The following is a 72089-nucleotide window of genomic DNA, read 5'->3' as shown; positions in this document are numbered from 1 at the left end:
CCGGGATAAACATCCGGTTAGCCGGGCCCCCCACCACCGGACCCCGAACTCTGCACCTCATGGAACCAGTTCTCTATACACCAGATGAGTGCAGCCGCGAGACAAGAGGTAGGGAGGATGGTCTCGGGGTCCCATGGTGTAGCAGTGGGGCTATATAGGCGTGACGGCGCATCCGGCTTCACATTCTTTTACCCCAGGCGATACGAAATGGTGAAGTTGAATCGGGTGAACAGCAGGGCCCATCAAGCATGCCTGGAGTTGAGGCTCTTGGCGATGCAGAGATATTCCAGGTTCTTGTAATCTGTCCATACAATGAATAGGTGTTCCACCCCCTCTAACCAGTGCCTCCACTCCTCCAATGCCATCTTCACCGCAAGTAATTTCTTTCTGTAGGGTTGAGACGATAGAAGAGAAAAGCGCAGGGATGCAGCTTTTGGTCTTGTGCTGAACGCTGGGATAGGACAGCCAGGGTAGATTGAAGAGAAACGCCGCTGATAGTGGGGTAATTGACAGTCAAATCAAAATCAAATCAAATTTTATTAGTCACATGCGCCAAATACAACAGGTGTAGACCTTACAGTGAAATGCTTACTTACGAGCCCCTAACCAACAATGCAGTTTAAAAAAAGATAAAAGTAACAAGTAATTAAAGAGCAGCAGTAAAATAACAATAGCGAAACTATATACAGGGGGGTACTGATACAGAGTCAATGTGCGGGGGCACCGGTTAGTTGAGGTAGTATGTACATGTAGGTAGAGTTATTAAAGTGACTATGCACACATGACAACAGAGAGGGAGGGGGGCAATGCAAATAGTCTGGGTAGCCATTTGACTAGATGTTCAGCAGTATTATGGATTGGGGGTAGAAGCTGTTAAGGAGCATTTAGGTCCTTGACTTGACGCTCCGGTACCACTTGCTGTGCGGTAGCAGAGAGAAAGTCCATGACTTGGGTGACTGGAGTCTTTGACAATTCTTTGGGCCTTCCTCTGACACTGCCTAGTCCTGCATGTCAGGAAGCTTGGCCCAGTGACATACTTGACTGTACGCACTACCCTCTGTAGTGCCTTACAGTCAGATGCCGAGCAGTTGCCATACCAGGCGGTGATGCAACCGGTCAGGATGCTCTCCATGGTGCAGCTGTAGAACTTTTTGAGGATCTGGGGACCCATGCCAAATCTTTTCAATCTCCTGAGTGAGAAAAGGTGCTGTCGTGCCCACTTCACAACTGTCTTGGTGTGACCATGACAGTTTGTTGGTGATGTGGACACCGAGAAACTTGAAACTTTCGATCCGCTCCACTTCAGTCCCGTCGATGTTAATGGGGACCTGTTCGGCCCTCCTTTTCCTATGGTCTACGATCAGCTCCTTTGTCTTGCTCACATTGAGAGAGAGGTTGTTGTCCTGGCACCACACTGCCAGGTCTCTGACCTCCTCACTTTAGGCTGTCTCTTCGTTGTTGGTGATCAGGCCTACCACTGTTGTGTTGTCAGCAAACGTAATAATGATGTTGGAGTCGTGTTTGGCCACGCAGTCGTGGGTGAACAGGGGGTACAGGAGGGGACTAAGCACGGGCCCCTAAGGAGCCCCCATGTTGAGGATCAGCATGGCAGATGTGTTGTTGCCTACTCTTACCACCTGGGGGCGGACCGTCAGGAAATCCAGGATCCAGTTGCAGAGAGAGGTGTTTAGTCCCAGGGTCCTTAGCTTAGTGATGAGCTTCTTGGGCACTATGGTGGTGAACACTGAGCTGTAGTCAATGAACAGCATTCTCACATAGGTATTCCTTTTGTCCAGGTGGGAAAGGGCAGTATGGAGTGTGATTGAGATTGCGTCATCTGTGGATCTGTTGGGGGGGTATGTGAATTGGAGTTGGTCTAGGGTTTCTGGCATGATGGTGTGATCAACCTTTCAAAGCATTTAATGACTACCGACATGAGTGCTACGGGGCAGTAATCATTTAGGCAGGTTACCTTCTCTTTCTTGGGCACAGGGACTATGGTGATCTGTTTGAAACATATTGGTATTACAGACTTGACCAGGGAGAGGTTGAAAATGTCAGTAAAGACACTTGGTCCGCGCATGCCTTGAGTACACATCCTGGTAATCCGGCTTTGTGAATGTTGACCTGTGTCAAGGTTTTGCTCACATCGGCTAGGGAGAGCATGATCACACAGTCATCCAGAACAGCTGATGCGCTCATGCATTTTTCAGTGTTGCTGGCCTCGAAGCGAGCATGAAAGGCATTTAGCTCATCTGGTACGCTCGAGTCTTGACAAAGCAGTATATTCTTCGCGTTGGACTCATTAATTAAAAATATTTGTCCAGTTTGAAGTGAGTAATCGCTGTTCCGATGTCCAGATAGCTCTTTTCGGTCATAAGAGATGGTAGCAGCAACATTAAGTACAAATTGAGTTACAAACAATTCGAAAAAACAAACAAAACAGCACAGTTGGTTAGGAGCCCGTACAACGGCAGCCATCTCCTCCGGTGCCAGTTACCTACATAAGCACAATTGTGATAAACACTGTAAAGGTTATGAAATCAGTACTTCGATTGTCTGCGGTTATAAAGGAATACACACATATACATTATCCTCCATACATAAATATGGTTTGCTACAGTAGAAACCACGTCTACCTTTGACTCATTCCTCTCTGCCTCCTTCTTTCCACTCCTCTCCTCTTTTGACCTCACCCTCTCACCTTCCCCCCTACTCACAAGGCAGGCAATACGCTTGACCTCATCTTTACTAGATGCTGTTCTTCCACTAATCTCATTGCAACTCCCCTCCAAGTCTCCGACCACTACCTTGTATCCTTTTCCCTCTCGCTCTCCTCTAACACTTCTCACTCTGCCCCTACTCGGATGGTATTGCGCCGTCGCAACCTTCGCTCTCTCTCTCCCGCTACTCTCTCCTCTTCCATCCTATCATCTCTTCCCTCTGCGCAAACCTTCTCCAAACTATCTCCTGATTCTGCCTCCTCAACCCTCCTCCCTTTCTGCATCCTTTGACTCTCTATGCCCCCTATCCTCCAGGCCGGCTCGGTCCTCCCCTCCTGCTCCGTGGCTCGACGACTCATTGCGAGCTCACAGAACAGGGCTCCGGGCAGCCGAGCGGAAATGGAGGAAAACTCGCCTCCCTGCGGACCTGGCATCCTTTCACTCCCTCCTCTCTACATTTTCCTCTTCTGTTTCTGCTGCTAAAGCCACTTTCTACCACTCTAAATTCCAAGCATCTGCCTCTAACCCTAGGAAGCTCTTTGCCACCTTCTCCTCCCTCCTGAATCCTCCTCTCCCTCCCCCCCTCCTCCCTCTCTGAGGATGACTTCGTCAACCATTTTGAAAAGAAGGTCGACGACATCCGATCCTCGTTTATTAAGTCAAACGACACCACTGGTCCTACTCACACTGCCCTACCCTGTGCTTTTAGTCCAGGTCTGGGAGGAGATCCCTCAGGAGACCATCCGCCACCTCATCAGGAGCATGCCCAGGCATTGTAGGGAGGTCATACAGGCACGTGGAGGCCACACACACTACTGAGCCTCATTTTGACTTGTTTTAAGGACATTACATCAAAGTTGGATCAGCCTGTAGTGTGGTTTTCCACTTTAATTTTGAGTGTGACTCCAAATCCAGACCTCCATGGGTTGATAAATTGGATTTCCATTGATTATTTTTGTGTGGTTTTGTTGTCAGCACATTCAACTATGTAAAGAAAAAAGTATTTAATAAGATTATTTCTTTCATTCAGATCTAGGATGTGTTGTTTAAGTGTTCCCTTTATTTTTTTTAGCAGTGTAGTAATAAGATCACATACTTTGATGGGAATGCACACATGTCCAAAGTTTTTTAATAAGGTAAACAGCAATGAAGGCTATGTGGGTCAGCTGGGAAATGCGCCAGGGGGGAAAAGTTCATGCAGGTTCTAACTGGGGGTGTGTCTGCATACTTGACCTGGGGAAACACTGGGGGACTGCTTGGGCTCGAAGAGAGAAGTTTGCCCGGCTCATCTAGCTAATCCTCGCCCTACATTAGCATAGCATGGCTCAAAAGTAAATCGGCTGCCACAGTAAAATGGGCTACTTTTATGTGCATTAATGAGGAGGCAGAAATCCTAATTTCAAACTGTTGTTTGAAAATAAAACTGTTGTTTGAAAACAACTTTAAATTGGTAAGTTGAAACATAGCCTATAGATAATTAGCAGGCAGCATGCCTTGGTTTGAGTGCAGGATAACTGTACTGTTGCGTAACAACCACATTTTGAAACAGTGAGTGCATTCTGACATCAAGCACATAAAAAAACTCATGCTCTCAGACCATAAGAGATGTTTCAAAATCATGCGTGAAAAGGTTAAAATAATGAAGGGCGATTTTAATATGCAGTGAACAACCGCAAAATAATAAACAGTAATGACATTTACTATAACGGGTGGCCAAAAATACCTGAAAGCCACAACCCCAGTAGGCCACGCCTCCTGAAAATAATGAAAGTGAATAAATACCATACTGATGGTTAAATTAACCCATGAATGGGTAATCCAGGGGGGGGGGGGGGGGGGGGGGGAGCTTGGGATATGCATAGGCACTTAGGATCTCATACTTTTGTGTAGGTCTTATTAAAGCTATAAAAGTGTCAGTGCTCTACATCAACATGTGTTGACATTACAACAGAACAGATTCACCGGAATGACATTTACTATCACAGGTAGTCCTCCCAAAAAACTACCTGAAAGCCACGCCCCTAAAAAGCCACACCTCCAGTCTTCTGATCTGAGCAGGGCATGGTAATGAGATGTTTGTAACCCAACTGGCTAGGTCAATATAACCCAACTTGTGTTCTGTCCAATATTTAACCAAATTAGGTTGTTTTTAACACAGCATTTTTTAGAGCGTAGTAGTCTGGAGGCACGGTGTCTTCAGTAAGACAGCAAGAGGAAGTACAGGAGAGTGAAAAGAAGGGAATACAGGCAGCCTGTTTCCAGATCTGTTTGTATTCTTGCAAACTCCATTGCTCAAAACAATTGTTTTGGCATGACAATGAGTAACAAGGAGTTGGCATTATAGCGCAAACAGACTGGCAGTCAGGCTTGAATACAGGGGACTGACTCAGAGAATTCAGTAAGCATAAAATCTTTCATAGGGCCTAACATTACCACTGCCAAAGAACAATTACCTGAGCACACTGTCTGACCACATTATCCTGTCTAGACTCTAGGTCCCAAATGGCACCCTATTCCCCACTACTTTTGATCAGGGCCGATTATGGCTCTGGCCAAAAGTAGTGCACTATGTAGGGAATAAGTTGCCATTTGGGACTCAGCCTGCCATACAAGTGGTACCTGTCCATCCTTGTGACTTCTACTTCCCTCACACAGGCAATTACACCATTGGCTAAAATAGTTAACCTGTGTTGGACATCTGAACCTGTATTTGCCTCTGGTTCTTAAACTTGCACACACACACCAATGTACAAAACGTTAGGAACACCCCCTTTTGCCCTCAGGGAATGGATTCTACAAGGTGTCGAAAGTGTTCCACAGGGATGCTGGCCCATGTTGACTCCAATGCTTCCCACAGTTGTGTCAAGTTGTCTGGATGTCCTTTGGGTGGTAGACCATTCTTGATACACATTGGAACCTGTTGAGCGTGAAAACCCCAGCAGCGTTTCAGCTCTTGACACACTCAAACTGGTGCGCCTGGCTATGTCATGGAAAGAGCATGTGTTCCTAATATTTTGTACACTCAGTGTAGTATTTGGCCCAATCCCAAATGGACCCCTCGAGTCTACACCCTATGCACTTGTAGAGAACTCAGAGGAGGTGATTGGTATAAACAATATAGTGAAACTCCAACCTAACCTATCAGAAGACAAGATGGAGCTATTACTATATTGGAGGCATTACCATGCCCTAAGCTCTCTCCTGGCCCCTTACACTAAGTCTGAATTTGTCCTGCTAGGTGACCTAAACTGGGACGTGCTTAAACCACCTGACCAAGTCCTAAAGCCATGGGACTCCCTAAATCTTTCTCAGATTATTACCAATCCCACAAGGTATGACTCCAAACACCCAGATAAGGCTACTCTTGTTGATGTTATCCTCGCAAATAGTCCTGATAGGTACCAGTCTGGTGTTTTCTGTAAAGACCTTAGTGATCACTGTTTAACAGCTTGTGTTCGTAATGGCTGCTCAGTGAAACGACCTGTCCTGATTTGTCATAGACTCTTGCTAAAAAACTTAAATGAGCAAGCCTTCCTTCATGAACTGGCCTCTGTAAAATGGTATAGAATCAGCTTGACCCCCTCTGTTGAAGACGCTTGGACCTTCTTTTTAAGGAGCAGTTCTCTCTCTGTGGGCCTAACCCCAGGAAGTTCTGGAAAACGGTTAAAGACCTGGAGAATAAACCCTCCTCCTCACAGCTGCCCATGTCCCTTAAAGTTGATGATGTGATTATTACTGACAAGAAGCACATGGCTGAGCTTTTTAATCACCACTTCATTAAGTCAGGATTCCTATTTGACTCATACATACCTCCTTGCCTGTCCAACATTTCCTCATCTCCCACCCCTTGTAATGCGACTATCCCCGATGCTTCTCCCTCTTTTTCCCCTGCCCGCTACAAAGTTTCTCCCTGTAGGCAGTCACTGAGTCCAAGGTGCTAAAGGAGCTCCTGAAACTTGACCACAAAAAACCATCTGGGTCAGATGATTTAGACCCTTTCTTCTTTAAGGTTGCTGCCCCTATCATTGCCAAGCCTATCTCCAACCTTTTTAACCTGTCTCTCCTCTCTGGGGAGGTTCCTATTGCTTGGAAGGCAGCCACGGCTCATCCTTTATTTAAAGGGGGTGATCAAGCTGATCCTAATTGTTATAGGCCTATTTCTATTTTGCCCTGTTTATCAAATATGTTGGAAAAACTTGTCAATAATCAATAACTGACTGGCTTTCGTGATGTCTATAGTATTCTCTCTGGTATGCAATCTGGTTTCCGCTCAGGTTATGGATGTGTCACTGCAACCTTAAAGGTCCTCAATGATGTCACGATTGCCCTTGATTCTAAGCAATGTTGTGCTGCTATTTGTATTGACTTGGCCAAGGCTTTTGATACGGTAGACCATTCAATTCTTGTGGGCCGGCTAAGGAGTATTGGTGTCTCTGAGGGGTCTTTGGCATGGTTTGCTAAATACCTCTCTCAAAGAGTGCAGTGTATAAAGTCAGAAAATCTGCTGTCTCAGCCACTGCCTGTCAGTACCCCAAGGCTCAATCCTAGGCCCCACGCTCTTCTCAATTTACATCAACAACATAGCTCAGGCAGTAGGAAGCTCTCTCATCTATTTATATGCAGATGATACAGTCTTATACTCAGCTAGCCCCTCCCCTGATTCTGTGTTAAATGCTCTACTACAAAGCTTTCTTAGTGTCGAACAAGCTTTCTCTACACTTAACCTTGTTCTGAAGTCCTCCAAAACAAAGGTCATATGGTTTGGTAAGAAGAATGCCCCTCTCCCCCCAGCTGCCAAACTAACCCTGATTAAGATGACCATTCTTCCCATGCTAGATTACGGAGACATCATTTATAGATCTGCAGCTAAGGGTGCTCTCGAGCAGCTAGACGTTCTTTACCATTCGGCCATCAGATTTGCCACCAAGGCTCCTTATAGGACACATCACTGCACTCTATACTCCTCTGTAAACTGGTCACCTCTGTGTAACTGTCGCAAGACCCACTGGTTGATGATTATTTATAAAACTCTCTTAGGCCTCACTCCCCCCTATCTGAGATATCTACTGCAGCCCTCATTCTCCACATACAACACACGTTCTGCCAGTCACATTCTGTTAAAGGTTTCCAAAGTACACATATCCCTGGGTCGCTCGTCTTTTCAGTTCGCTGCAGCTAGCAACTGGAACGAGCTGCAACAAACACTCAAACTGGACAGTTTTATCTCAATCTCTTCATTCAAAGACTCAATAATGGACACTCTTACTGACATTTGTGGCTGCTTTGCATGATGTATTGTTGTCTCTACCTTCTTGCCCTTTGTGGTGTTGTCTGTGCCCAATAATATTTGTACCATATTTTGTGCTGCTACCATGTGTTGCTGCCTTGCTATGTTGTTGTCTTAGGTCTCTCTTTATGTAGTGTTGTGTTGTCTCTTGTTGTGATGTGTGTTTTGTCCTATATATATATATATCATTTTCAGTGATGAACTATAACAAGTCAAGGCACAGATCATCTCTTATATATATATTATTCCCAGCCCCCGTCCCCGCAGCAGGTCTTTTGCCTTTTGGTAGGCTGTCATTTTAAATAAGAATTTGTTCTTAACTGACGTGCCTAGTTTAATAAAGGTTAAATAAAAATATTGAATGCACCTGTCAAATCCTCTCAGATTTGTGCCCAGGGTGTAGGGCAGGGCTGGGCAATACGGCCTGCGGAACATGGCCCGCGGAATCATGCTCAGATCACATAAAGAATTTGCGATAGTAAAGTTTTGAAAATGTATTTGTTATTCAAATTAAAAGCCCAATGAATACTTGCCTTTGTAAAATGATTTAACTCCCAGCGGTTGTGGGACATTTATTTTGAAAGGAAGGTATAAATAACAACTGTACGAGGACAGACACTTCCAGACGAAGCACGCAGAGAAATATAGGAATATGTCTTCTGAGCAGAGGGCAAGTGCATCGAAATAGTTGCTTTCTCAGTTGCAAAAGCAGCAAGGACTTTTCACTAAACTGCATTCAGAAAATTACGGAATTGCGATAGCTAGCTATGTACTGTCCCACAAAATTGCTAAACATAGCAAGCCATTCGCTGAGGGCGAATTCATTCAAGAATGTTTAATTGACTCTGTAGCAATACCTTGCCCCGACAAGAAAAAGCTGTTTTAAAATGTTTCCCTGTCAAGACGAAGAGTGACACGGCGTGTTGAGGACATCGCAGAGAATATGGAACAACAGTTGATAGACATGGTACATTTTTCACCTATTCCTCCTTGGCCCTGGATGAGAGAAGTGATGCACCTGACACTGATATTCTTACCAGGCATAACCCCAGACTTTGAAATTATAGAGGAGCTTGCTTCAGTGCAGTCAATGAATAGCACAACCACAGGGAAAGATTTATTGGAGGAGATTAATAAATGTGTTGCAATGCTGGGACTGAATTTTGAAAAGTTATCGAGTGTGACCAATGATGGGTGCTCAAACTTGACGGGAAAAAATGTTGTCCTTTTGAGCTGAGCTGAACCCAGATCAGAAAATGATTTTCCTGCATTGCATTATTCATCAGGAGGTGCTCTGTAAATGTGTTCTGAAAATGAGCCATGTGGATACAGTCGCTAAAGTGGTAAAAAAAATCTTTAAACCACAGGCAGTTTGTCTCACTGATGGAAGAGACAGAATCGGGTCATGCAGATCTCCCCTACCACACAAACGTGAGATGGCGGAGTTTGGGGAAGGTGGTTAAAAGGGTGTGGGACCTGAATTTGGAGATTGCTGAGTTTTTGCATATGAAAGGAAAATATGTGGATTTCCCTCAACTGCAAGATAAAGAATGGTTGGCTGATTTTGCCTTCACCGTGGACATCATGTCCCCCATGAATGAACTGAATTCCAAACTACAAGGGACGGGCCTTTTTGCACATCAGATGTATAGCCTTGTCAAAGCCTTCCAGGGAAAATTACTCCTCCTGACCTGCCAAGTAGAAGCCAACAATCACACCCACATTCCTACACTACTAGTCTGTTCCCTATCAGATGACCAGTGGGAGAAGTATACATTGCTGCTGCGTGCTTTGAACGGTGAGTTTTCTCTTCGTTTTGAGGATTTCAAAGTGTTGGAAAATGACATGCTGTTGGTTTCCTCTCCTTTCACCTTCAATATGGATAACGCTCCAACTGACCTACAACTTGAGCTTATCGATCTTCAATCTGATGCTGTGATTGGAGAACTATTCAAAACAATGTCACTGACGAGGTTCTATGCATCTCTGGATGAACAAAACTTAGGAGTCAAAAAAGATTAGGAGTCAAAAAAGATTAGGAGTCATGCTCAGAAGTTGCTTGTACTGTTTGGGTCAACCTATGTATGCGAACAGACATTTTCAGTGATGAACTATAACAAGTCAAGGCACAGATCATCTCTTACTGACTCTCAGCTCTCAGCAATCCTGCGCATAGCAACGTCAGAAACTACACCTGACTTCATTGCTCAAGTCAATGCCCATCAAAGACTTCACTCCTGACACTGATTGAGTAGTTTAAATGTAATGTTGAGCTCTCTCTCTTTCTTGTGTTTTTGTGCATAACCATTATTAACAAGAGTTCTGTCCGTGGTGCTGAAGGCACAGAAAACGTTTTCCTCTGTGTAGTTCATTGCATGTTTAATAATAAACAACTGCCAAAAGGAGAACATGGATGTGGTTTATTTCTGTGCATGTTAAAAAAGTAAAATAAGCAGCATATCTGGATGTGATTTACGGTAGATATATCTGTCAACACAGTCATACACATAATGTATAATCCTGTAATATGATTCTGGCCCATGATGGCAAAAATATATTCTAATGTGGCCCTCCATGGAAAATAATTGCCCAGGTATGGCGTAGGGTCTAAGGTTCCATTTGGGACTGGGCCTCTGTCTTTCATGGAAAATTGAGCACAAGTAGAAACGGGATAATGTGCTGTTGTGACTGAGCAGTGGTTGACAGAGTGCAGAGCAGTCACTTCAATAGGGAAAATACTGCCACCTTGTGGGCAATTCACAGATGACATTTTGTGACTGAAACTGAAAGGCATAAATATTGTGAAATTATTTTCACATGTAACACATTTTGATATAAAAAGGAGGTTGAAAAAAAACTAAGAAAGCTAATTCCTACTTATAGTCTTGTTTTAAAAACACACTTTGTAGTTCCATTGTGTAAGATGGAAGAATGGGAATACTTGGCATATGATTCAATGAAAGGGAGTTGCTTTGCTTCCTAAAGAAAAGTCATACCCCAAACCTTATTCTTACCACACTTGCACGTTGATGGTGCTATAACATAATTATATTACAATACCTAAGGAGGGTGAATAAATTGTGAGATGTCCATTTGACTTCTAAAAGACAGGATACATATATTGTTTCAGGTGATAATAAAAACATGTTTTGTTTCTGTAACTTTACAGTAAATCAAGCTAGCTTGAACTGCAAAGCAGATAGCAAGCTAAAAGCTAGGCTAGGTTGAAGATACCATTGTAGCTAGCGACCTCCACCTAATAATTACAATCAAAAACACATGACATTACCATAACAATAAACTTAAACGGGAAGCAACAGTCATATAATATAATTGCCTCAAAAACCAATGTGTATTATTTAACATTACTATTAAAATAGAACTTACTTTTATAGGAATGGGTAATTGTTTACAAGTTGCTAGCTATCCTACAAAGTCATCAATATTTTCATCTTATGTGGTTTGGTAACTTCCTGTCCTTTGATGGACCTTGGCTAGACTGAAGACATTGCAGAGTTTGAAACATTTCAAAGTATGCGGCGTCTGTCTTGCAACAACCGAGCCTTCAACCGCATGGAGCGTTGTGTTGCCACTCCGTTGTGGACGTCCCCGTTGAAAGGCATGACATTTGGTGCAACGTAATGTAGTGCTTAAAGGTAATGTGAACAAGGCTTTGGATAGCTAATAGACCGTGCTTGGTTGCCTTTTTGTGCAGATCATTCTATGCATCATTCTGTTTGTGTCTAGCTAACAACGTTAAACATTGAACATAGAGGTACTAGCTAGCCACCAATCCAGCTAACATTAATTACGCTAGCTTGATACCATAATCATTAGTAAAGGAATCCTTCACTTGCTGACAGAATTACTTAAAAAAAAACTTTGTGGTCACTTAGAAATGTCCTTGTTTTGAAAGAAAAGCACTTTTTTTGTCCATTAATTAAAACGAATACAGTGTATGCATTGTTAATGTTGTAAATGACTGTAGTAGCTGGAAATGGCAGATTTTTTTATGGAATATCTACATAGGCATACAGAGGCCCATTATCAGCAACCATCACTCTTGGCACATTGTGTTAGCTAATCCAAGTTTATCATTTTAAAATGAAAACCCTTCTGCAATTATGTTAGCACAGCTGAAAACTGTCGTTCTGATTAAAGAAGCAATAAAACTGGACTTCTTTAGACTAGTTGAGTATCTGGAGCCTGTCGCAAACCCATTTGTGGGTTTGAATTCAGGCTCAAAATGGCCAGAAACAAATACATTTCTTCTGAAATTCGTCAATCTATTCTTGTTCTGTAACCAGTCTCAACATCAACAGTGAAGAGGCGACACCGGGATGCTGGCCTTCGAGGCAGAGTTGCAAAGAATTAGCTATATCTCAGACTGGCAAATAAAAAGAAAAGATTAAGATGGGGAAAAGAACACAGACACTGGACATAGGAACTCTGCCTAGAAGGCCAGCATCCCTGAGTCGCCTCTTCACTGTTGACTTTGAGACTGATGTTTTGTGGGTACTATTTAATGAAGCTGCCAGTCGAGGACTTGTGAGGTGTCTGTTTCTCAAACTAGACACTCTAATGTACTTGTCCTCTTGCTCAGTTGTGCACTGGGGCCTCCCACTTCTCTTTCTATTCTGGTTAGAGACAGTTTGCGCTGTTCTGTGAAGGGAGTAGTAGACAACATTATACGAGATCTGCAATTTGTTGGCAATTTCACTCATGGAATAGCCTTCATTTCTCAGAACAAGAATAGACTGACGAATTTCAGAAGAAAGTTCTTTGTTTCTGGCCATTTTGAGCCTGCAATCGAACCCACAAATGCTAATGCTCCAGATACTCAACTAGTCTAAAGAAGGCCAGTTTTATTGCTTCTTTAATCAGGAAAACAATTTTTAGCTGTGCTAACATAATTGCAAAAGGGTTTTCTAATGATCAATTAGCCTTTTAAAATGATAAACTTGGATTAGCTAACACAACGTGCTATTGGAACACAGGAGTGATGGTTGATGATAATGGGCCTATGTAGATATTACATAAAAAGTCAGTCGTTTCCAGCTACAATAGTCATTTACAACATTAACAATGTCTACACTGTATTTCTGATCAATTTGATGTTATTTTAATGGACAAAAAAATTAGCTTTTCTTCCAAAAACAAGGACATTTCTAAGTGACCCCAAACTTTCGAACGGTAATGTATATGTTTACATTACTTATTTTATTGATTTCCCACCGTTTTATAAGTCAGAAGACAGCAATCCAGTCCTCTGTCGAATAAACTTGTATTTGCCTCCCTCTGGTGATCGGGTACATCATTACATTGATGAATATCACTTCACTGCAACGTTACATCAAAGGGCCTATACTTAGAAAAAATATGTATCCAGCTCGACTGCTACATGGCACAGACATGGCAAAGCAATCACTGAGTTTGTCTCGAGCAGGCGGATCTAAATACATAACTTTCATAGCTTTACGATAAAGAATGTGACCTACATACTTTCTTAAACCTAAAATAAGTAAAGAAGTAATTTTGTGTGGAAGTCAAACATTTGTTTAATGTCAGAGGCAGACACATTGCTCAGAATGACAAAATCTAGCATTTTACTTTTCTCCACGTCTATAAGAGGGACGCACAATGTTTAAATGGCCCAAATGTTCACAAGTTCACAAATGTATCAGCTTTTAACTATCATCAATGTCATTATACAGTATGTTTGGTATAGTAATATAGAAGGTGAAATATTTTGGGTAGATGTTCCTAAAACAGATTTTAACTATATATGGACATATTATAAAGTATGAAAAGTCTCCTAGAGATGAACATACTTTGGTGCAAAAAGTGCAAATAAATCCCAGAACAACAGCAAAGGACCTTGTGAAGATGCTGGAGGAAACAGGTACAAAAGTATCTATATCCACAGTAAAACGAGCCCTATATCGACATAACCTGAAAGGCCGCTCAGCAAGGAAGAAGCCACTGCTCCAAAACCGCCATAAAAAAATCCAGACTACGGTTTGCAACTGCACATGGGGACAAAGATTGTACTTTTTGGGGAAATGTCCTCTGGTCTGATGAAACAAAAATAGAATTGTTTGGCCATAATGACCATCGTTATGTTTGGAGGAAAAAGGGGGATGCTTGAAAGTCGAAGAACACCATCCCAACCGTGAATTACTGGGGTGGCAGCATCATGTTGTGGGGGTGCTTTGCTGCAGGAGGTACTGATGCATTTCACAAAATAGATGGCATCATAAGGTAGGAAAATTATGTGGATATATTGAAGCAACATCTCAAGACATCAGTCAGGAATTTAAAGCTTGGTCGCAAATGGGTCTTCCAAATGGACAATGACCCCAAGCATACTTCCAAAGTTGTGGCAAAATGGCTTAAGGACAACAAAGTCAAGGTATTGGAGTGGCCATCGCAAAGCCTTGACCTCAATCCCATAGAAAAGGTGTGGGCAGAACTGAAAAAGCGTGTGCGAGCAAGGAGGCCTACAAACCTGACTCAGTTACACTAGCTCTGTCAGGAGGAATGGGCCAAAATTTACCCAAGTTATTGTGGGAAGCTTTTGGAAGGCCACCCGAAACGTTTGACCTAAGTTAAACAATTTTAAGGCAATGCTACCAAATACTAATTGAGTGTATGTAAACTTCTGACCGACTGGGAATGTGATGAAAGAAATAAAAGCTGAAATAAATCATTCTCTCTACTATTATTCTGATATTTCACATCCTTAAAATGAAGTGGTGGTCCTAACTGACCTAAGACAGGGAATTGTTACTAGGATTAAATGTCAGGAATTGTGAAAAACTGAGTTTAAATGTATTTGGCTAAGGTGTATGTAAACTTCCGACTTAAACTGTAGTTGTCATTGTGTTGTTTTTCTTTATCGATGCCATCTTTTAGAAGAAAACTATCCATGCTGATTTACGGAGACCTGACTCAATGGGTGATAATGCTCACACTCATGCCATCAACTTGGATCAGTGAGATAGTTGCTCTGTTCTGTTCAACTTAATTTAACCAGGATCGGCAACTCAATAACAATTGTCACTACTCTTTAGGACCGGGCTCTCCAACCATGTTCCTGGAGAGCTATACTCCTGTAGGTTCTCACTTCAACCCCAGTTGTAACTAACCCGATTCGGTCATTTATTAGAATCAGGTGTGCTAGATTAGGGTGGCTGCAGTTCTGCAGCTGTGAGCTGGAACCTGTCACCCAGAATTGAGGTTGAATATATTCAACCTGTTAGAAAATGATGAGGACACTATAAGTGCTGTAGAGTGCCTGGGAGCCCGTGAGAGCCATCAACCGCAAATCGGTATGTGCCTATACTTTATGTGCTGCAGTGCTACGTTTTACTCCTGGTTTGCGCCGATTTGGAAAAATGCGCCTGCAGCTGATCGGAAGTCCGTAGATCAGGCTAAAAACGTGTAGTGTCCGCCCGGCTTTAGAGGTAGGCCTATTATTTAAAATTGGAAACTAATGCCGCGTTCACGTCATGTCGGAGATATTGAAGGAATAATTATCTACTTGGGAGGAACGACTTGGAGTGTTCACGCGCTCGGAAGGAATGCAAGAACCATTCTCACCATTGACAGCCAAAATTGTGGCCATGTTTGTTGCCATTTGCAGTGGTGCATAACGTCAGAGTTCAGCATGTGAGAAACATCGGGGTCAAGAGATCATACACGAGTTTCCTAGTCGTAATTCCGAGTTGGGGCGTTCACATGCATTTTTCCCATTAGGAAGGACATACTGTATTTAAGAGTTCCGGACATGCCGTGAATGCAGAATAAGATGCCTACTCCTTTATTGGAGCATCAAGTGTAGCACCACCATGCTCAGAGACCTCCAAGCCATAAGACTGTTGAATATATTAACCCTGACTCTTTGCTATGGCTCCTACTACACTGTACTTAATATTCTCTAGTTATCTACTTATATCATTGTATTGTGCACACTACACTGTATTCCTGCACAAATTACAACTTTGAATAGTTTACCTTAAAACTGTTCACTCGGTTATGATGAAAATATGGAGAAAATGTTGAAAGTTCTTAGACATGCATCTCACCAACATTGGATGTAATGTTTCGCAATAAAATCTAAAGAATGTCCTCATTTCAGGAAGATCTCATGATGTCTGGCTGCAGTTCTGCAGCTGTGTGCTGGAACCTGTCACCCAGATCCGCCACAAACTCTGGCCTGCCAACCCCTCCCTATCAGCCGCAAACAAAAATTTCAATGGACCTCCTGTGCCAGTTACTTTTTTTGTTTGAAGACGGTTGCTATTTACAAAAACAGGGAGCGGTTTCCATTTTCTCTCCTGACTACGCATGTCTATTTGAGGGTTATCTGGAATACAAGTTTTTTTGGCACAATAACCCTAACCCTTTCTCAAAAGATATTGATAAGGTGTTTCTCATTTCGAATGGTCCCCTCAATGTGTTTGATGATTTTCTCACTTACCTTAATGATATGGTTCAATATATCAAGTTCACAACCGAGATTAGTCAGGGTGAGAACCTTCCTTGATCTCTTGTACGCCTTGACTCAGGGTCCTTGTCCACTACTTTGTATACAAAGCCTACAGACAAGAACAGTATCCTACATACCTCTAGAGCGTATCCCACATTTCTGAAGAAGGGATTACCGTACATACAATTTCTGAGACTGAAGCACATAAAACAGACTTTAGAAATTAGACTATGAAAATATTTTGAGGCCCTCTCATACCCTAAAGAATGGCTTGATGATGCTTTCCGTAAAGAACGTACCATTGATGAGAGGTCAACCTGAAAGAATAAAAGTAAAAAATCCAAAAACATGAATGTGTCTGTACCACTATATATTTTCCTTTGAGTGATGATATCAAGGGAATGATAAAGAAGCATTGGAATGGCTGATCCTGCTTGCCAAAATATTTTCTCTGACCCTCCTCTCTTTTCACATTACAAGGCCAGGAATGTCAGGGACTTAATTATTCGGGTTGACACTCATGTCCCCCCGAAAATAAATGGCAGAAGACTGGACAAGGTGACTGGCTTGTACCCCTGCCGTAGTTGTGCGGCATGTAGGGATTCCTATAAAAAAAGTGAGCATATTTAGCAAATAACACACTATAAACAGTTCCTCACATGCAGCTCTTCTAGCTTCATAGACCTTATCTCCTGTCCTTGCAAGAAACAATATGAGGGTAAAACCAGTAGACAGATAAGAACACTTATTATAGAACACAAGAGAGCTTTCAGGAGAAATTACCCTAAATACCCAATTGCATATCATTTCTCAGAGGCCGGTCTCCTCCATGTCCTTCTGTGCTATACAGCAGATAAAATGTTCACGTAGGGGTGGTAATCTTGAACGTAGTCTTCTCCAGACAGAATGAAGGTGGATGTTCTAGACTCTGCAAAAAAAGAAATGTGATTTTTTTCAGGACCCTGTCTTTCAAAGATAATTCGAAAAATCCAAATAACTTCACAGATCTTCATTGTAAAGGGTTTAACCTCTCTAGGGGGTGTGGGACGCTACCGTCCCACCTGGCCAACATCCAGTGAAATTGCAGAGCGCCCAATTCAAAAACAGAAATATTCATTATAAAAATTCATGAAACATACAAGTGTTATACATCGGTTTAAAAATTAACTTCTTGTTAATCCAACCACGGTGTCAGATTTCAAAAAGACTTTACGGAGAAAGCAAACCATGCGATTATCTGAGAACAGCGCCCAGCAGACAAGTCATTACAAACAGTAACCAGCCAAGTAGACAAGTAACAAAAGTCAGAAATAGCGATAAAATAATCACTTACCTTTTGATGATCTTCATATGGTTACACTCACAAGTCTCCCAGTTACCCAATAAATGTTAGTTTTGTTTGATAAAGTCCCTCTTTATATCCAAAAACCTCCGTTTTGTTTGTGCGTTTTGTTCAGTAATCCATTGGAACAAAGCGCGGTCACAACAGACAGACAGACAAAAAATCAAAAAAGTACCATAGAAGTTCGTAGAAACATGTCAAACAATGTTTATAATCAAACCTCAGGTTGTTTTTGTCATAAATAATCGATCATTTTTCAACTGGACAATAGCTTCGTCAGTAAAAAAGGAAAAACAAGAAAGGCACGCTCCCAGTCATGCGCAGGACTCATGTCTGGAAATTCCCACTGTCCTATAATTGAAAGTGGTGTTTCTCCCTAATTTTTCAGAGTAAAAGCCTGAAACAATGCCTAAAGACTGGCCACATGTAGTGGAAGCCATAGGGATCATGAACTAGGTCATAAGTCTTTGTATGCGATAGGCTTTCAATGGAAAAACAAGCATTTCAAAATAATAGCACTTCCTGGATGGATTTTCCTCAGGTTTTCGCCTGCCATATCAGTTCTGTTATACTCAGACATTATTTTAACAGTTTTGGACACTTTATGGTGTTTTCTATCCAAATCTACATATATACATATCCTAGCTTCTGGACCTGAGTAGCAGGCAGTTTACTTTGGGCACGCTTTTCATCCAAAATTCCGAATGCTGCCCCCTACCCTAGTGAGGTTAAACACTGTATTCCATGCTTGTTCAATGAACCACAAACAATTAATGAACATGCACCTGTGGAACGGTCGTTAAGACACTAACAGCTTACCGACGGTAGACAATTAAGGTCACAGTTATGAAAACTTAGGACACTAATGAGGCCTTTCTACTGACTCTGAAAAACACCAAAAGAAAGATGCCCAGGGTCCCTGCTCATCTGCGTGAACGTGCCTTAGGCATGCTGCAAGGAGGCATGAGGACTGCAGATGTGGCCAGGGCAATAAATTGCAATGTCCGTACTGTGAGACGCCTAAAACAGCGCTACAGGGAGACAGAACGGACCGCTGATCGTCTTCACAGTGGCAGACCACGTGTAACACCTGCACAGGATCGGTACATCCGAACATCACACCTGTGGGACAGGTACAGGATGGCAATAACAACTGCCCAAGTAATACCAGGAACGCACAATCTCTCCATCAGTGCTCACACTGTCCGCAATAGGCTGAGAGAGGTTGGACTGAGGGCTTATAGGCCTGTTGTAAGGCAGGTCCTCACCAGAAATCACCGGCAACAACGTTGCCTATGGGCACAAACCCACTGTCGCTGGACCAGACAGGACTGGCAAAAAGTGCTCTTAACTGACGAGTAGCGGTTTTGTCTCACCAGGGGTGATGGTCGGATTCACGTTTATCGTTGAAGGAATGAGCGTTACACCGAGGCCTGTACTCTGGAGCGGGATCGATTTGGAGGTGGAGGGTCCATCATGGTCTGGGGCAGTGTGTCACCACATCATCGGACTGAGCTTGTTGTCATTGCAGGCAATCTCAATGCTGTGCGTTACAGGGAAGACTTCCTCCTCCCTCATGTGGTACCCTTCCTGCAGGCTCATCCTGACATGACCCTCCAGCATGACAATGCCACCAGCCATACCGCTTGTTCTGTGCATGATTTCCTGCAAGACAGGAATGTCAGTGTTCTGCCATGGCCAGCAAAGAGCCTGGATCTCATTCCCATAGAGCACATCTGGGACCTGTTGGATCGGAGGGTGAGGGCTTGAGCCATTCCCCCCAGAAATGTCCGGGAACTTGCAGGTGCCTTGGTGGAAGAGTGTGGTAACATCTCACAGCAAGAACTGGCAAATCTGGTGCAGTCCATGAGGAGGAGATGCACTGCAGTACTTAATGCAGCTGGTGGCTACACCAGATACTGACTGTTACTTTTGATTTTGACCCCATCCCCCCTTTGTTCAGGGACACATTATTCCATTTCTGTTAGTCACATGTCTGTGGAACTTGTTCAGTTTATGTCTCAGTTGTTGAATCTTGTTATGTTCATACAAATATTTACACATGTTAAGTTTGCTGAAAATAAACGCAGTTGACAGTGAGAGGACGTTTCTTTTTTTGCTGAGTTTATTTAAAAACTCTCCACCCATCAGGCATTGTAATTGTGGTGTGTTCTGTAACTGGTATAGTGCCTCTTACTGGTGTTCCATACCCCCATCTAGTGGTCTCTCTCGCTACCTACTCTAATACAATCCTGTGTTATGTATTCTGAGGAAATGTTGACTTTGTATACAGTATGTTAAAGCAATAATTTGTTGTTTCTCTGTCCACATTTGTACATTTTGTATGTCATCTCATGCATTCTGTTGTACTAAGCACTGATTTATAGATTTTCTGATGCATTTTCTTGCTTGATCATGTGACATGTGCAATTGTCCTTGAAATAGAAGCCAGGTGTTTGTGCCAACGATTTACACTGATGATGGCCTGAGGCCGAAACGTTTGTTTTGTTTTCACCTGATTTAGCACCGTGCTATTTTAATAAGCATCTTTATTTTGCATTCAAGCCTCAGTTTTGGATTTATTCCTTTTTTCGACAGTGCGGGTCTCAATCTTTTCCAGTATTCCTATTTTGACTCCTATGCACCTGTAACAGACACTATTTAGTAGTAAGGACCTTAAAAGAGCACAAATGGCTTCTTATCATTCATAAATAGGAAATCAAAATATAGCAGACAGTCTTATCCAGAGTGACTTACAATTAGTGCATTCATCTTAAGATAGCTAGGTGAGACAATCATGTATCACAAGTGTAATAAGTCAGTCATTTTCCTTCAATAATGTAGTTAGTCTTTTTATATATCCTTTATCATTGCATTGCCAAACAGTGTTAAGCAGCACTGCCATTGCAAGCCTTTCAAAAACCCAACACTTCGTCCAAGATTGTGGAGCCGGAAACAGGTTAAGTATGGGGATTGCCAGACAGGGCAAAGCATGGTGGGTGGCTTTGCCACCTGGGATACTACGGTTACCATGAAGGCCTGTCTATATCCACCTGGAAACAGGTGGATACAGTGTCTGGTGCTCCTTTGTAGGAGCACCAGACACACCAACTGAAGTATACTGGATTTTCAACAATGGGATGTATCTCACAATCAGTTTGTTTCACTGGCAGTCTTCCATGTGACATGTGTTTCAGTGTAAAAACCAGCAGCTGGGCTAATGCTTGATAAGTAAAAAGGTTTGATTGAAATAAGTAGAAGCCATTTGTGACCCGTTTCAGGAAATTAAGAGTATGTCACACTTCACTACTTATTAGGAGAGGCACTTGAACGTCAACATTACATTTTTTATCAAAATGTGTTTTTTTAGCAGAAAGGCCATCTGGAACATGTGAAATTTCATGTGCCTTAATAACAAACTTGTATGCCATCTGTAAAAACAAATAAAATAGTTAAATTACGAACCTAATTGGTTTAGCCATGGAAAAAGACAGGAACCCACTAGCCATGATTGACTGAGATAATGGATGGGCTGGACTTGCTGAGAGATGAGTTTGGATTGGTTTGCCATGTAGCATGCTTCTGTCTATAATATGAGCTGCTCAGTATGTGTAGATAATCCTTTCTACCGCAGCTTTTTTGAAAGATATTATGAAGAACTGCAAAAGTGTTGCTACTGCTCTCCACTTTCTGGAGGACGATCATGCCATGCTGACTCTAACTCTGAAAATGAATCCGACAATGAGGAAATCCCTGATTTAGGTAAAAACATTTTTAATGACCCAGACATTGAAGAGACTTCTGTTCACGGTGATGGGGAAGAAATGGTGATCAACAGTGGTGTCACGGAAGAAGTTGACAGAGTTCTGAAATCAGTGTAATGCTCGGTGGAAACAGAGTATGATAGCTAAGGAGATGGAGAAAATTCTGGCGTTTGATTACAAATATGCGGAGGAGAACACAGAAGAGAAGTGTTATTGAAAGGAGAACACAGAAGGCTGTTGTATAAAACACCAGTCTCTGGATTACATCGTCAAACTAAAGGCAACCATGGCATCCATAACGGGTAAGAGTCTGGCTAGCTAAATTTTCGATATTATACGTTTCTAATTTAGTCAGAAAGTCGTTTTCATTGGACATTAAAGCTTGCTGTTAGCTAGCTAGTGTTACGTGTATGATATGTGTAGTAATATTATATTATTTGTATATCAGAAAGCCATTTGCATTGCTAGTTATAGAAATTTATCTGGATGCTTACTATTTTTGATATTGCCATTTCACTGTAATGTTTACACTTTCTGTGCCCTGTGCATGTAACAAATAAACATAGATTTTATTTGATATAGTGTGTGTTTACCAGAGACGGTAATGTGAAGAACAACATGGCCTGCACCAAAGTCAGATTAGGATGTAGGCCAAGTACTAGATAAAGTGTACTCGTTCTACTACTTTCATCACCTTCAGTCTTAAAATCTTTGGTTGTTTACTACACTACCTTACTCACTCTGTTTAACACATGGCCTCACATGTGAATCCTTAAAGAGATGGGTGGGGCTCAGGCTTAAGAGGGTGTGAACAATGGTGAATGTGTGTAGACAAAGAAGATCTCTCCAGTAGGTGTACCAAAACATTAAAGGGACATTTTCTCAAAAGTGGGGTAACAAGTTTATCAACTTTCAAAGCAGAATTACTTTCTCATTGTTGGTCAACTGCAGTGCATGATATACCATTTTCTAGCTCTGAGTCAATTTCAAATGTTGCTACATGGGACTGACTGCCGGTCAGTCACATTTATCCTTGGTTATGGGACCATCCTTTCTTTAAACATATTTTTTTAAATTGAACAGATTAGTGAATATGGAGGACCTTTTTCATTAATGGGTAACACTTTACCTTAAGTGTACATTAATGTCTAACTAAATAGTAATACATGTATTTATAACATAGTAGTTAAATTTAATTATGCTGTAAAGGGTTTAGCGCTATAGGTTATTACACGAGGAACAAGGATATGTAATTACAAATCAGCTTGTCGGAGGTTATTCCACATGTGTATTTACTTATTTATGTATATGTAATTACAAGATGTCTTGTTCCAAATGTTACTAATATGTTCTGTAATTACACTTTTGCAGTATCCTGTGTAGCACCATGTTAACAATGCATCCTATTATGTAACCTTGTTACATGTGACTACATAAGTCACTACCACCTAAATAAACTAGGCTAGGACTCCGTAAGCTGCTGTAACAATGCATCCTATTATGTAACCTCGTTACATGTGACTACATAAGTCACTACCACCTAAATAAGCTAGCCTAGGACTCTGTCAGCTGCTGTAACAATGCATCCTATTATGTAACCTTGTTACATGTGACTACATAAGTCACTACCACCTAAATAAGCTAGGCTAGGACTCCGTCAGCTGCTGTAACAATGCATCATTTTATGTGTCATGACGTTGCCCTCTTTGGACACAGCGAGCACTATCCCCCTACCTCAGCACCATCCCCCTCTCTCTGTCTCCTACACTCAGGCTGCTGTGGTCAGAGAGGTCGTAAATTCCTAGAGGAGAATACTCTCCTCATGGCCAGAGTATAGAGAGAGTGAGTTTCATAGAGAGAACAAAGGAATTTCTTCCACCTCACAGAACTGGAGAACCGAACGATATTCATGTTCTGGAGAAGGTATAAAAGATTGGTGAAGAATCCAGCTACGAACTGGTCCGTTTGGTACAATTTTGTGAAACTCATGAGAGACAATACAGCCACATAACCATAACCATGTTTATACAAGTGTCTCCGTTATGAGGCTTACATCTAATGGTTGTATAAAATGAATGAGTAAAGATGAAACTATTTGTGAAATTATGTAATGTGATTTTAGACTGTTTAATGAAGGAAACTCCAATTCCCTTTGGAGTTTAACCTGTCTGGGCAAGGTGGGACGTTTGCGTCCCACCCTAGTCAACAGCCAGTGGAATCGCGTCGCGCAAAATACAAATACCTCATAAATGCTATAACTTCAATTTCTCAAACATATGACTATTTTACACCATTTTACAGATACACCTCTCCTGAATCGAACCACGTTGTCCGATTTCAAAAAGACTTTACAGCAAAAGCAAAACATTAAATTATGTCAGGAGAGTACCCTGCCAAAAAAAATCACACTGCCATTTTCAAAGCAACTAGATGCATCACAAATACCCAAAACACAGCTAAATGCAGCACTAACCTTTGATAACTGTTGGACTAAGGAGTAACGTCAGGCTCCTTTAGTGCATTATTGGGCTAGATACATTTGCAGTCTTGCAGAAATGAATTTATTTTTGTTCCCGGATTAAAATACTTATTTCAGTAATCCATGTTAAGTAAACACGAGAAATTATTACCTGGTTTACTACTACCATTACTGTCGTAACAGTATTTACTATTATTTGATCCTCAACTATGTTCACTTAACTTGTTGTGTATTCCAGGCAGACGCTACAGCAAGTGGTGTTGGTGGGGTGATAGATGTGAGACAGATAGATGTGAGACAGTGGAGGCAGCTTTGCACAGAACCATTGGACCAATGGACTGACACTGGCAGGGGTCCCGGCAACAGACAGGCGGGAGGTGACCGGACCAGGAAACCAAGTGGACTCCATGCCTCACCATGTCCTTAGTACTTCCATGCATCTCAAACTAGGGTGGCATGAGGAGGAAGCTAACATGTGGGCCTTGGAAGAACATATGGATATGTACCAGGAGGAAGATGGGGGTTTCATTTGGGGAGAACCAGGAGAGGATGACTGGACTGCACCACTTCTATCACCATCGCATGATCAGAGTAGACACACAGCCAGAGACTCTGGAAGCCTCGCACAAATAAAAACACAGGCCAATGGGTTTAGGGTACGGTGATTGCTGCGCTGGCATAGATTTAGTAGGACTGTGAACCTTCTCCCTCACTTGGCCCTGCATTGGAGGACGTGGTGCCAGCAGGCTAAATGGGATGGAACTCTGGGCCTAGGGTACAGGTGAACTAGAATGAGGAGGTGACATGTCAGGAACAGATACCTCCACAGCAGACAGAAGCCAGTGAGATCCCATCTGAATGGGGGATCTCAGGGCTGCTTTCAGGAGAGGGATGACATAGAGGCTGGAGATGGTATGTATAATGTTGTTGTTTTTTGGACAGAATTTGTTGGATGTGTCATGAAACATAAATAGATGCCATTTAGCATATAACATGCCAACCAGAAGTTGTATGTTGTATCAGAATGACTTTTTCCATCCACCCACAATATAACACAAGGTAATAATAACATTAATTTGGTAATAAAATACGTTATACAGTATGTAATTTATGTGGCAATGTGACTGCCCTCTCCCTCTTCCAGGTATGTTGGATGAGTTCCTGCAACAGTATGGGAGCATGATCCCTATCCATGTGGACAAACTACAGGACATCTTCCCCAGCAAGAACTTCCCCAATTCACAATAATTGGCCTTTACCTCATCATGCTCATTACATTATCATCATCCTGGGTCATGTTCATTAGGCACACAATGGAAAAGTATTTTAAGCGTTTTGCAATGGGAAATGAAAATGAATGTTTTTCTACAAATCCAAGTAGCCTCTCCCTGTATCACTGTGGTTTGAATGTGTTCTCCCGTTTGGTGCCAAATGAACACGACCATGGTGTTTAGTATTTTTATGTTGAAAGGTGTCTCATTCGTTGTTGTCCCTTACAAAGGAAAGTGATTGTGCAGCAACTCATCCAGTCTTACCAGCGTCTGTCTGGGACTGCCATGGTGAGGGGGCTCTATGTCCTCCAATGGATGATCTCAGCACATTGTATGGACTGAACTGTCTCAATGACTCATTAACATTTGAAAATAACACTATTAGCACATCTCATTTGGTCTGTCTTGGTCAGTCCAAATCACCTACAATGTGATGTGAGAATTTATTTATTTTTACTTTAGAAGTTTATGAAATATTTCCTAGATACCGAGTTGTTAATCAGTATAGAATAAAGTGTGCTATTTTCATGTATTTTTCAGTGTGTGATTCTGGAAACATTGTGACTAAATAATATAAATATTAGTGTTTTTCTGATGTCTTGGAATGACAGATCATGAACATGTATGGGGATTTAGTCATGGATACAGTCCCAGAAGAGGTGAGAAAATGAACCTGTCTAGTAATATGAATGTAAAATATACACTGCTCAAAAAAATAAAGGGAACACTAAAATAACACATCCTAGATCTGAATGAATGAAATAATCTTATTAAATACTTTTATCTTTACATAGTTGAATGTGCTGACAACAAAATCACACACAAATAATCAATGGAAATCCAATTTATCAAGCCATGGAGGTCTGGATTTGGAGTCACACTAAAAATTAAAGTGGAAAACCACACTATAGGCTGATCCAACTTTGATGTAATGTCCATAAAACAAGTCAAAATGAGGCTCAGTAGTGTGTGTGGCCTCCATGTGCCTGTATGACCTCCCTACAACGCCTGGGCATGCTCCTGATGAGGTGGCAGATGGTCTCCTGAGGGATCTCCTCCCAGACCTGGACTAAAGCATCCGCCAACTCCTGGACAGTCTGTGGTGCAACGTGGCGTTGGTGGATGGAGCGAGACATGATGTCCCAGATGTGCTCAATTGGATTCAGGTCTGGTGAACGGGCGGGCCAGTCCGCCAAACCGGTCATGCTGGAGGATGTTGCAGGCAGCAGAATGTACTCCACGGCGTCTCCAGACTGTCACGTCTGTCACATGTGCTCAGTGTGAACCTGCTTTCATCTGTGAAGAGCACAGGGCGCCAGTGGCGAATTTGCCAATCTTGGTGTTCTCTGGCAAATGCCAAACGTCCTGCACGGTGTTGGGCTGTAAGCACAACCCCCACCTGTGGACGTCAGGCCCTCATACCACCCTCATGGAGTCTGTTTCTGACCGTTTGAGCAGACACATGCACATTTGTGGCCTGCTGGAGGTCATTTTGCAGGGCTCTGGCAGTGCTCCTCCTTGCACCAAGGCGGAGGTAGCGGTCCTGCTGCTGGGTTGTTGCCCTCCTACGGCCTCCTCCACGTCTCCTGATGTACTGGCCTGTCTCCTGGTAGCGCCTCCATGCTCTGGACACTACGCTGACAGACACAGCAAACCTTCTTGCCACAGCTCGCATTGATGTGCCATCCTGGATGAGCTGCACTACCTGAGCCACTGGTGTGGGTTGTAGACTCCATCTCATGCTACCACTAGAGTGAAAGCACCGCCAGCATTCAAAAGTGACCAAAACATCAGCCAGGAAGCATAGGAACTGAGAAGTGGTCTGTGGTTACCACCTGCAGAACCACTCCTTTATTGGGGGTGTCTTGCTAATTGCCTATAATTTCCACCTGTTGTCTATTCCATTTCCACAACAGCATGTGAAATGTATTGTCAATCAGTGTTGCTTCCTAAGTGGGCAGTTTGATTTCACAGAAGTGTGATTGACTTGGAGTTACATTGTGTTGTTTAAGTGTTCCCTTTATTTTTTTGAGCAGTATATGTTTAGGAGAGAGAAACGAGGATGACATTTAGGTGCTGGCATCCTCTTACCTCATCGGTCATGTTATGCCCATTCCTCATTTGCAAGCATTTTTTCCCCAGCACACGAATGCCCCACTATTGTGTGTGCTTTAACACTCACCTTGTCTATTGTCTTCCCATTCACATCATGGCTGCTGTCCTCTCCTCTTTATTTCAGGTTCATTTTTTCAACAGCTTTTTTTGTCGACAAGTTGAGAACAAAGGGCTATGACAGGTAAAACAGTGGACGGAAAATTTGAGTTATCCCTGGGGATATTTCAGTTGCATGTTGTCAAGTGTGTTTGTTTGTTTGTATACACTGTTTATGTAGTTTTGTAATGGCATGTCAGAAGTACTTTACGTAATAGTTTTTTGTACATGGACAATGTACATCGATCAACATGTCTGTAAATATACCTGGTAATATACCTGAAGAGTAAAGAAAAGTTGACAGGGAAAATGTGTAAAAATTAAGATACCACCCAAACATTTTTTTTCCAGGTGGACTTCTTCCAGAAGAGGCTAATGTTTATCCCTATCCACCTGGAGGTGGTCTCTGGTGTGTGTGGACGTCCCACAGCGCGCCATCATGTACTTCGACTCCCAGCGCACCCTCAACCACCACTGCCCAAAGGTCAGTGTAGTGTACCTCCCTGGGATTAAAGCCCATTTATAGTTTTAAAATGATATCCGTATGTACCCATGCAGTTATACGAATGTGGAAAGTATAAATCTGCCTTTAGGCCAATACAAACACCCCATCGGTCATTTGGATCTATAGGATCACACATCTGCTTCTCTCAATGGTCATTCTTATACTTGTATTTTTTAAATCCCTCAGTACATTCATATTCACCTATGTCTTTCTCTTGATTTTCAGCACATCACAAAACATGCACAAGCTTAGGCAATCAAGAAAGAGCAAAATTATTTCATCACAGGGTGGAAGGGTTGGGGCTCCCGAGTGGTGCAGCGGTCTAAGGCACTGCATCTCAGTGCTAGAGCCGTCACTACAGACCCTGGCTCGATTCCAGGCTGTATCACAACCGGCCGTGATTGGGAGTCCCATTCAACGGCGCACAATTGGCCCAGTATCGTCCAGGTTAGGGTTTGGCCAGGGTAGGCTGTTATTGTAAATAAGAAATAGTTCTTCACTGACTTGCCTAGTTAAATAAAGGTTTAAATAAAATAAAAAATAAAATAAATGAAGGGTTTCTTCAAAAAGGTAAGATGGCTTTGAGGTTTTTGGTAGGCAATGTTTATTTGTTGTGGTTTATTTGTGATAGATACCATGTTTTTGTGATTGCTGTTGTTGATCCCATGTTTATATGTGTTTCCCAGAACGTGGGCATGTAGAACAATGACAGTGACAATGGTGCATTTGTCCTGCAGGTGGGTTATCTTTAATATCATTATTCCTATTTCAGTATCAACAGAACCTAAAGCACCATCTGTCTATTCAGTCATGTTGTTCAAAAACGTTGTTTCCAAATTACTTTGCTACCGGTATGCTACACACATACCGGTAGCAAAGTAATTTGCTTTGATATCTGTCATAAAAACAGTACTCTACTATATCATTGCATTTGCTATTGATATTGACATTAACTTTAGTTCACACTGTTCCCCCCACAGTACTGTAAGTTCCTAGCCTTGGAGCAGCCTTTCAGTTTTGGCCAGCTGGATATGCCAAAGTTAAGGAGACTAATGTACAAACAGTTGTCATTGCAAGCTCTCACTGTGAATAATATTGAAACAACTAGCTATCACATAATGAAAAAAGATGAAGACTATTCACACTTCCCTTCCCCTAGCTCTCTAGGTATCACCATTTTTACAATATGGACGTTGTTGCTTTTTTTTCTTCCTCACAACCACTCACTTTCATATCTGATTATTTGTCCCTTTTGTTGATTTAGGCCAAATGTAGTGTACTCTCATGAGATCCTATGAGGACACTAAACAAAGTAATATTTTTTTTGTCCTTGGTGTCATTGAGGGTTGGGGGATAGCCAGTGTTACAGAGTTGGAAAGTCTTGATGGGACACAACCTTATGTTCAGTTTATTTGTATACATTTTATGAAACATGGTTTCTAATTGTCTATCTTGTGATAAGGTAATGGCTAGTGGAGTTCAAATAGTGTATTTATTGTATTATGCCTCATAATCAACAAATCCAATGAAAGCATTGTTCGTTATGTTGGTTCTAATCATAGACTTAGTCATTTATTAGGGTCTCTGCTTCCAATGGTGTTGTTGCTGGGGAGGAGCCCAATGTCGAGTCCTCCTTTTCGCTCCTATTATGGTCAAATAAAGGCGGACACCATACGTTTAGTGACTTCTTAGATAGCCAATAATATGTCACAATGGGTTTAAACATATGACTCTGGGTGTTGCCAATATTGAATGATAGTCCCCTTCAGCAATCAAAACTTGAGCTTTCCAAACCACGTTGTGGTATATAAAACATTTTCGCGGCGTATTCGCCCTTTGTGATAATGTCGGCAGATTATGAAGAGAGGTAAAGAATCCTGCAAATTGTTCCATTGTTTTATTATAACCAGTTATACATGGCTCGATGAAATAACCCGTCAGCCCCGCAATTCCTTTATAAAAATGAAACATTAATGGTTTCCTTGTGCTGTCGCTTTAGTGCTAACTAACGTTAGCAACTGTAAACTAGCTAGTGGTAGCCGTGTTGGAGCCACTAGCTAGCTGGCCAGGTTTAACTGCAAGCCCGTAGTACATTTTTCACGTTATACCATGTTAGCTAGGTAGTTGGCTCATATTGTGCCCTGTATTATTGTAAACACTGATTTGCTGGCCAGCCCACGAACGTTAATCGAGTAATGCTCGGTGAAGGCGAACTGCTAACATCGGTTAAGATGGCTAACTAGTTATAATTTGGCAGGCGAACACCAGACAGGGGTTGCGGGAAAATGGTGGCCTGTCTCACCAGCGAGCCCCGCCATGGTAAACAAATTAGTTTCTGTCCAGCAGTGTCTTTGGTCACGTTTAGCTACATTAGCTAACAGACGTTAACACCAACTCCAGGTAGCTAGTGTCTCGCTAGCTACAGTTGTTATCCGAAATATTATGCGTACGAGTTTGCTGGGTCGCTTGTTCTTTTGGTGGAGCAACCCTTTCAGCTAACCTTGTGCGCTACGAGCACATGCTTTTCGGGTAAAGGGTCGCTAGGCCTGGTGGCGGTGCGTTATTTGTATTTTTTTCTTTATTACAAAATTGAAGGATTTTCTATCGGATGGGCCATCCGGTTGAGTGACTGCTACTTCCAATTAGTATGGTTAGCTATCCCTGTTGAATGCGTCGTTTTGCTTGTTAGCTAGCCAAGGTTAGTAGTTTAATCATTTCCATTTCCACTCGGGCCTAGTTAGCTAGCGAACCCCCACCAATTTGTTATCCACCATGAACACTCGGGCCTAACCAGCCAGAGAAGCACCACCAATGTATCCACCATGACCATTATTCTATTCAAAATCTCTCTGAGTGCAAGTAACTGCATGGGCGTGTTCGAGTCGTCTGCATTGGGAAGACATAATGAAATATATATATTTTTTAAATTGAGTGGCGTCACAAATGTTGGTTGTGTGTGCGCCCCAACTTCTGCATCGTTGGTCGCCAGCACCACCATCTTATGCGAGTTTATTATACATGGGGGTCCTCGATGCAGTCATTGGCACTTCATGTCATGCCATTACAATCACTCTCTCTCTGGCATCAAACACCTTCTAGATGTATTCAGGCATGTCATCCCCATTACAATCATAAACTCTGGCATTAGACCCCTGATACATTACTGGTTAGAAATGTTTTTGTTCATGATATCATTAGAATTTGCTAATGTGTTATGAAACACGTATCATCTAGTATTGACATGTGGACGTTTCCTCCAGAGACCTCTCCAACAGAGACAATGGCCCTGAGGGCATGGAGCCAGATGGCATCATTGAGGTAAAGTTAAATGTTTTGTTTGTGTCAGGCAAGTTTGTCAAAAGTTGGGTGAAGGACCAGTTAAATTGTTGAATATTTGAATGGCATGTAGTCCAATGGGGTGGAGGAGAAGATGCATACATCTCTTGCCCACAATCAGGGTCTTGCTTGGTTTTCCATCTCTCCTTTGGCAGTAAAACAGTACTGGCAATCTGTGTAAGGAGTACAGTATCTGGGTACTATATAGACTAACCGTGGTCTGGTATTTTTCTCTCTCCACAGAGTAACTGGAATGAGATTGTGGACAGCTTTGATGAGATGGCCCTGCGTGAGACTCTCCTGAGAGGAATCTATGCCTATGGTTTTGAGAAACCATCTGCCATTCAGCAGAGGGCCATCCTCCCTTGTATCAAGGGTAAGTTGAAGTTTCCTAAAATCAACTCCCACACAAAGGATATTGTCTGTGGGAGACCTCTGCATGCATGTTCATTTCCAAGATGGGTAGAACTTCAATGCCAATAGTGTTGATTTTTGTTGTGGTCTTTTTCTGTTAATATCTAGCATAAGTTGTTGTTGACGGAAGTTGCTTCTATACTTAATTAATCATCTTAATTTCTATGTGGAACATTAGTACACTGGCTTTTATTTATTCCATTGCATCCTACATGTCAGGTTTGGAGACTTTCTTAATCATGAGTCTAAACAGTGAACCAAATGCCTATAAAACTTATCCATGGTCATATTCACTTGGAACCAACTGGGAGGGACCGGTCTGAATTTGTCCAATAAGAAACACCTGATTTTTTTTTTATGTTAGTGTTTTGTTATGGTGTCCACTAATGAATACCAGCCTTCATTCCCCACCAGGTTATGATGTCATTGCACAGGCCCAGTCTGGCACAGGGAAGACTGCCACTTTCGCCATCTCCATCCTCCAGCAGATTGATATCGAGCTTAAGGGCACCCAGGCCCTGGTCCTCGCCCCCACCCGAGAGCTGGCTCAGCAGGCAGGTTACACACACACTTAAATTGCCCTAAAAACAGTCCACATTAAATGCAACTTCTGTACCCTTTACACACTTTCGTGCCAACTCAAACGTACCATGCTGGATCTGATATTTTAATATCACGTGGGCCTTTCAGCAGTGTTCTAGCAACCTATGGTGGATGAATAGCCAGCACAGTACAGCTTGGCTTGACTCTGCTCCATTGTGTGAATCAAACCCTGTAGCCTGATGCTGTAATGTGCCACCCCTGTCACTGGGCAAGGCGGTGTGTTTGAGTGGGACTGAGTCTTGTATCTGTCAGGATGAGAGAGATTCTTCCCAATTGCCTGTGCAGTGAGCAACAGGCTGGTTCATGTTAAGGGCACAAACTCATGAGTTACAAAAGTATTGTTGCTTGTCTGATGACAACTAACAAACTAATGAACATGTATGCTAAAATTATCTTGAACATGGAAGTACTTAAAATGTGACTTAGATTAGGGAAGTCAAATGTTCAGGCTACTGCACTGACACTATGGAGGCTCTAGAGCGCCTGGTTAAATTGTTTGAGAGCATTTTCAAAGGGATTCTTTGGGATTTTGGCAGTGAAGCGCTTTATCTACTTCCCCAGAGTCAGATGAACTCAAGGATTCCATTTTTATGTCTGCATCCAGTATGAAGAATATTAGAGGTAGTTTAGTGAGCCAATGCCAGCTAGTGTTACCATAGACTTCAAGTCATTGCGCTATCTACTAGTACTATCAAGCTAGTAGGTAGCATAGACTTCCAGACATTGCGCTAGCGCTAGTTAGCATCTTCCTTCTAACTGCATGCAGAGACATAGAAATGGTATCCATGAGTTCATCTTACTCTGAAAAATCTTGAAGTGTCCTTTGAAACTCTGAATGGTTCAATTTGTAATCAATAGAGCAGGCAACATAACATCTTAAATTGACGTTTGAATTATTTTATATTGCGCTAATTTCCTTAATGTGGACAGGTTTTACTGCCTTACACAAGCTTGCATTTTCATCCCATAAAATGTAGTGGAAATCTACATCCTTTTTTTGCTCAGATTGGTGGTGGTATAAAATTGGTGATGGTATAAAACTGTAGTCATCACAATGATATAAGATCAATTGGTGACATAAGATCAATTGCTTAAAACAGGTCATTAACTTCGCATAATAAACTGTACAAAACCAATGGGGTGCGCAGGACTTGGAACTGAGTTCATTTTCAAACTCTCATAAGACACAAACAATCAGGGACATTCTCTCTATAAAAGTCACTGGCCACACACCAATACACGGATGTGACAGAAAAATGATCACTTAAGCCGGGGGTACGTTACACGATTTTGGCCCCGATTTAGCTGTCCCAGAAGTTTTTGAGATCGGAGAAACAAAATCCCCATGTCGTCGCCTACTTGAAGGGTGCAGCTATCACCGACACTCGTTTAATGTGAACAGGTCAGACACAATCTGAGGGCTACCAATCTAGTCTTTGAGCAGTCCCAGACATCCCGATATTTTCAAACCTGTTTGATTTTTATCGGCACAATTTGCAATGCTCTTTTAGTGCGAGATGTGCAAGGACACATTTTGAGAATGGTCATTAGCAATAGCCAATGAGAGCTCGCCAGAGAAGCAGCCAGGGAGTTGACCTTGTTTCGCATCACCCAGAATGTGTACTCTCAAGCAGGTGCAATGACTACTACTAGTATGCAGTTGTAGTTGTCTTTAGCCAAAGCCAAATAGTCATTGTTACAGCTCTGAAGTTCACAAGCAATGTTGTTCAATTGACAATGTTGGCTAGATATTTCAACTCTGTATGGGACGCGTGAATGTCTGACTGAAAACGTTTGAGGCTGCTTTGAGACACAGCTCGTTGTAGCTGTGTTAAATCTAATCCCATTGTTGTTTTCGTGAGACGGCGTGGTGTCGAGAATTCTCACAACCGAGTGAAGAATCTTGTAGTGTGTGACCCCCATCTGTGCCACGTTGTTTAGTGTGCCACGTTGTTTAGTTGGCTAAACACTACAGGAAAGACGGTAGTTTTTAATGTGAGAGGCTCAGTGTACACCTGGCTTTAAATAGCAGCCAACAGTTGTCACTGTTAATATCCTATGCCGCGTCATGATTAGTTGAAGCTACCAGAAAAAGTGGTTTGTTCACTTTCCCATGATGGCAGCCTCCCAAAATAAGCATCCAACGTTTCAAAACACAGATTTTAAGCCTTCTACAAGTTCTCATCTAACCAACCATTTATAGGTTATTATTCCAGGTTTCCGTGTGGCCTTTGAATGGTATTAGTTTAAATTGCTCTACACCCCAAATGTTTGCCCCAGTTCTATTGATTTTAGGTGATATCGATGAAAGTGATTAACAAAAAAGTGTTGCGTTACTTACTGCATTGGCGACCCACTTGAATCAAAATGCAACACTTCAAAATGTAGCTAGCAGTCTTCTACCAATTGTTCTCTAACCAGTGATGTAAACATTATTGCCAGATTCCTCAGCTTTTTGAGCTGTTAGTTTTAACAGAATGTGTAAGCTCATCTCCCCCCTCTCTCACAATTGATTTCAACATGATAATCGATTTGAGTGATTGACAGTGTTGCTTTTCTGTTTCGGTGACCCCAATCTCAAAATGTAGCTGGCTGTGTTCTCCAACCTGTGATGTGAAAATATCCCCAGTTTTTGTGGTAGTTTCCACAGCGCATATCTCTCCCTCATCGATGAGTTATTTATTGCCACTTGTCAAAACAAGTGTTTTTGTTGTGTGTGTGCAGTTTTATAAAGTGCTCGTCAGAAGAAGAAAAAAATGCAAGTGATATCACTATTGTTGCACATGTATGTGTAGATGGTACATTTAGTTTTTCACACCTTATTGAACAGTGGGGACTGTGAAGATGCATACGCATGACAACATATGCTCTATACACATCTACATATGGGTGTGGTAGTGGCCTGAGGGCACACAATGTGTTGAGAGAGATATCTATCTATCTATCTCAACCACAGCATGTTTTTGGACTCATTCAAGGGATCCATAATAAATACAAATATCACAAACTGTTTCTGCATATTGATTTGGACACTTTCAAGCTGTGATTTGACATTGGGTTATTTTATCAATGTTTTATCAGGAAGCAGCGACAGCATCATTTAACGTTAGTTTTATAAATTCAACTTTCAACATTTTGTATTGTTCTTAATCAGGTAATAACTGCTCAATGAGTCCAAAAACATGCTGTGATTTGAATGATATACCAAAAATCACCAAAATGGGTTTGCCCTACCTACTAAGAGACCATGGACATGTAAACAAATACGTGCCAATGGAAGCTTTCCTTGGCCACTGTGCTTCTGCTTGCTCCCTAGTCTAGGCTGTGTTACAGTAAAAGTACTTTGTGACAACTGCTGGCTTTGAGTTTGACTTCCCCCCTCTTCAACAGATCCAAAAGGTGATCCTGGCCCTCGGCGACTACATGGGAGCCTCGTGCCATGCCTGTATCGGCGGAACCAACGTCCGGAACGAGGTGACAAAGCTCCAGGCTGAGGCTCCCAACATAGTGGTTGGAACACCAGGCCGCGTGTTCGACATGTTGAACCGCAAGTTCCTCTGTGAGTTATGTCCATGTACACTGCTCAAAAAAATAAAGGGAACACTTAACCTGTTGGGTCTAGGGGGCAGCATTTGCACGTCTGGATAAAAAAAATGTACCCGATTTAATCTGGTTACTAATCCTACCCAGTAACTAGAATATGCATATACTTATTATATATGGATAGAAAACACTCTAAAGTTTCCAAAACTGTTTGAATGGTGTCTGTGAGTATAACAGAACTCATTTGGCAGGCAAAACCCTGAGACATTTTCTGACAGGAAGTGGATACCTGATGTGTTGTATTGAGTTTAAACCTATCCCATTGAAAAACACAGGGGTTTAGGAATATTTTGGCACTTCCTATTGCTTCCACTAGATGTCACCAGCCTTTACAAAGTGTTTTGAGTCTTCTGGAGGGAGATCTGACCGAACAAGAGCCATGGAACGGTGATGTCCCATTAGACACCTGGCGCGCTACTTCATGTTGGGTACCCTCGTTCCAATACGTTATAAAAGGCTATGCATTCGTCCACCTTGAATATTATTCATGTTCTGGTTAAAAAAGGCCCTAATGATTTATGCTATACAACGTTTGACATGTTTGAACGAACGGAAATATATTTTTTCCCCTCGTTCATGACGAGAAGTCCGGCTGGCTTACATCATGTGCTAACGAGACGGAGATTTTTGGACATAAATGATGAGCTTTTTTGAACAAAACTACATTCGTTATGGACCTGTGATACCTGGAAGTGACATCTGATGAAGAGAATCAAAGGTAATGGATTATTTACATAGTATTTTCGATTTTAGATCTCCCCAACATGACGTCTAGTCTGTATCGCAACGCGTATTTTTCTGGGCACAGTGCTCAGATTATTGCAAAGTGTGATTTCCCAGTAAGGTTATTTTTAAATCTGGCAAGTTGATTGCGTTCAAAAGATGTAAATCTATAATTCTTTAAATGACAATATAATATTTTACCAATGTTTTCTAATTTTAATTATTTAATTTGTGACGCTGACTTGACTGCCGGTTATTGGAGGGAAACGATTTCCTCAACATCAATGCCATAGTAAAACGCTGTTTTTGTATATAAATATGAACTTGATAGAACTAAAAATGCATGCATTGTCTAACATAATGTCCTAGGAGTGTCATCTGATGGAGATTGTAAAAGGTTAGTGTATCATTTTAGCTGGTTTTATGGTTTTGGTGACCCTGTCTTTGACTTGACAAAACATTACACACAACTCTTGTAAATGTACTGTCCTAACATACTCTAAATTTATGCTTTCGCCGTAAAACCTTTTTGAAATCGTAAAACGTGGTTAGATTAAGGAGATGTTTATCTTTCAAATGGTGTAACATAGTTGTATTTTTGAAAAATTTGAATTTTGACATTTATTTGGATTCAAATTTGCCGCTCTTGAAATGCACCTGCTGTTGATGGAGTGCACCACGGGTGGCACGCTAGCGTCCCACCTAGCCCCAAGAGGTTAAACAACACAATGTAACTCCAAGTCAATCACACTTCTGTGAAATCAAACTGTCCACTTAGGAAGCAACACTGATTGACAATAAATTTCACATGCTGTTGTGCAAATGGAATAGACAACAGGTGGAAATTATAGGCAATTAGCAAGACACCCCAATAAAGGAGTGGTTCTGCAGGTGGGGACCACAGACCACTTCTCAGTTCCTATGCTTCCTGGCTGATGTTTTGGTCACTTTTGAATGCTGTCGGTGCTTTCACTCTAGTGGTAGCATGAGACGGAGTCTACAACCCACACAAGTGGCTCAGGTAGTGCAGCTCATCCAGGATGGCACATCAATGCGAGCTGTGGCAAGAAGGTTTGCTGTGTCTGTCAGCGTAGTGTCCAGAGCATGGAGGCGCTACCAGGAGACAGGCCAGTACATCAGGAGACGTGGAGGAGGCCGTAGGAGGGCAACAACCCAGCAGCAGGACCGCTACCTCCGCCTTTGTGCAAGGAGGAGCACTGCCAGAGCCCTGCAAAATGACCTCCAGCAGGCCACAAATGTGCATGTGTCTGCTCAAACGGTCAGAAACAGACTCCATGAGGGTGGTATGAGGGCCCGAGGTCCACAGGTGGGGGTTGTGCTTACAGCCCAACACCGTGCAGGACGTTTGGCATTTGCCAGCGGACACCAAGATTGGCAAATTCGCCACTGGCGCCATGTGCTCTTCACAGATGAAAGCAGGTTCACACTGAGCACGTGACAGACGTGACGGAGTCTGGAGACGCCGTGGAGAACGTTCTGCTGCCTGCAACATCCTGCAGCATGACCGGTTTGGCGGTGGGTCAGTCATGGTGTGGGGTGGCATTTCTTTGGGGGGCCGCACAGCCATCCATGTGCTCGCCAGATGTAGCCTGACTGCCATTAGGTACCGAGATAAGATCCTCAGACCCCCGTATGCTGGTGCAGTTGGCCCTGGGTTCCTCCTAATGCAAGACAATGCTAGACCTCATGTGGCTGGAGTGTGTCAGCAGTTCCTGCAAGAGGAAGGCATTGATGCTATGGACTGGCCTGCCCGTTCCCCAGACCTGAATCCAATTGAGCACATCTGGGACATCATGTCTCGCTCCATCCACCAACGCCACGTTGCACCACAGACTGTCCAGGAGTTGGCGGATGCTTTAGTCCAGGTCTGGGAGGAGATCCCTCAGGAGACCATCCGCCACCTCATCAGGAGCATGTCCAGGCGTTGTAGGGAGGTCATACAGGCACGTGGAGGCCACACGCACTACTGAGCCTCATTTTGACTTGTTTTAAGGACATTACATCAAAGTTGGATCAGCCTGTAGTGTGGTTTTCCACTTTAACCTGTTTGGGCTAGGGGGCAGTATTGAGAATTTGGGAAAAAATATGTGCCCATTTTTAACTGCCTCCTACACCAACTCAGAAGCTAGAATATGCATATTATTGTTCAGGTTTGGATAGAAAACACCCTGAAGTTTCTAAAACTGTTTGAATGGTGTCTGTGAGTATAACAGAACTCCTATGGCAGGCAAAAACCTGACAAGGTTTCATGCAGGAAGTGGCCTGTCTGACAAGGAGTCGTGCGTCTTGCATCTGTTTATTGAAGAGTAAGGATCTTAGCTGTAACGTGACAATTCCCAGGGCTCCAATAGGCTCTCAGAACCCGGGAAAAACCTGAACGATGACGAGGCAGCCTCTGGCTGAAACAGATTATCGCCTTATCCAAGTGGCCGATCAGAGGACCATTGAATGAGGCGCGTGCACGATTCGCCCCCGTGGAGAAATTTCATTCGGCTGTTTAGCTTATTGCAGATTCCCGGTCGGAATATTATCGCTTTTCTACGAGATAAATGGCATAAAAATTGGTTTTAAACAGCGGTTGACATGCTTCGAAGTACGGTAATGGAATATTTAGACATTTTTTGTCGCGCCATGCGCACGACCGTTATTTACCATTCGTATAGTGTCTAGAACTCACGAACAAAACAGAGGATATTTGGATATAACGATGGATTATTTGGGACCAAACCTACATTTGTTATTGAAGTAGAAGTCCTGGGAGTGCATTCTGACGAAGAACAGGAAAGGTAAGAACATTTTTCTTATAGGAAATAGGATTTTGGTGAAGGCTAATCTTGCCGGGTGTCTAAATAGCTAGCCGTGATGGCTGGGCTATGTACTTAGAATATTGCAAAATGTGCTTCATCCGAAAAGCTATTTTAAAATCGGACATATCGAGTGCATAGAGGAGTAATGTATCTATAATTCTTAAAATAATTGTTATGCTTTTTGTGAACGTTTATCGTGAGTAATTTAGCAAACTGTTAGTAAATTCCCCGGAAGTTTGCGGGGGTATGCTTTTTCTGAACGTCACATGCTAATGTCAAAAGCTGTTTTTTTATATAAATATGAACTTGATTGAACAGACATGCATGTATTGTATAACATAATGTCCTAGGTGTGTCATCTGATGAAGATCATAAAAGGTTAGTGCTGCATTTAGCTGTGGTTTGGGTTTTTGTGACATTATATGCTAGCTTGAAAAATGGGTGTCTGATTATTTCTGGCTGGGCACTCTCCTGACATAATCTAATGTTTTGCTTTCGTTGTAAAGCCTTTTTGAAATCGGACAGTGTGGTTAGATTAAGGAGAGTCTTGTCTTTAAATAGCTGTAAAATAGTCATATGTTTGAGAAATTGAAGTAATAGTATTTCAAACGATTCAAAAATCGCGCCACTGAATTCAGGTGGCTGTTACGTAGGTGGGACGAATTCGTCCCGCCTTGCCCATTGAGGTTAATTTTGAGTGTGACTCCAAATCCAGACCTCCATGGGTTGATAAATTGGATTTCCATTGATTATTTTTGTGTGATTTTGTTGTCAGCACATTCAACTATGTAAAGAAAAAAGTATTTAATAAGATTATTTCATTCATTCAGATCTAGGATGTGTTATTTTAGTGTTCCCTTTTAGTTTTTTGAGCAGTATATTTATTTTTGTTGCCAGATTTGTTCAGATAACAATCGTTTGTCAAACTTTTCTTAACATTGTTTACAGCTGTATGTTTCTGTTTAATGAAGAGTATTGACATTTCATTTTTGTGTTCAAGTTTTGTCTAAACCAAGTGCTCATCTTCCCCCTCAGCTGCTAAGTACATCAAGATGTTTGTCCTGGATGAAGCTGATGAGATGTTGAGCCGGGGTTTCAAGGACCAGATCTACGAGATTTTCCAGAAGCTTGGCACTAGCACACAGGTATGAAGACAGATTGTGTCTAACAGTACATTAGGAAGTTATGCTCTACCTTTTATTTACTGTTATTTATTCAATGTAGCCCAACTGAGACCAGTGTCATGTCTCATTTGCAACAAAAAGATAAACTACAAGACAGCTATAAATACATTACATCAGGTTATTCCAAGTTATAATGGTCAATTGAAACAATTGCACACTTCATTAAACAGTTTTAAACTACCCAATCGGCACCAGGGAATCCAGGTGTAATTTGCTCTGCAAGGTAACTGGCGCGTTAAAACTAAAGACGGATTTACCTAACTTTGTGGACACAAGTGGGAACTCAAGAGTTAACCAACCCTGTGAATGAGTGTGGTAGCTCATATTTTTGTATTTCAACAGTGAAGTGAGTTATGTTGGAAGCTTGTGGAGCAGAGCTTTGCAAAAAAGAAGGGAGTAATGAAGTGATCTACAGAACTTTAATGAGGTCCAGCTGACCTTCTGATACAGGATGCAGTGATGAATATTAAAACTGTCACCTGTAATAACACGAAGGGCGCTATGGTCGACTGCATCCAATGGTTTGAGAGTAGTGGCTGCTGCATTCTGGTAAATGGTGTCACCGTAGTCAAGAACTGTCAGGAAAGTTGACTGCACAATCTGCTTCCTGCTGTTAATGGAGAGGCAAGATCTTTTTTTCTTTTTCTTTTTTAAATACACTTTAAATCTTAGCTTTTTAACAAGGTCGTCAGTATATTTTGTTAAACGTTAGATCTTTATCAATCCAAACGGACAGATATTTATAGGCAGGAACCCGCTCAATGAGAGCCATCCAATGAAAGACTGTAGCCCATCTGAGACATTTTTCAGTGAATTAGAGTATGTATTTAGTTTTGCCTGCATTAAGTACAAGTTTTAAATCAAGAGCTTTCTGTAATGCAACAAAATCAGATTGCAGCTTTAACATTGCTTGGTTAACAGTCGGTGCAATAGCCTACAAATGTATTGCATACAGATGAATATTACAGGATTTAACCTCTCTAGGGTAGGTGGGACGCAATCGTCCCACACTATTCAACAGCCAGTGACAAATCATGTCATAATTCAAAGTTATCAAACATAGGGCTATTTTACACCATTTTATAGATGCACTTCTCCTGAATCGAACCACGTCGTCCGATTTCCAAAAGGCTTTACAGCGAAAGCAAAACATTAGATTATGTTAGTACATAGACACAAATAACCACACAGCCATTTCCAAGCAACTAGCATGCATCACAAATACCCAAAACACAGCTAAATGAAGCACTAACCTTTGACGATCTTCATCAGATGACACTCCTAGGACATCATGTTACACAATACATGCATTTTTTGTTAGATCAAGTTCATATTTATATCTAAAAACAGCATTTTACATTGGCACGTGACGTTCAGAAAATATTTTGCCTCAATACTGTCGGTGAATCAGCGCTACAATTTACAAAAATACTCGTCATAAACGTTGATAAAATATTAAACTGTTATTCAAAGAATTATAGATGAACATCTCCTTTGTGCTAACGCTGTGAAAGATTTCAAAATAACTTTACTGGGAAAGCACACTTTGCATTAACCTTAGTTCTGCGCTCAGAAAAATACACTAGGCAATACAGATAGCTGCCATTTTGGAGTCATCTAAATATTAAATAGCGTTATAAATATTCACTTACCTTTAATAATCTTCATCAGAAGGCACTTCCAGGAATACCAGGTCCACAATAAATGTTGTTTTGTTCGATAAACTCCATAATTTATGTCCAAATAGCTCCTTGTTGTTCGCGCGTTCAGTTCAGCTACTCCAAATGTAGGAAGCGTGCCGAAAACAAAAGGAAAAAAAAAAAATCTATTTACGTTCGTTCAAACGTTGTAAAGCATCAATCTTTAGGGCCTTTAGAATGTGAAACTTCAGTAATATTCCAACCGGACGGTTCCTGTGTCTTGAAAAACGTTTTGGAACACAGGTCCCTTCTCACATGAACGCGCGCCAATGAACTGATGGGTCTACAACTTCCCAGCCTTCTTGTTCGGTCTCTGTTCATCATAGACGCCTCAAACAACTTTCTAAAGACTGTGGACATCTAGTGGAAGCCTTAGGAAGTGCAACATGAACCCTAACTCACTGTGTTCGATTGGCAATGACTTGAAAGGACTACAAGCACCAGAATTCTCACTTCCTGGTTAGATTCTTCTCAGGTTTTTGCCTGTCATATGAGTTATTTTATACTCAGACATCATTCAAACAGTTTTAGAAACTGTGTTTTCTTTCCAAATGTACTAATAATATGCATGTTCCTGGGCCCGAGTAGTAGGCCGTTTAATTTGGGTACGTTTTTCATCCGGCCGTGAAAATACTGCCCCCTACCCTAGAGAGGTTAATACATAGACCAATATTATTTATATAAACAGTAAAGAAAACAGGTCTCAATGCCAACCCCTGCAGTACACCTTTTGTAATATCGAGGAAACTAGACTTGACAGAATCAGAAAGCATACATTGGGTCCTGTCAGTCAGATGGCTCTTCAACCATTTGCAAGAGTCCTTGTCCATGCCCGTTTCAGACCGTTTTTAAATGAGTAGCACGTCTAAAACAAAAATAGTGGCTGAAACAGTATGATGTCCATATCTAAAATCAAACTGGTGCATATTTATATTAGTGAGAAGTTGAAAACCTTCTTAGCTGGGAGTTTGTCAAGGATTCTAATGCCTTGGCTAGGCAACATACTTTAACTTGGAGATTGGGTGGTAACTATCAAAATCAGAAAGATCTCTCCCTTTATGTAGGGGGAGGACATGTGCAACTTCCCAATTCTTAGGGATAACACTGGTAGCAATTGTCAAGTTAAAAATACAGGTTAAAAACTTCTTAGGGATAGGCATCCTGTCAGTGGGACACCAGTCGACAACATCCGGTAAAATTGGAGTGTGCGCAATTCAAAGAAATAATCATAATATTAAACATTTATGAATATACAAGTATCTTATATCATTTAAAAGCTTAAATTCTTAATCGAACTGCGTTGTCCGATTTACAATAGGCTTTACAGCAAAAGCATACCATGTGGGGCTCAGTCCTCAAAAAAATCACATCAACATATTTTTCAACCAGCACAGGCTTCATGAAATCACAAATAGCGATTAAATAAATCACTTACTTTGGAAAATCTTCCTCTGTTTGCAATCCCAAGTGTCCCAGCTACATGAATGGTCGTTTTTGTTAGATAAAATCCTTCTTTATATCCCAAGAAGTCAGTTTAGCTGGTGCCATCGATTTCAGTAATCTACTCGTTCAACATGCAGACAAAGGAGTCCAAAAAGCTACCGCTAATCTTTGTTCAAACTAAGTTTCTATTTAATCCACAGGTATCCTAAAATGTAAATCAACTATAATATTTTATACGGAAAGAAGTATGTTCAATAGAAAAGTAAAATTAGTAAGCCCGCGTCCTCATTCACCACGCGCCAACAGACGTATTTTGAACTGGGAGTCTGTACAAAAACTCCGCATTGCTTGTGCAGAAACAAGCCTGAAAGAATGAACAGACTGACATCTAGTGGAAGCCATAGGAATTGCAATCTGGGTGCTGGAATTACATAGAACCCATAGCTTTCCATTAAGAGCCTGGGAGCTAAAAAAAAATAATTCTGGTTTTTAATTTTGCCTGCCATATCAATTGTTATAGTATCAGACATTATTTTAACATTTCTAGAAACTTCAAAAAAAAAAAATTATATCGAATGCTACCAATTATATGCATATCCTGGCTTCTGGGCCTGAGTAACAGGCAGTTTACTTTGGGCACGTCAGTCAGGTGGAAATTCAGGAAAATAGACCCTAGCTCTAAGAAGTTAACCTCTATGGGCTAGGTGGGACGCAAGCGTCCCACCCGTGGTGCACTCCATCAACAGCAGGTGCATTTCAAGAGCGGCAAATTTGAATCCAAATAAATGTCAAAATTCAAATTTTTCAAACATACAACTATGTTACACCATTTGAAAGATAAACATCTCCTTAATCTAACCACGTTTTACGATTTCAAAAAGGTTTTACGGCGAAAGCATAAATTTAGAGTATGTTAGGACAGTACATTTACAAGAGTTGTGTGTAATGTTTTGCCAATTCAAAGACGGGCGTCACCAAAACCATAAAATCAGCTAAAATTATGCACTAACCTTTTACAATCTCCAACAGATGACACTCCTAGGACATTGTGTTAGACAATGCATGCATTTTTAGTTCTATCAAGTTCATATTTATATCCAAAAACAGCGTTTTACTATGGCATTGATGTTGAGGAAATCGTTTCCCTCCAATAACCGGCAGTCAAGTCAGCATCACAAATTAAATAATTAAAATTAGAAAACATTGGTAAAATATTATATTGTCATTTAAAGAATTATAGATTTACATCTCTTGAACGCAATCAACTTGCCAGATTTAAAAATAACCTTACTGGGAAATCACACTTTGCAATAATCTGAGCACTGCGCCCAGAAAAATACGCGTTGCGATACAGACTAGCCGCCATGTTGGGGAGATCTAAAATCGAAAATACTATGTAAATAATCCATTACCTTTGATTCTCTTCATCAGATGTCACTTCCAGGTATCACAGGTCCATAACGAATGTAGTTTTGTTCAAAAAAGCTCATCATTTATGTCCAAAAATCTCCGTCTTGTTAGCACATGATCTAAGCCCGCCGGACTTCACTTCATGAACGAGGGGAAAAAATATATTTACGTTCGTTCAAACATGTCAAACGTTGTATAGCATAAATCATTAGGGCCTTTTTTAACCAGAACATGAATAATATTCAAGGTGGACGAATGCATACTCTTTTATAACGTATTGGAACGAGGGTACCCAACATGAACTCGCGCGCCAGGTGTCTAATGGGCCATCATCGTTCCATGGCTCTTGTTCGGTCAGATCTCCCTCCAGAAGACTCAAAACACTTTGTAAAGGCTGGTGACATCTAGTGGAAGCAATAGGAAGTGCCAAAATATTCCTCAGCCCCTGTGTTTTTCAATGGCATAGGTTTAAAGGTAATACAACACATCAGGTATCCACTTCCTGTCAGAATCTGTCTCAGGGTTTTGCCTGCCAAATGAGTTCTGTTATACTCACAGACACCATTCAAACAGTTTTAGAAACTTTAGGGTGTTTTCTATCCATATATAATAAGTATATGCATATTCTAGTTACTGGGTAGGGTTAGTAACCAGATTAAATCGGGTACATTTTTTTATCCAGCCGTGCAAATACTGCCCCCTAGCCCTAACAGGTTAAGGTTCACCAATGAGTGGGGCAGATAGCTGTAGTAAGAAGAGGTCAAGTGAATCAGCCCCAGATCTTTAGCAGGGTACTTAACCTCTCTAGGGGGTGTGGGATGCTTACCATCCCACCTGGCCAACATCCGGTGAAATTGCAGAGCGCCAAATTCAAACAGATACTCATAATAAAAATTCATAAAACATACAAGAATTATACATCGGCTTAAAGATGAACTTCTTGTTAACCTCTATGGGCTAGGTGGGACGCTTGCGTAACAGCCACTGGCAGCCTGTGGCGCGATTTTCAAAACCTTAAAAATCCTATTACTTCAATTTCTCAAACATATGACTATTTTACAGCTATTTAAAGACAAGACTCTCGTTAATCTAACCACACTGTCCGATTTCAAAAAGGCTTTACAGCGAAAGCAAAACATTAGATTATGTCAGCAGAGTACCAAGCCAGAAATAATCAGACACCCATTTTTCAAGCTAGCATATAATGTCACAAAAACCCAGAAGACAGCTAAATGCAGCACTAACCTTTGATCTTCATCAGATGACACACCTAGGACATTGTTATACATGCATGCATGTTCTGTTCAATCAAGTTCATATTTATATAAAAAAAACAGCTTTTTACATTAGCATGTGACGTTCAGAACTAGCATAGCCCCCGCAAACTTCCGGAGGAATTTGCTAATAATTTACTAAATTACTCACGATAAACGTTCACAAAAAGCATAACAATTATTTTAAGAATTATAGATATAGAACTCCTCTATGCACTCGATATGTCCGATTTTAAAATAGCTTTTTGGTGAAAGCACATTTTGCAATATTCTAAGTACATAGCCCAGCCATCACGGCTAGCTATTTAGACACCTGGCAAGTTTAGCACTCACCAATATCAGATTTACTATTATAAAAGTTTGATTACCTTTTGTTGTCTTCGTCAGAATGCACTCCCAGGACTGCCACTTCAATAACAAATGTTGGTTTGGTCCAAAATAATCCATCGTTATATCCGAATAGCGGCGTTTTGTTCGTGCGTCCCAGACACTATCTGAAATGGTAAATAAGGGTCGTGCGCATGGTGCAATTCGTGACAAAAAAATTCTAAATATTCCATTACCGTACTTTGAAGCATGTCAACCGCTGTTTAAAATCAATTTTTATGCCATTTTTCTCGTAGAAAAGCGATAATATTCCGACCGGGAATCTCCTTTTCGGCAAACAGAGGAAAAATCACAAAGACGGGGGCGGCCAGGTCACGCGCCTAAGCCCACAGTCCCTTGATCGGCCACTTGAGAAAGGCGATAATGTGTTTCAGCCTGGGGCTGGGATGACGACATTCAGGTTTTTCCCGGGCTCTGAGCGCCCATGGACGACGTAGGAAGTGTCACGTTAGAGCAGAGATCCTTTGTAAAAGATAGAGATGGCAAAGAAGTTCCAGAAATGGTCAGACAGGCCACTTCCTGTAAAGGAATCTCTCAGGTTTTGACCTGCCATTTGAGTTCTGTTATACTCACAGACACCATTCAAACAGTTTTAGAAACTTTAGGGTGTTTTCTATCAATATATAATAAGTATATGAATATTCTAGTTACTGGGTAGGATTAGTAACCAGATTAAATCGGGTACGTTTTTTATCCAGCCGTGAAAATACTGCCCCCTAGCCATAAGAGGTTAATATTTGTAGCTCTTTAAGGAAATTCCTGCAGCCAACTTGTGCAATGCGTTAGGAGATAAAGCAGATGGTATTTTAATTTCACTGGTCACATTATTTTACATTATGAAGTTGGCATAGTTCCCCAGTCACGTTTGTTTGTTATTGTAATTAAGGATCCCTATTAGCTGGGTCCAGCAACATTACGCTAGTACATTTTAAGATATTACATTTCATAGCACATTGTGTTCCCTCAGGCCAATACTCCCTACCACATATGTACAACACAAAATCCATGTGTACGTGTGTGGAGTGCATGTCTTATGTGTATGTGTGTGTCTCTTCAGTCCCTGCAGTTCCATAAGGTGTATTCTTATCAGTTTAAAAAACAATCTGATTCCACTGCTTGCATCAGTTACTTGATGTGGAATAGAGTTCCATGTAGTCATGGCTCTACGTAGTACTGTGCGCCTCCCATTTTCTCTTCTTGACTTGGGGATTGTGAAGAGACCTCTATGTCTTGTGGGCTATGTATGGGTGTCAGCTGTGTCCTAGTAGTTTAAACAAACACCTCGGTGCATTCAACATGTCAACACTTCTTACAAAACAAGTAGTGTGTAAGTCGGTCTCTTCAGCTTTGAGCCATGAAATTTACATGCATATTATTGTTTCTCTCCATGTACATTTTAGGGCCAGCTGTGCTGCCCTGTTTTGAGCCAATTAATTTTCAGAGGACCCTTTTTGTGGCACCTGACCACACTACTGAACAGTAGGCCAGGTGAAACAATTAGGGCCTGTAGGACCTGGCTTGTTGATAGTGTTAAAAAGGCAGAGGAGCTTTTTTATTATCGACAGACTTCTCCCCATCTTAGCTACTGTTGTATCAATATGTTTTGACCATGAGTTTACAATCCAGGTCTTCTCCTAGCAGTTTAGTCACCGCAACTTGCTCAGTTTCCACATTATTTATGACAAGATTTAGTTGAGGTTTGGTGAATGATTTGTCCCTAATACAAAGCTTTTCGTTTTTGGAATATTTAGGACAAACGTATTCCTTGCCACCCATTCTGAAACTATCTGCAGCTCTTTGAATGTTGCAGTGATTTTGCTTACTGTAGTAGCTGATGCATATAGTGTTGAGTCATCTGCATATATACACATATATACACTGGCTTTACTCAAAGCCAGTGGCATGTCGTTAGTAAAGATTGAAAAAAGGGGCCTGGACAGCTGCCCTGGGGAATTCCTGGTTCTACCTGCATTATGTGGAGAGGCTTCCATTAAATAACACCCTCTGTGTTCTGTTAGACAGGTAATGCTTTATCCACCATATCGCAGGGGGTGTAAAGCCTTAACACAAGTCTTTCCAGCAGCAGACTGATCGATAAGGTCAAAAACCACACTGAAGTCTAAAAAAACAGCTCCCTCAATCTTGTAATCATACATTTTTCTCAGCCAATCAATCATTTTTGTGCAAGTGCCGTCCTTAATGAATGTCCTTCCCTATAAGCGTGCTGAAAGTCTGTCAATTTGTTTACAGTAAAATAGCATTCTATCTGGTCAAACACCATTTTTTTCCCCAAAAAGTTTACACTGTGTTGGTAACAGGCTGATTGGTCTGCTATTTGAGCCAGTAAAGGGGGCTTTACTATTCTTGGGTGTCGGCATTACTTTTGCTTCCCTCCAGGCCTGAGTGCCCATACTTTCTAGTAGGCTTAGATTGAAGATATGGCAAATTGGAATGGCAATTTTGTCCGGTATTATCCTCAGTAATTTTTCATCCAGATTGTCAGACCCCAGTGGCTTGTCATTGTTGATAGACAACAATTTACTAACCTCTTCCACACTCACGTTACAGAATTCAAAATTACAATGCTTGTCTTAACTAATTTGATCAGATATACTTGGATGTGTAGTCTGTGTTTGTTGCTGGCACGTCATGCCTTATTTCCATAGGCAAGATTAGCAAACTATCATTAAAGTCATTAGCAATATCAGTGGGTTATGTGATGAATGAGACAGCTGATTCAATGAATGATTGAGTTTGGCTTTTTGTCTGAAATGTAATTTATGGTGCTCCAAAGCGTTTTACTTATCCTTCTTTATATAATTTTTCTTTCATTGTAGTTTCTTCTTCTTTTATTCAGTTTAGTCACAGTATTTCTCAATTTGTAGTATGTTTGCCAATCGGTTTTGCAACCAAACTTAGATTGCCATTCCTTTTTCCTCATCCTGTTCAACCATACAATTTTTCAATTCCTCATCAATCGGGGGGGAAATCAAAAAGCTGATTTTAAACAGCATGATCATGACACAGGTGCACCTTCTGCTGGGGACAAAAGGCCACTTTAAAATGTGCAGTTTTGTCACAATGCCACATGTCTCAAGTTGAGGGAGTGTGCAGTTGGGATACTCTCGCAACCCTTGCTCTCTTTACGTAACATGTATATGCATCTCATGCACATGACTGATGGGGCCTGACTTGTAGCATATCACATCAATAACTTGGTTATAACAAACACTGCGTACATGTGACAGCTAAGTGGATGCAGAGGATGTGACAGATGGACTTAAAGCGGGAATGTTTACTGGTTGCTCATGAGGTAAAGGAGAATTCAGATGTGTGGAATAAATTTGACTCATTGTGGAAAATACTACAGATCAAGAAAAAGGTAAGGAGCAAAATGGAATGTTCATTTCTCTACCAACGTTGTTTTAGAGAATTTGGCAGTACATCCAACCGCTGACCTCATGTGACCACGCCAGCCCAGGACTTCCACTTCCATCTTCACCTACGTGGTCATCTGAGTATTTCTGTCTAATAAAGCCCTTTTGTGGGGATAAACTAATTCTGATTGGCTAGGCCTGGCTGCCAGGTGGGTGGGCCTATGCCTACCCATGGCTGCTCCCCCTGCCCAGTCATGTGAAATCCATAGCTTAAATCCATAGCTTAATGAATTGTATTTCAATTGACTGATTTCCTTATGAACTGTTACTCGGTAGTCTTTGAAGTTGTTTTATGTTTTTGTTCAGTATAGAATGTAAAATAAATGTTGCAAAACTGTTGCTGTTAAATTATATTGAAACTTTTTGACTGTTTGGAACAATGTAAACTACTAAATAAATGATAAGCCTACCGGAGTCTAACTTTTTTTTTTGTAAAGCCTTTTACCTCAGACTAAACATTCGCATTCATTGCTGAATGCAATTTTCGAAATGGGATGGTTTTAGTCTACGCTAATTATTCAAGGTTTGCTTTATTTGACTTCCAAACTAAAATGCTTGATTTGCGTTTCCAATCATGAATGACTTGTATGCTGTGTGATGACATGAACAAATTATTGATTGAAACAGTAGCCTATATAAGTATTGAAATATAATCCTAAGTAAGTTATGGTTAATGAAGGCTAAGCTTACTAATGATATTACTTATTATCATGATGATCATAATAGTAATATTAACAAGGAGATCAACAGAGGGCTAATGTGTTTCTGACAATTTGGAACAGTGTAAACGACACTAAATACATTCTAATACCATATTGGCTGTTCTATTTTACATTGACGTGCTACCCCGGCCAAACTCTCACGACACTGGGCCAATTGTCCGCTGCTCTGAGACTCCCGATCACGGCCAGTTGTAATACAGCCCGGGATCGAACCAGGGTCTATAGTGACACCTCTAGCCTTGCGATGCAGTGCTTTAGACTGCTGTGCCACTCGGGAGCTATCTGGAGATTGTGTGGTTGCGTGAGGCTAGATGCTCACGGAATCAGGCTATTAAACAAACAGGCAACAGAAGAAGGATCTGTCTTATTTCTGTATATATATATAGATAGATATATATATATATATATATATATATATATGGATGATTTATAAAGCCAGGCACATTTTAGAAGTTAGGCTATTGATTATTGACCTAATTAAGTTGTTTTCCTCTCCTCACTTTTCTTGGACAATTAAGGCGAGCTATTTTCTCATCTCCTATCTCCGCTGCTGACTCCACCGCATTGTTCTCAACACCAATATGCTGATTAACTTTTGCTGTTATGCACATAGCGACATGGTCTAGGAAAAGGCGCCAATTCAACAGTTCACTGATGTTTCAGAACCACGGACCGCGACCGCTATCCAACGCGGGAGAAGGTGCTTTTTATAAAATAGTATTTTTATTAGTGTTGCACCATTGTTATGTAATATAAACGTATACAATTTCAGTAGCATGTGTTTTAGTGATGGACTGTGCCATCCACACGGCCTCCACAATGGATCAGTCCACTCAGACAGGCGACTAAAGACATCTCGGTCGACCATCAGCCTATTGACTGACCAGTCTAATAAATGGGGTCAGCCCTACAGCAAATGTTAGTGCATCGATTCATTCCTCTAATCCAGGGATGGGCAACTTTGATGGGGTGGGTGCCACAATCTGAACTCATGAGGCAGCAGTGGCATGCAGGTCTGTATACCTACAGGGTGCAGAGAAATGTTCGCTTTTTTATTTATTTATATGGTATCTGAGTGAGAGTGACTATCAAAATCGACGGGGGCCCACCGGTTGGTAATTCCACAATGTTTCTACAATTTTAGATAACTGCCCGTTAGACTAATTTACAAATAAAATAACTACATTTCACATGGTGTATTCTACTATTCTAACGCTCAACAGTAAGTTGACTGAGTAAAACAAATAAAGATTGGTCCGGGTCCGCCAGATCCTTGCTCTAATGAAACGGAGTAATTTTAAAATGAAAACGTATTAGATCCCATGTATCTACACTGAATATAAATACAACATTCAACGATTTTGCTGAATTACAGTTCATATAAGGAAATCGGTCAATTTAAATAAATTCATTAGGCCATAATCTCTGGATTTCACATGACTAGGCAGGGGTGCTGCAGGCCCACCCAATCAGAACAAGTTTTTCCCCCACCAGAGGGCTTTATTACAGAGACACATACTCCCCTCAGACGATCCCACCGGTGTAGAAGCAGGATGTGTATGTCCTGGGCTAGCGTGGTTACATGTGGTCTGCGGTTGTGAGGCTGGTTGGACGTACTGCTAAATTCTCTAAAACAATGAAGGTGGCTTATTGTAAAGAAATTAACATTTAATTTCTCTGGCTTTGGTGGACATTCCTGCAGTCGGCATGCCAATTGCACACTCCCTCAAAACTTGAGACATCTGTGTCATTGTCTTGTGTGACAAAACTACACATTTTAGAGTGTCGTTTTATTGTCCCCAGCACAAGGTGCACCTGTGTAATGATCATACTGTTTTAAATTTGTGCACAAAATTTGAGAGAAATGATTTTTGTGCGTTTGAAGCATTTCTGGGATATTTTATTTCAGCTTAAAACATGGGACTAACACTTTACATGTTGCGTTTATATTTTTGTTCAGTATAGATGCGTATCGAATCGTCTTGAAAGGGAAAGATGCACATCCCTACAGACTACCCCTTGCTAATCAGCAAACTCTTGGGTATGTTGTGAACTGTCATTGCAATTGCTTTGTAGTGTAGCTAGACATTGAAATACTCTGAATTCACTAGTGCTCTCATGGTATCCTGATGTGTACAGCAGATGGGAGTTGTTTTCATATCATTGCTAACTTAGTTAGCTAACACATTTCGAGAAGAAGTTGTATTACGTGCCTAGCTAGCGTTAGCAACGTTTGGTGTTTAATGAGACTGAGTTTAGACAGCTGAGCTAGCAAATATTGTAACAAGTTTTTAATTTTGGATTAGAAAAAGGGAAAGGCGGATACCTAGTCAGTTGTACAACTGAATGCATTCAACTGAAATGTCTTCCGCATTTAACCCAACCCCTCTGAATCAGAGAGGTACGGGGGGCTGCCTTAATCGACATCCACGTCATCGGTGCCCGGGGAACGATGGGTTAACTGCCTTGCTCGGGGGCAGAACGTCAGATTTTTACCAGCTCGGGGATTTGATCCAACAACCTTTCGGGTTACTGGCCCAGCGCTCCTACCTGCCCAACATGCTCTGCATTTCAGGAATCACAGTAGCAAGTACTTCTGCTGCAGTGTTCAATTATTTATCCATTTAAACAATACATTTTTTGAACTATTTTTGCCGCTGGCTTTCATGCGACTTAAATGTGATCTTGTCCCAAGTGTCAGACTTGACGGCAGTTGCTATCCATTGGAGCGTTGCGATTGGTTCCCCACATTCTGGGGCGGGGCATAGCAAAGGGTCAATTAAGCATAATCTCTGGGAATGTAGAATATTTTATTTTTTTTTCATGTAGAATGTACTGTGCTTTTCTCAATCTTAGCTAGTACTTGTCCTGACCCTCCTCCCTGGTAGTGCTCCTAGAGAAAGAAAAAGCTAGCAAGAGGGAGATGAACAGCTGAGCACACCATAGTAATCTTCAATGACCCATGTATTCCTTTGTCAAGTGATTGCTCTATAGACCTAATACCTTTCTCAACCCTGTTTTCCAGGTGGTTCTCCTGTCTGCCACTATGCCTCAGGATGTGCTGGAGGTCACCAAGAAGTTCATGCGTGAGCCCATCCGTATCTTGGTGAAGAAGGAAGAGCTCACCCTGGAGGGTATCCGCCAGTTCTACATCAACGTGGAGAAAGAGGTATTGCTGTAATGGATGCGTTTGTGTGTGTGTGTGTATGTGTGTATACACACACGTATAATGAATGTATTGCTCTATTTATATACTCATTATTACAATCTTGTGAGGCCCTTTGCTCTACTAACAGGAATAAGTCAAGTCATGAAGTAGCCCCTTTTGGTCAATACAACACAGTAACTGTCCTGTTAACATGGAATGATAATCAATGAGACATTTAGAAATGGCCTTTCCTTTCTTAAAATTGTAGTATTTGATTATCAAGATGGTTGATTTTGTATGAAAAGAGCTTGCTACAATGATTCTGATGAGTTTAGCTATATCCTCTTGAGCACTTTGGAAATGTTGTTGGGGTCCCAAGTTCCCTCTGCGTCTCCAGATCTGTATATAATGAAGAGATGCTCATGTCTCCGCTCTAACAATGGGAGTCGTCCCGAAGGCGGGCGACAAGCTTAGGTCCAAAATAAGCCCATAGAAACACATTGGGCTTATTTTGGACAGATGTAGGCTAGAGTGAAACCTCTCACTTGGCCTCTTTATGGCGTCTCCCAAGCTGTTGCAGGAACAATGTTCTTTGGCAGAGGAAGTCAACTGCTCTCCACTATGGCTGGCCTCTTTGTCCCTCTCCACAGCTTTAACTTAAAAGCAACCTCATGCTCTTCATAATTTAGACGTTTGCTAATACTGTAATATCAACCAACCTTATGTGTAGTGTACCCCCTTTCACTCTAATGAGCTGAGACAATATTTACTGCACTAGCCAGGTTACTAGCCTGAAACTGCTGGATAAGGAAAATGTGAACACAGTAATATCAAAACAAAATTTCCTTGCATGGATAGTGTAATTTGGGTTGGCACGATAGCTTGAAATAGGTGTTCTTGACCAGGTCTTAGGCTTGAAGTTTTCCCATGTCTTCAGACTCAATTCAACCCCCTTTCCTTTGTTAGGAGTGGAAGCTGGACACCTTGTGTGATCTGTATGAGACCCTGACCATCACCCAAGCTGTGATCTTCATCAACACCCGCCGAAAGGTGGACTGGCTGACTGAGAAGATGCACGCCAGGGACTTCACAGTCTCTGCCCTGGTAAGAGCTCCTGCACTTCCAGCTCGCTGTCCATGTCCCACAGCGTTGTCTTACCGATAGATGCTAATTGGTTATTTGCCGAAAATACAGTTGACCAGTCATGCTTATCGGTCTATATGTTAATTTGCATAATTTTGTGGAATTCAATTGTCGTGTGTATTTTTGTTAGTTGGCATGCATTTTATTTATCTCACGCACAGCATACAGAGCCTAGTTTGAGAAGCGGAATAGCCTACCTACCATCTGTCAAGACGGCGCGGGTAGGTCCTCAAAAAGCCTGTAGACTACTGGAGTGAAAGCTGCTTTTGTAAGCCCAGTCATTGCGGAACAAATAACAATTCTAAACACAATCGCGTGTTCACTTTAGTGGCCACAATTTAAAATTGAGCTATTTTTATTTCTCAACTTGTAAAGCGCGCCTTCCATTCGGCTACGTAGACTATAGACTGCCTACTGTTGACCTTCAGTGTCCCCCCCACCACTTTGGGAGCTTGAGGCAGTATAATTGTTTAAAACCTGAATGTTTTACTTCAAATAATCATATCTTATTTTGCTTTAAAGTAGCCTTGCAAAAATCCATCCATAGAAACGTGGAGGCAAAGATTTTATCATGCTCTGCTGGCACATTGTAGAACAGATGTCCACAGGCAGAAAGTGTACAATGTAATAATGTGTAGCCCAAAGATATTGCTTTTGTTGTGTTGAACTTGACAGTAACACTTAAGTGAGGGGGGATTATTTAATGTTTTACTCTGAATGTTATTTCTGCGCAGGTAGCCTTGTGCACTTGATCGATGTCTACTATAGTGGCCACTAACTAGAAGTTTGTTTCATTCTGTTTCTACTTTAAGAGTATTTTTTTCCAAGTGCAATGTTGGCTAACTGCAATTTTAGTGTTGTTTTTTTCTCAAGACTTGAGTGTCATTTCCACTAAAGTCTAGGCAACAAATAACATTGGAAACATTTACATTATTTTTTTCTTTACATTTTTAGCTGTGAGTTAGGTTCACATTAACCACTTATTTTACACAGACTGATCATGTCGATCATATTCTTTGTTTAATTAGGTAAAACCTGCATTTCAAGAAGGGATCCAGCCTAAATCACTAGAAATTAGGATTTTAAAGCTGATATTTTTATATTTATTTTTTATCCCCCCTAGCAGGGATATTGTTTTTGCATGTTTTAGTGCAAAAAAGTGTCACCTTTTTGGGCCCTCACCAGTTTGCATCCCTGGTTCTATTGGTTTTCATAACATTATTTAATTGTCCAGAAGCCAAAGGTACAATCCTAGTCATATTAGAAACCCATCATAGTAGTTGCTACTAGATTCCCTTTAAGTTTCTAAAAGATTTTTTATCTCAGTCACATATGGAACTGCTCGCATTAGGTGTGCCGTTTAGAACTGTTTTCAACTAATTGCATTTGGGCAAATGTTTGAAAATGGTTTTATTAGCTGCTTCATTACAGGAGCTGCATGTTTAACCTGTTAGGGCTAGGGGGCAGTATTGACACGGCTGGATAAAAAACGTACCCGATTTAATCTGGTTACTACTCCTGCCCAGTAACTAGAATATGCATATAATTATTGGCTTTGGATAGAAAACACTCCAAAGTTTCTAAAACTGTTTGAATGGTGTCTGTGTGTATAACAGAACTCAAATGGCAGGTCAAAACCTGAGAAGATTCTGTACAGGAAGTACCCTGTCTGACCATTTCTTGGCCTTTGTCATCTCTATCCAAAACAAAGGATCTCTGCTGTTACGTGACACTTCCTACGGCTCCAATGGGCTCTCAGAAGGCGGCAAAAAGCTGAATCGTGGCTTTGCAGGCTCTGGTTGAAAAAAAGTAGCGCGTTTGGGTAGTGGCTGGTTACAGTACTGTGAGACTCAGGCGCGTGCCCGCGTTGACCGAATGCATTGTTTTTTCTTTCCTCTGTTTACCTTAACGCAGATTCCCGGTCGGAATATTATCGCTTTTTTACGAGAAAAATGGCATAAAAATGGATTTTAAACAGCGGTTGACATGCTTCGAAGTACGGTAATGGAATATTTAGAAATATTTTGTCACGAATTGCGCCATGCTCGTGACCCTTATTTACACTTCGGATAGTGTCTTGGAACGCACGAACAAAACGCCGCTATTTGGATATAACGATGGATTATTTGGGACCAAACCAACATTTGTTATTGAAGTAGAAGTCCTGGGAGTGCATTCTGACGAAGACAACAAAGGTAATCAAACTTTTGTAATAGTAAATCGGAGTTTGGTCAGGGCTAAACTTGGTCGGTGTCTAAATGGCTAGCCGTGATGGCTGGGCTATCTACTGAGAATATTGCAAAATGTGTTTTCACCGTAAAGCTATTTTAAAATCGGACACCTCGATTGCACAAAGGAGTGCTGTATCTATAATTCTTAAAATAATTATGTTTTTTGTGAACGTTTATCGTGAGTAATTTAGTAAATTCACCGGAGGTTTGCGGGGGGGTATGCTAGTTCTGAACGTCACATGCTAATGTAAAAAGCTGGTTTTTGATATAAATATGAACTTGATTGAACAAAACATGCATGTATTGTATAACATAATGTCCTAGGTGTGTCATCTGATGAAGATCATCAAAGGTTAGTGCTGCATTTAGCTGTCTTCTGGGTTTTGGTGACATTATATGCTAGCTTGAAAAATGGGTGTCTGATTATTTCTGGCTGGGTACTCTGCTGACATAATCTAATGTTTTGCTTTCGTTGTAAAGCCTTTTTGAAATCGGACAGTGTGGTTAGATTAACGAGAGTCTTGTCTTTAAAATGCTGTAAAATAGTCATATGTTTGAGAAATTGAAGTAATAGCATTTCTAAGGTATTTCAAAATCGCGCCACTGGATTACACTGGCTGTTGCGTAGGTGGGACGAATTCGTCCCGTCTAGCCCAGAGAGGTTAATAACAGGCTATAGCCTTTTGACTGGAAGACGATAGGCTTGCTATTGATTCATGTTTCCATTAAGCTCTTAATAAAAAAGTGTTGGGTCCTTGTAGGTATGCATGCATAGTATCAGAGGAAGAGAAAAAAAGCGAGAGGTTTCATTCTCGCCAAAATCTGTCCAATGCATTTCTAATGGGCTTATTTTGGGCCTATGCTTGTCGCCTGCCTTTCCGCCTTGGGACGACTCCCATTTTTGGGGGGAAGAAACATAAGCATCTCGTCATTATATACAGATCTCTGATAGTGTTTTCTGTTGGTCACGTAATTTTACTGTTTAGAAAAAATGTAACTGTTGACCGGTTAATGAGGGTCATTTAGTTTCAGGCAAAATTGACCAAAATGTGCCTCTTTTATATACTTAACAAAAATATGCAACATGCAACAATTTCAAAGATTTTACAGAGTTATAATTCATGACAATCAGTCAATTGAAATATATTCATTAGGCCCTAATATATGGATTACGCATCTGTTGGTTACAGATACCTTTAAAAAAAAATGTGCCTCAGGATCTCATGGTATTTTTGTGCATTCAAATTGCCAATCGATAAAATGCAATTTGTCTGTAGCTTATGCCTGCCCATACGATAACCCCACCACCGTGGGGCACTGTTCACAATGTTGACATCAGCAAACCGCTCGCTCACACAACGCCATACACAAGGTCTGCTGTTGTGAGGCCTGTTGGACATATGGCCAAATTCTCTCAAACTACGTTGAAGGCGGCTTATGGTTTAGAAATGAACATTACATTCTCTGCTAACAGCTCTAGTGGACATCCCGGCAGTCAGCATGCCAGTTGCACGCTCCCTCAACTTGCGACATCGGTGGCATTGTTTTGTGACAAAACTGCACATTTTCTAGTTAATGAGAAGGTTTTTGGGAAAGCCAGAAGTCTTATCCTTAGCATCACTAACGGTTATAGTTGTAGACATGCGTGCGCTGCACACATACAGATGACACTGTATTCCATCCCTAACTATAACATTTTCCGACAAGCTAGAACTGCCAAAGGGTGTGGCGTTGCAATCTACTGCAGAGATGGCCTGCAGAGTTCTGTCATACTGTCCAGGTCTGTGCCCAAACAACTCAAGCTTCTACTTTTAAAAATCCACCTTTCCAGAAACAAGTCTCTCACCGTTGCCGCTTGTTATAGACCCCCCCCCCCTCTCAGCCCCCAGGTGTGCCCTGGACACCATATGTGAATTGATCGCCCCCCCCCCCCCATCTATCTTCAGAGCTCGTGCTGTTAGGTGACCTAAACTGGGACATGCTAAACACTTATGCAATCTAAGACAGATGCCCTCAATCTCACACAAATTATCAAGGAACCTACCAGGTACAACCCTAAATCCGTAACCATGGGCTCCCTCTTAGATATCATCCTGACCATCTTCCCCTCTAAATACACCTCTGCTGTTTTCAACCAGGATCTCAGCGATCACTGCCTCATTGCCTGCGTGCGTTATGGTTCCGCGGTCAAACGACCACCCCTCATCACTGTCAAACGCTCCCTAAAACACTTCATTGAGCAGGCCTTTCTAATCGACCTGGCCCGGGTATCCTGGAAGGATATTGACCTCATTCCGTCAGTAGAGGATGCCTGGTTGCTCTTTAAAAGTGCTTTCCTCGCCATCTTAAATAAGCATGCCCCATTCAAAACAAATGTAGAACTAAGAGCAGATATAGCCCTTGGTTCACCCCGGACCTGACTGCCCTTGACCTGCACAAGAGCATTCTGTGGTTTATTGATAAATTTAAGTTCATAACTGTGCTCTCAAACAATAGCATGGTATTCTTTCACTGTAATAGCTACCGTAAATTGGACAGTGCAGTTAGGTTAACAAGAATGTAAGCTTTCTGCCCATATCATATGTCTATGTCCTGGGAAATGTTTTTGTTACTTACAACCTCATGCTAATCACATTAGCACATGTTAGCTCAACTGTCCCGTGGGGGGGTGTCACCGATCCCATGGAGGTTATAAATTGTATTGAGGTGTCAGCATTAATTTACATTATATGCAGAATCCTCTCAAGTTCCTCCATTGCTTCTTAGTGCCTCTATTTGTGTGGAAAACATCCTGTTGATCTGGTTAGATCAGCATTTCTTGGTTTTTGATTTCCATAATGTAAAATTAAGTGCTTGTGGTGTTCACAGATCCAGGCTGACTGTCGTGTTTGACTATAAGTGGGTCTGCATAAGAGTACTAAATGTAAAATGTGTGACACCTTCCTTCCTACCAGCACGGTGACATGGACCAGAAGGAGAGGGACCTAATCATGAGGGAGTTCCGCTCTGGGTCCAGCCGTGTCCTCATCACCACAGATCTGCTGGTGAGTTGAGTTCAGGAGACGCAGCAGCACCCTACTACCTGGGCAGAGCACACTGTGACCTGAATCTTTTCATTCGTTGAATGTAATAAATATAATTTTTCTTACTATGTTAATCAACTTGGCAAACACTTTTATTCAAAGTGACTTCCTTTACAGTGAAATTAAATGTGTAAGTGAGCTCTATGATCTATTTAATTAGCCTATTCTCAGTAATACCAAAGTTTTAGTCAAGTTGCACATATTTTGTATGTTCTCTGGAATCGAACCCATAACCTTTGGTGTTGCTAGCGCTGCACGTTTACCAACTGATTCACATGGAACCAAGCTAGCCTGCACCAGGGTTCAGGGTAATAAAGCAATGGCAGCTAGAGGTCAGGCATAGCAGAGGTGCTGATCATGTTGCTGCTTTCAGGCCCGAGGAATTGATGTCCAGCAGGTGTCTCTGGTTATCAACTATGACCTGCCAACCAATCGTGAGAACTACATTCACAGGTAGGAGGGACCCTGAGTTATACTAAAAACAAAGCTCCATAGGAGTAACTTATGTCACTGCTGTTTTGATTTTGGCAATCAACATGGTTCATATTGGGGTGTGAATTTTCCTGATTAATCAGGAGGTCCTGCTTTTCTGACGTCCTCCATTTCATACATCTTTGAAATTTAACTAGCTAACCACAAACCAATATCCTACTTTTTCTGACTTGTTCTATAATGTCCTGGTCTCATTCCTCCTGGTTTGTTCGTTCATATCGTATTTATTTCGCTACCATTTTGATTCTAAATTCCGATTGGCAGGGTTCGTATTTATCTGGTCTTTAATTGTTGTGTGCCAGGATCGGGCGAGGAGGCCGTTTCGGCAGGAAGGGTGTTGCCATCAACATGGTGACTGAAGAGGACAAGCGCACACTCCGGGACATTGAGACGTTCTACAACACCACAGTAGAAGAGATGCCAATGAATGTGGCTGACCTGATCTAGACTACCCCTGGCACCCTGCCTGCTGGTGGTACCTTAACACTCTCTATGGACCATCATCATCATCATCCCACTACCCCCCCGCCCCCCAATTCCTCATTCTCTAACATCTCCCGTTTCCTACCTATCACCCACCTAACCAAGCCTCCCATGTATCCCAATTTTGCGCTCTTAAATGGGGTAGGGGAACTCCTGTTTTCCTCCTCTTCCATGCCCTCTGCGGTCTCTCAGCTCAGCCCCACTCATTTGGTTTTCTATGGATCGCCTTGCTTAATAAAAATCAAGAATTGTATTTTACTTGGCCACAGACGAGATTTGCTATGTTTGTATTAGCAGCAGACTTGATTTCCTTGTGGTCTACTTGGACCCTTGCGACTCCATTTCAATAGGAAATGGTGACTTCTTGGGTGATGGGGATTGCATCATTCAGTTCCATTCTTTATTTGCATCGAAGTTATATTGTATCACTATCCATTGCTGATATGCAGTAGTTTTTCTGCAGGAGTGTTTTTAAACAGAAACAAGGGATGACATTGTTAATCTGTTTATGTTTTTGTTCCATGTGCCCCCTTGGAAGTACAGCAATTATTTGAATACTCTTAGTGGTGTTCCAAACATGTTGGTAGATATTTCTAGTGTGTATAATCGACATTTCACACGGGTTGGCGTTGACCCCTTGTTCTACAAGTTTTTGGGGAGAGCATAACGGTGTACAGAGGGGGGTATTGGGAGTTTTCTTTGGGTGCAAAGATATTTGGACTCGACAAACCCTATAGGCAAATCAAAATCCAGTACAAACTATTTATTTTCCACCACTTTTTTATTCATTAGTTTGGTTTCATTTTACAAATTGGGGGAGGGGGATGACTTCAATAAAGTTACCAAATAAAATCCTGCATTTGTTTTGCCAGTTATTTCTCTCCTATTGTACTCGGTGTTTCTCATCGGTGCTGAGTTGGTATGTGGTCTGTCTGTTCCAGAATGCAAGATCATTGACTTGGCCAGATGACCCTGAAATGAATTCATATTTTTGAGCAATACAAATGTGCATGGTGTGGGTTACTTGACAACCACAACCCATATTCAAGTTCAGCTTTTTAAATGAACCAGATCCTGTTTTCTGGAACACAACAGTGGTCCTACAGGGGGTTTCAAAGCATTCATAGTGGGACCATGAAAGGATTGCATACTTGTCTTGTATTAGCCCATATATTTAGTTTTCATATGAATTCTTGGATTGTCTCTAGGACTAGACAAATGTATACAGTGCGTTGTGGAAAGAATTCAGACCCCTTTTCCACATTTATGTTACAGCCTTATTCTAAAATTGATTAAATATTTTTTCCTCTCAATCTACACACGGTGACAGCAAAAACAGGTTTAGAAATTTCTGCAAATGTATTTTAAAAACACTAACATAGGTATTCAGACCCTTTACTCAGTACTTTGTTGAAGCACCTTTGGCAGCTATTACAGCCTGGAGTCTTCTTGGGTATGATGCTACAAGCCTGGCCCACCTGTATTTGGGGAGTTTCTCGTTCTCTGCATATTCTCTCAAGCTCTGTCAGGTTGGATGGGGAGTGTCGCTGCACAGCTATTTTCATGTCTCCAGAGATGTTCAAGTCCGGGCTCTGGCTGGGCCACTCAAGGACAGTGAGGCTTGTCCCGAAGCCGCTCATGCATTGTCTTGGCTGTGTGCTTAGGGTCGTTGTCCTGTTGAAGGTCAACCTTCGCCCCCGTCAGGTCCTGAACAGGATCTTTTGTACTTTGCTCCGTTCAGCTTTCCCTCGATCCTGATTAGTCTCCCAGTCCCTGCTGCTGAAAAACATCCCCACAACATGATGCTGGCACCACCATGCTTCACCATAGGGATGGTGCCAGGTTTCCTCCAGACGTGATGCTTAGCATTCAGGCCAAAAAGTTCAATCTTGATTTCATCAGACCAGAAAATCATTGAGTCCTTCAGGTGCCTTTTGGCCAACTCTAAGCAGGCTGTCATGCCTTTTACTGAAGAGTGGCTTCCGTCTGGCCACTCTACCATAAAGGCCTGATTGGTGGAGTGCTGCAGAGATGGTTGTCCTTCTGGAAGGTTCTAACATTTCCAAAGAGGAAGTCTAGAGCTATGTCAGAGTGACCGTCGGGTTCTTCGTCACCTCCCTGACCAAGGCCCTTCTCCCCCGATTGTTCAGTTTAGTCGGGTAGCCAGCTCTAGGAAGAGTCTTGGTGGTTCCAAACTTCTTCCATTGAAGAATGATGGAGGCCTCTATGTTTTGGGGGACCTTCAATGCTGTAGAAATGATTTGGTACCCTTCCCCAGATCTGTACCTCGACACAATCCTCTCTCTGAACTCTACGTACAATTCCTTCAATCTCATGGCTTGGTTTTTACTCTGACGTGCACTCTCAGGTGTGTCCCTTTCCAAATCATGTCCAATCAATTTAGTTTACCACAGCTGGACACCAAGTTGTAGAAACATCTCAAGCATGATCATTGGAAACAGGATGCACCTGAGCTCAATTTTGAGTCTCATAGCAGAGTCTGAATACTTATGTAAATAAGGTGTTTCTGTTTTTTATATTTAATACATTTGCAATAATTTCTAAAAACCTGTTTTTGCTTTGTCATGATGGGGTATTGTTTGTATATAAATGTTATCTATTTTAGAATGAGCCTGTAACATAACAAAATGTGGAAAAAGTTAAGGGTTCTGAATACTTTACCAATGTACTGTATGTATACTGTGAGCAACTTTATCATGCAAACAGTTGTCTGCTGCTCAAACATAATTAAACATTGATGTTGTAGACTAGCTGAAATTTGTATCAATATCTTTTAACATGAACAATGTAAGCTTTTATACATTGGATGCTGCTCTATGTAAGTCTGGATGTCTTTGATTTAATACCGTCTGACTGCTTCTTGGAGAAACAACTTTGGATATCTGCAGTTGATTGGAGTTAGAGTTGAGCATACTACAGAGTACTACTTAATTAAATTTTGTGTAAATTGAACATGTATTGTTGAGGTTTGGCAAATGCATTAAGCTTGACCAGTCCCATTTTAGGAGTAGAATGTTACAGCTTGACATTTCCTGTCAGAGGAAAAATGAATATATTACATAATGACTGGGTTGTTATACCATTATCTACCACCAGATGGATTCCAAATACTTTCCAGTCTTGGGTGCCTTCCATCCAGTGCTGCTGCTTGACTCAGCAATCCTATACTTCTGACATTTAGATTTTAAGAAATACAGATCACTTTCTGTTTAAATGCACCCACAAGAGATAGAAGATAACTCAGTCTTGAACTCAAGTGTCATATTGATAAACCAACCAATTTTTGTACAATGTATACATTGTTTTACTAGTTACTGTGGAGTCATGAAGTGGATCAAGTGAAAAATAATCCCATGTAATCATGTTTTTCAGATATGCTATTGGAGTACATTTCAGTAATTTATATTGTCTTTGTGTTTAGTTTATGTTTACTTTATTAGGATCTCCATAAGCTGTTGCACATGCAGCAGCTACTTTTCCTGTGTCCTGAAATAACTACTCTTTAGGCTATAGCCCCCTCTAAAGATCTCTGTTTGTCAATTGAGCAAGTCTTAAATGAATCAGTTATTAGGAAATAAAAGCATCTTGGCGTCCTATTTCTTTCTCAATAAGAAACAAATCTTCACCCTCAACTTTTTTACACTTGAGAATGACATCAAACAGCCTCTTGAATTTCTCACACTGTTTCTCTTGTAATGTCATTGCTTTTCCTTATGTTATTAAACACAACCAACCTAAACCAATGTACGCTTCTCTGGCTCAGTGTCGGTGGCCATTCCTCTAATTTCTCTCCCCTCTGGTATCCATCCTCCAGTATTTCTCTCACCAGGATTGGCCTCCCAACCGTGACCGCCCACCCCCCACTGGCACCCCAATTGTTGGCAGGGCAATTGTGTGTGCGGGAGGCTCGTAAAGGGCACTGCCTGGGTTCTTCTGCCCTGTGACGGATAGCTGGGAGACCGCAGGGCTATTTACATGAGAAGAGCCGGAGGAGAGAGCGATGAATAGAGCGGCTTTCAATCTGCTTGTCTCTGAGGACTTTCTCTCCTAGCCACCAACCCCCCATCACCAACCCTTTCTTTGTGCAACTCTGTTTTTTTGCCTCCCTCTCTTTCTTCCCTCTTTCTTCTCAACCTCTTCACTTCATTTTCCTTTGCCTCATTGCCTCAAATCTGTCATTGCCAATCATTTTTTTATTATGTATATAATGCTTGAGGCTTTCAAACCTCCCTGTCTGTCTTTTATTTGTCCACTTTAATGCTGAATTGATTGTCACCATCACAACACCAGGAGACATAGATGTGTTTCCTCTACTTCCCCTATATTATGCTCACAATAAGAATGACCCTGGCACAATAGGAGACGAACACTCACTCCATAAGTACAAATAAAGTCAAATGAATTGGATAATGGCTGTATTGTCTTGGTCATTGGAATCAGTCCAAATAAATTGCATAATGGCCGTAATACTGTGGCGATTGGAACTATTCCTATTCCAAATCAATCAAATTGATTTATAAAGCCCTTTTTACATCAGCTGAATTCACAAAGTGTTATATAGAAACCCAGCCTAAAACCCCAAACAGCAAGAAATGCAGGTGTAGAAGCACGGTGGCTAGGAAAATAATGTGTATATTATTGTGGACTTTTAGACAAGTCCAAATCAACAGATTGACCTCTCAACCAACCAAATCTCCCTGAAGCTGAGGGGGACTGGGATTATTGTGCACATTGTGGTCTATTTTTAGCTATTGTAATCAACCTACTTGCTTATATCACTCTATTCAGTTTGAAGTGAACTGAAATAGGTGCCAGTTAGGACTCATTTATGATGCCGGCCCAGCAGTCTTATTATTTAGGTGTCCGTACTCATCACATTGTATTGCCTATATTCTATAAGAGTTGCCGGTACACCTTTGGGAACTGGCCCAACTCAAGCACTGACTCTTAGCATGATCCTGCAAAGCATAATGAATTAGCTATTTTCTGATGGATGGCTATGGGTGAACACCTAACCAACAATGGAGGTGTAAAGTGATGACCATAGAAACTAGAAAAGGGTGTCAATTGGTAGCTGCTAGTAATATCACACCTAGCCTTATTTTAGAACAGCAGGGAGCATCTACTGGATAGAGGGGGCATGGATCATGGGCTATATTGGGAAATGGATCCTGTTTTGTTGACATCCTTTCTCTCTGAAAACATAGGTCTACCAGGCACTCGGCAATGGAATGTATATTGTCATATATTAGGTCATTCAAATACACTACAGATTTCATTCTTATATGACATTTATGTTATGGAAAGAAGCCTGAAACAAAAGTATTATTTATATTAAATAAACATGAACTATATATACATGTAACAAACTAAAGTTTGTCTTTGCTATTGGAAAGAGAGAGGGGGGGGGGGTTGAGGGGACCCCCTGCCCCCCTCCTTCCCTCCCTCAGCGATTCCTCCTCTTTTCATATTCACTCAAGTGCATTCCAAATTCACCGCACCCCTTCTATAGTGATGTAAATGAGTAGGGTGGAGGAAGGGAGGGAAGTTAAGAGCGGATTTAGTGGAGAATACGTTTTATAATCACCAAGCTACCAGTGGGAGAGGGAGTTTTGATTTCAAGAAGGAACTCTACAGCAGTATCTCTAGATCTCAATTCTCAGAGTAGCCTAAAGGTCTGCATCTGAATAGTGAGTTGGTAGCAGGATGTTTTTGCTACGACTTTATTTACATCTCTGACATTTTAATTGTATTGTTTTCAACTAATGCTTGGGATGCTTGGTTGACATTTTCTCAGACTTTTTTACCAAGGAAGGTTGGTCAACCACTGCGAGGACAGCAGGCGTAATTTTAAAACTTTGTTCACAAATTGTATATTTCGTTTATGGTAAATATGTATAACATTATGGAGCACCAACTCAAGTCCTCTGGTCCCTCGCACCATCTTGGAACAGGGATGCCACCTGCGAATGCAGGAGGGGGGCACGGGGGCGGCCACACAGGATCCAAACCACCTGCAATCCAACCTGACCCGATGGACAAAGTCAAGCGGCCCATGAATGCTTTCATGGTATGGTCTCGCGGTGAGCGACGGAAAATGGCTCAGGAGAATCCCAAAATGCACAATTCTGAGATATCCAAACGACTGGGTGTCGCGTGGAAATCTCTGACAGACGCAGAGAAAAGGCCCTTCATTGACGAGGCCAAGCGCCTCCGCGCGGTGCACATGAAGGATTATCCAGACTATAAATACAAACCCCGTCGTAAAACCAAACTAATGCCGAAGAACAATACTCTAGCCGCGCAGTATCAGATGTCGGCTGGTAACCACCTGCTGAGTGCGTCCACGGCTCAGGGACAAGGTGGAAACCCCAGAATCGACAGTTATGGCTGGGGCCACACCGGGGGCTACACGGCGGCGATGCAGAGCGAGGCCCTCGGCTACAGCCAGCAACTTCACCGCTATGACCTGTCAGCACTTCAGTATCAGTCCAGCGTAGCCCAGGCGCAGGCCTACATGAATGGTGCCAACGCATACAGGTGAATTTAGATGGTTACCTTTTGTCAGTGAATGGAATTGCTGTGTATTCAGCTATATTTCCTTTCCAATGGGAGTTATAGGCCTAAACTGTTGCTAATCAACAGTCATTGAGATGTTGGAACAACAAAACCAATGGCCAGGTTGTTTTAAGGATACTGGTAGCCTATTCCCACCTTGTTAATGTAGGTTTTAGGTTTGTTTTCTGTTATTTTGTGACTTTTTCAAGTCCAATAGTTCCTCTCATTTATTTGCCTTAATTGATTAGTAACTCACTCTCCAATCTCTGTCATCCAGCCCCATGTCCTACAGCAGCAGCCCCCAACAGGTCAGCCCAGTGATGTCTATGGTGAAGCAGCAGTCTGATGGCCACAGCATGTCTCCCTCCCCTACGGGGACCCACAACCACCACCAGGCCCAGCGTGGTCTCCAGGTCCAGGGGGACCATCTCAGAGACATGATCAGCATGTACATGCCTGGGGGAGATGCCTCAGATGCCCAGAGGGGGTACTCTGTCTCCGCAGCTAACATCCAGCAGCATTACCTGGGAGGGTCAGCTCCACTCACCCACCTTTGAATTCACTCTTACCCACAACCTGATCTCACTTGATCTGCTGGGATTGACTGGTGGCAGACTGATGTGGTTAGTAAATGTGTAGGGACTGAAGAAAGAAAAACTTAATTTTAATACAAAGATGCGATCAGTCACTGACACAAACACTATTTTGTGGCAAGATGATGTCATTGATTGGTTGATTGGTTTCAGTGTACATTTTAGTTGGAACGCCTCAATGATTATGAGTTTTTGCAAACCTCAGATATTGCCCCATTCTGGCCTTTCTCTAAACCCCCTTATATGAAAATAGTTTTTAGGACTGCAATGGGATCTAAAAAAGTTGAAGTGGACTTTATTTTCATGAATTCTGAACAAAATGGCTTCGACGCTGACAATCCCAAGTTTTTCTCTCAGACTGTCAATTCTGTCTGTTCAGAAAACGAATGTACATCTAAATGGGTCTACACACTTTGATTTATATTCAAGTTAACAGCAGTTGGTTTTTATTTCACAACCTTTTGAAACAAAACTGAACAAATGTTTGAGGATTTTGTTATTGTTTAGTTTAAATCAATGCTGCTTTTCTAAGGTTCAGGCCTTATTTAGAGTTGTGAAATGTATTGAATAATGTTTTTATTAATGCCCTTATAGTAAGGGTATTGTTATTTCAAGTCACTTGACGATAATAATGTAAAAATAAAAGAAATAAAGATTTGTTTTATAATTTTTCTATTTTCTACCGTCACAATTTTTCTATGATAAATTCCTAAACAAAACACCATTTACATAAAATGTAGCTAAGCTTTAGGATTAACATTGAGACAGATTTTCATATACATTTTTTTACATTTATTTGTAGCTTGAGAAAATCTGGTATAAGTAAAAGTCCTATATAGGTCTACATCCACTTTCTCCAGACCGTTGCCCGCTTCTTTCCCAACAGAAAAGGAGAGTGGACTTCAGAGCATAATTGCCCGTTTCGGTAAATCTCATTGTTCCCTCACTGCTTTAGAGCATGCAGGTGCACACAGTATACCGTGGTTCTCAGCATGTCTTATGCTGGGCTTTGTCCTCTTTTCTTGGTGTGTCCCACGGGGCAGAAAATTAGCGTTGCATTGAATGCCTATTCTTCCTTATCCCACAGTCCAGGCTTAACCCTTTCCCTGCCCCTTGCCATTCTCATGGAAATAAGGTCTGCTATCACTGACTGACTAGTCAAGCTAGGCTAGGGAATGTCATAGGGCAGGCCATGGATGGATATTTACGGAACTCAACAAACCTTTCTGCTGAAACTATTTCACAAAGTTCATATTGTTTTTGAGGGGGGGGTCTTTTCTGATTAGGGCAACTCGGAACATGTAAACTAATGGATAGAGTGAGAGTACCTGCATTTGTAAGCTATAATCTCCTTTGGAGGAAGGAAGGGGGGTCCACTTTTCTGGTTGAAGAAATCTCTTAGCAAAAGGCTGTCTTCCACATGTTGTTGTTGCCAAGGGATACCCCTGTCAAACTAACTACCCCTCCAGTTAAATGACTAAGACACTGACTGTCTTCTTGCATCTCAACAAAACACCTTCATCCCACCCAACAGTCTTTTGTAGATGTCAAATAGAGGCCTACACAGCACAATTCAACAATTTTATTATAGGCAATTGATAGTTTAGCATTGATCTGTGAGCCTCTCAAACTGACCTAATGTGTGTGGGATGTACGGTTAAGAACTAGACAGCCCTTACAAAGATGTACCATGGTAGTACAATGGAAAAAAAATACCATGGACCTTTCATATTTTTCATGGTTCATGGTGCAAATACAATAGTATGTTCCTGCCATGCTAGTGACCAAAAAGCCATGTATTTTGTTGCTTGTACTAGCACAGATGGAGTGACTATATATGGTTTAGTACTAGCAGCATGTAAACAGGAAAGCATGGTAGTTGTTTACAATGTATTATTACCATGATACTATGGTCTTTGTCCCACCCTATTTTGGTTGAAGTGACCAAAAAAGTAATGCTTTATGGTACTGACATAATGCAACATTGAATTAGATCAATAAAAAGCTTCAACAATCTCAAGAATCACACAAACTTAAGCAAGCGTGTGCGCACACAAAACATACCCCAAAAACGTAATCAAAATCCGCTGTGCATATGACAAAAATGAAAAACAAATATTCCCTGAAAAAAGGTGTGGAATTGCTGAAGGAATGGGGATAAAATGAGAAAAAGAGAATGCGAGAGAATAGAGAAAGGTAGAAATAGGATAAAGAGAATGGAGGTAGAGGGGAAAGAGATGAGAAAGAAGGGGAAATTGAGAGAAGGATAGAGAGAAGGGTAGAGCCAGTGAGGAGAAACAATACAAAAAGAGGATGAAAAAGAAAGAGAAAAAAGGTAGAAAGAGAGAAAATGGATGGACAGAAAGTAGGACAGAGGGGAAGTGAGAGGACAAAGACAGAAAAAAAGAGAGAAAGAGAAAAAATGGATGGACAGAAAGTAGGACAGAGGGGAAAGTGAGAGGATAAAGACAGAGAAGAGAGCAAGGGGAAAAGAGAGAAATGTTGAGAAAAAGGGAACATAAGGATAAAAATAAAATGATAGGCTAGAGATAGAGATAAAAGAGAGAAGAAAGGAGCCATGAAAGGAAGAGAGAAGAAAAAATAACATTTATGACCATTAATAGTGGCTGATAAGTAGGGATCTGTTCAAACAAAGTTATTACTAGACTTTCCAATAAATAATCATCTTCCAGCACAATGAGAACGCATATAGACGCTGTATATGAAACTGGTAACATGAGGTAAAATGAATGAAAATGTTATCTGGGACGGCCACAATGTAATTGTCCAGCTTCTCCTTGAGCACATTTCCTTACGCTGAATGGTTGGTTGCTGCTCGCCAGCACAGCTCTCGGCAGAAGGGCCACCAATAAGGCAGCCACCAGTTTTGATCCTACTTGTGGCAGCACATCTCCAATTTGGGCTTGTTGATGCTCACCTTGCCAATCAGCTGAATTAGTGGCCTGAAATAATTAGGTGTGCTTGCTTAAAGCAAAGCACAACATTACGAACTGTTCATACTTAATAATATTATTATTCTGCTGCCAAAACCGCAAAAGTTACCAACACCAAAACAACTGTCAAATGTCCAGACTACCACTGGTCAGTGTTCTTAAATGTTTTTTGATACTACTAATAATACTTTTCACACTACTACGATATTTGCATGAATCCCAATGCATTTCAGGAGCCAAAGACTA

At 41.5% G+C, this 72089-nt stretch overlaps 2 protein-coding genes and 1 pseudogene across 2 annotated transcripts; all 3 read left to right on the top strand.

Moving 5' to 3' along the window:
- Positions 1-21893: 21893 nt before the first annotated feature.
- On the top strand, positions 21894-29162 carry LOC106560683 (sentrin-specific protease 3-like; annotated as a pseudogene).
- A 651-nt stretch (positions 29163-29813) lies between these two features.
- On the top strand, positions 29814-62574 carry LOC106560692 (eukaryotic initiation factor 4A-I). Its single transcript, XM_014123815.3, has 11 exons — positions 29814-29940; positions 31334-31391; positions 31653-31785; positions 32238-32377; positions 35817-35985; positions 40616-40725; positions 54163-54306; positions 55252-55389; positions 60614-60703; positions 61116-61195; positions 61537-62574. The coding sequence occupies exons 1-11, from the start codon at positions 29918-29920 to the stop codon at positions 61679-61681; spliced, it is 1230 nt and encodes a 409-aa protein (XP_013979290.1). The 5' UTR covers positions 29814-29917; the 3' UTR covers positions 61682-62574.
- A 4728-nt stretch (positions 62575-67302) lies between these two features.
- Positions 67303-69560, top strand: LOC106560691 (transcription factor Sox-19a). The gene is made up of 2 exons (XM_014123813.3): positions 67303-68278; positions 68574-69560. The coding sequence occupies exons 1-2, from the start codon at positions 67623-67625 to the stop codon at positions 68851-68853; spliced, it is 936 nt and encodes a 311-aa protein (XP_013979288.1). The 5' UTR covers positions 67303-67622; the 3' UTR covers positions 68854-69560.
- Positions 69561-72089: the final 2529 nt, after the last annotated feature.

This window comes from Salmo salar, chromosome 10, assembly GCF_965601325.2.
Source record: "Salmo salar chromosome 10, fSalSal1, whole genome shotgun sequence".
NCBI classification, from domain to species: Eukaryota; Metazoa; Chordata; class Actinopteri; order Salmoniformes; family Salmonidae; genus Salmo; species Salmo salar.
This window is presented reverse-complemented; position numbering and strand designations above follow the sequence as displayed.

Coding starts and splice junctions, on each gene's coding strand:
- LOC106560691 (XM_014123813.3), top strand. CDS start 67,623: ATGGTAAATATGTATAACATTATGGAGCACCAACTCAAGTCCTCTGGT. Junction 68,279..68,573: donor AATGGTGCCAACGCATACAG/GTGAATTTAGAT, acceptor TCTGTCATCCAG/CCCCATGTCCTACAGCAGCA.
- LOC106560692 (XM_014123815.3), top strand. CDS start 29,918: ATGTCGGCAGATTATGAAGAGAG. Junction 31,392..31,652: donor AGCCAGATGGCATCATTGAG/GTAAAGTTAAAT, acceptor CTCTCTCCACAG/AGTAACTGGAATGAGATTGT. Junction 40,726..54,162: donor AGCTTGGCACTAGCACACAG/GTATGAAGACAG, acceptor CCTGTTTTCCAG/GTGGTTCTCCTGTCTGCCAC.